General features: G+C 41.8%; 6 protein-coding genes and 1 long non-coding RNA gene across 10 annotated transcripts; 2 read left to right on the top strand and 5 right to left on the bottom strand.

Annotated features, from left to right (window-relative positions):
• The first annotated feature begins 5,362 nt into the window (after positions 1 to 5,362).
• Positions 5,363 to 16,889, top strand: LOC115761454 (mucin-5AC). The gene is made up of 5 exons (XM_030703220.1): positions 5,363 to 5,402; positions 8,253 to 8,473; positions 14,297 to 14,546; positions 14,633 to 14,857; positions 14,946 to 16,889. The coding sequence occupies exons 1-5, from the start codon at positions 5,363 to 5,365 to the stop codon at positions 16,679 to 16,681; spliced, it is 2,472 nt and encodes an 823-aa protein (XP_030559080.1). The 3' UTR covers positions 16,682 to 16,889.
• Positions 9,618 to 10,038, bottom strand: LOC115761568. Of its 3 annotated transcripts, none has more exons than XR_004017747.1 (2): positions 9,960 to 10,038; positions 9,618 to 9,916 (listed from the first exon to the last, which is right to left on the bottom strand). It is a non-coding gene; the product is annotated as an uncharacterized LOC115761568 (long non-coding RNA). The 3 variants fall into 3 exon arrangements; XR_004017749.1 differs by having other exon boundaries at positions 9,618 to 9,911; XR_004017748.1 differs by having other exon boundaries at positions 9,618 to 9,908.
• On the bottom strand, positions 11,086 to 13,090 carry LOC115761566 (kinesin heavy chain). Its single transcript, XM_030703354.1, has 2 exons — positions 12,974 to 13,090; positions 11,086 to 12,906 (listed from the first exon to the last, which is right to left on the bottom strand). The coding sequence occupies exons 1-2, from the start codon at positions 12,974 to 12,976 to the stop codon at positions 11,425 to 11,427; spliced, it is 1,485 nt and encodes a 494-aa protein (XP_030559214.1). The 5' UTR covers positions 12,977 to 13,090; the 3' UTR covers positions 11,086 to 11,424.
• Positions 16,890 to 17,499: 610 nt separating the features above from the next.
• LOC115761746 (ATP-binding cassette sub-family G member 5) lies at positions 17,500 to 20,474 on the bottom strand. 2 transcript variants are annotated; one of them, XM_030703644.1, is made up of 12 exons: positions 20,415 to 20,474; positions 20,002 to 20,169; positions 19,808 to 19,916; positions 19,562 to 19,752; positions 19,361 to 19,505; positions 18,831 to 19,296; positions 18,640 to 18,757; positions 18,486 to 18,579; positions 18,293 to 18,431; positions 18,002 to 18,193; positions 17,758 to 17,944; positions 17,500 to 17,689 (listed from the first exon to the last, which is right to left on the bottom strand). In XM_030703644.1, exons 2-12 carry the CDS (start codon positions 20,059 to 20,061, stop codon positions 17,576 to 17,578), a joined length of 1,815 nt encoding a protein of 604 aa, XP_030559504.1. In that variant the 5' UTR covers positions 20,062 to 20,169; positions 20,415 to 20,474; the 3' UTR covers positions 17,500 to 17,575. The 2 variants fall into 2 exon arrangements, with proteins under 2 accessions (XP_030559504.1, XP_030559503.1); XM_030703643.1 differs by having other exon boundaries at positions 20,002 to 20,192; positions 20,415 to 20,461.
• Positions 20,475 to 20,670: 196 nt separating this feature from the next.
• LOC115761745 (ATP-binding cassette sub-family G member 8) lies at positions 20,671 to 38,034 on the top strand. Its single transcript, XM_030703642.1, has 8 exons — positions 20,671 to 21,218; positions 33,568 to 33,701; positions 33,963 to 34,094; positions 34,922 to 36,267; positions 36,329 to 36,798; positions 36,872 to 36,992; positions 37,070 to 37,350; positions 37,691 to 38,034. Exons 2-8 carry the CDS (start codon positions 33,571 to 33,573, stop codon positions 37,925 to 37,927), a joined length of 2,718 nt encoding a protein of 905 aa, XP_030559502.1. The 5' UTR covers positions 20,671 to 21,218; positions 33,568 to 33,570; the 3' UTR covers positions 37,928 to 38,034.
• LOC115761747 (bifunctional purine biosynthesis protein PURH) lies at positions 38,026 to 42,970 on the bottom strand. The gene is made up of 6 exons (XM_030703646.1): positions 42,919 to 42,970; positions 40,155 to 40,225; positions 39,009 to 40,081; positions 38,520 to 38,953; positions 38,317 to 38,443; positions 38,026 to 38,255 (listed from the first exon to the last, which is right to left on the bottom strand). The coding sequence occupies exons 2-6, from the start codon at positions 40,207 to 40,209 to the stop codon at positions 38,136 to 38,138; spliced, it is 1,809 nt and encodes a 602-aa protein (XP_030559506.1). The 5' UTR covers positions 40,210 to 40,225; positions 42,919 to 42,970; the 3' UTR covers positions 38,026 to 38,135.
• On the bottom strand, positions 41,171 to 42,854 carry LOC115761748 (tRNA dimethylallyltransferase). Its single transcript, XM_030703647.1, has one exon. It carries the CDS (start codon positions 42,642 to 42,644, stop codon positions 41,247 to 41,249), a length of 1,398 nt encoding a protein of 465 aa, XP_030559507.1. The 5' UTR covers positions 42,645 to 42,854; the 3' UTR covers positions 41,171 to 41,246.
• Positions 42,971 to 56,383: the final 13,413 nt, after the last annotated feature.

Below are 56,383 nucleotides of genomic sequence, written 5' to 3'. Positions count from 1 at the left end.
TGGTGTGTGTTGTGCCTGGCCTGAGTCTGCCTCATTCGTGTGTATTGGAACTGGAAGTTCAAAGCACTATTGACAAGCGGCAACATTTACGGCAAGTTTTGTGAACGGCAAACTTTAGTTTTTAGTAGTTGCAAGCACATCGTACGGATTGTTTAGCATTTTCAGCTGTTCTGGGAATTATATTGAGCTGCGTGTTAGCGATTTTCTAGCTGCGGGCAAGCACATCGAGACTAGAATTGGGCTCGTGACACGACAAAACACGACGTGTTTGTTGAACGAGATCTGACTCAGCATAAACATGAACACGTCGTGTTATTTTACTTGTGTCATTTCACTTGTCATTTCGCTTGTCATTTCAGCTGACATTGTAATATTGCCCTTTTTGTTGCATTACACACATTACATTACATATTTTCTACTTAGTAGTCATTCTATTTCCAAACTATATAAAATTTTATTTGAAACGTGGTTCAGCAATATCGGAAATCCACTTTACAGAATTCACAACACGTCCCCATCTCTGTGCAGAAATAATTAGAATTAATTTAATATGCTTCAAATGGTATCGTATACGTAATATAATGAGGACTTTGAGATGGGATTTGTGTCAAAACACTTTAACAAATTCTGTACTCGTGCTGCAGATCAACGTAAGATAGATCCAAGTATTTTGCATTGCAAGAGATTATTGTTAAATGTTTGAATATGTCATATAATGCTTAAAGCCAGATTTGAAGGTTTACAGCATATGCATAAAAAAGTTTGCAAAGATCTTCGTTTGATGGCCCAACAAAGGATTTAAAAATGTTCAGCGACAATTGTCATGCTTGAGAAATTAAACTATTTGCTTAACGAATGCCATTCAAAGTGGCATAAAAAAGAGAAAAACATAAAAATGTGGTATGAGTGGCAGGCATGGGAATAAGAGCTGAGGGCTTGGATGCTGCTGGAAAAGTGTCGAAGTTGAGCAGCGGCTTATGATCGTGCTCAAGGACGCTTATAAAACAAATAATGCGAAATGTATTAAAAACTATAACTTGCCGCCATTTGACATAAATGCCAATTTAAATGCTGCAAAACGCATAAATCAACAAACGAGAGTTGTTGCCGAGGTTGTTGTTGCTGTGCTTGCTGCCTCTGCTGCTGTTGTCTGTTGTTGTCGTGTTTTAGCCAAACAAACGATCAGCAAGTGGCGCACCTCAAAAACGTTTTCTGGCAAAAATGTTTTGTGCCCGCGGCAAACGGCAAAGCAATTGAAGAAGACACCAACAGCAGAAGGCGCAGAGTTCAGCCGAGGCAAAGGCAGCAACTGCAACTGAGTGACAAAAGTTGCCAGCAACTGCTGCAAATGGCGTCTAATTGAATTAACATAAACTGAATAAGAGAATATAAAAAAAGTTGTCTTAATAAATGCGCATAATTTGTGTGCCACACAGCACATCCTGGTCAGCTGGAGAGCATAGCGCTCTGGCATTTAGCTGGCTCAGTAGGAAATGACAGTCAGTGCAGCAGCAGCAGCAGCAGCAGCAGCAGCGGCAGCAGATCCACGAACAATGGCCAGTATCAAAAGTCTTGGCCTGAAAGCTCATTAACATGATTACAATGAATAATTCCACACATATTCCAACATTGTTGCAAATAATTACGAAAAGTGCATTTGTATGGCCATGCAATTAGTCACAGATAGCACAACAACAACTGCTGCTGGGTGTCGCTGCAGCATCTGCAACTCGCCGCGCCGGATTCTTGGCGAAATCAGCCGCCACCGCCACCGCCAGCTTTGCCGTTGCCATTCCCATAATTTGCAAAAATATTTTTTATCTTTTTTTTTTTTATATTTTATTTATTTTGTTGTTCGCCTCAGCTTAGGCACCGCGCCGCTGTCTATATGGCCCAGCACTTGGCAACTGCAGTTGTCTATAACATTTTCTCACGTTTCGTCTTGAAAGATTTCGGCACAAGTTGCGCCTTCGCGCTGCTGCCGCCTAATGGCGGGGGTGAAGCCTAATGCGCATTTTATGCAAATGCAAATGCAAAAAAAAAAAAAATGACTCGAATGCAGCTTTATCTAAGCATATGTATGTGCTTATTGCTCGGTTGTTGTCTCAGTTTGGCCAGTCTATGAGCGCAAATTAAGATGACAGAAGCGAGTCTATTAAAACAAGTTCGTTGCCTAAGTCTTTCATTTTTTTGTTTAATGTGCAAATAAAACCCCGCATCTGTACATTTTTTCTTAGTTTTGCAATGGTCATGCGTTTGACCAACTGTCAAATTAGCCGACTGACTGACCAACTGACTGGCCGGCTGGCTGACCCAATCCTGCGCCTGTGCCCGTTACCAGCCGCCGCGCTTGCGTTCAGCCATTTCGCAAGCGGCTGTCGCATCATAAACTGTAAATTGCACAGCTGCGACTGAATTTGCCACGTGCAGGCGTACCAAATCTCAGCCCATGCGAAATGTTTTCTGGGTATGTGTCTCTGTGTGTGTGTGTGATTTCTTATTATGAGCTTTTCCACTTTATCAACGGAAAATCTGCTGGCAACCGCACACATGCCCATGCTCATTGCTGCACAATTACTCAATGGGCCCAGACAGCAATTGCAATTGAAATGCCCAGCTCCAGAGCTGAAGCTGCCAAGCACATAGCACCCAGCACCCAGCTCCCAGCTCCCAGCTCCCAACCCCATTCCCATTGCCATTCCATTCCATTCCATCCTCGACTTGTTAGTCGGCCTGCTGCTAACTTTTTGGCATTATTTTTGGCGCGCCAGCAAATGCCAGCCAGGCGCTTGCCTGCGCCGCGCATCTTCAGCTTAATTGAAATTTACTTTTGCTGCTGCTGCTGCTGTTGATGTTGTTGATGCTGCTGCTGGTGAATGTCTGCATGCATTTTGCATTGGCTGTGGCTCCCACACATTTTGCAAATGCTTTCGGCACTTTTACTGCACTCTAGCAGCCGCTTATATAATCACAAAAATACCAACAACAGCAAGAAGAAGGAGAAATATTAAATAATTTACGGGGCAAATGTATTGGAATTCTTAACGAGTTGTTGCTGATGCTGCTGCCGCAAGACCCTTTTACCACTTGCCAGCCATTGAGCTGCTTGTAGCTGCCAAGTTGTACAACAAAATCGTGGCGCATTTATCAATGTCAGTCCACGCGGAGGCCATACAAATTGATGTGTATTTAATTGAAAGCGAGCGCTAATTAGAATTATGCCTAAGCTGCTGTGTAATGCCACAGGAAAATCGAGTTCGTGTCTTAAGTCTTTTGTTAGTCACTTTAATATTTTTCAATTTTTTTTTTTTGGTTTTACAGTGTCCACTGCACACTTCCTAGTTATTAGACATTCCCACGCAGTTGGGCAACAGCATCGCGTGAGTCATAGCCTTTCTTTGCGCGCAGATGACACAAAACGTAGGCCAAGCAAAAATAAATTGAACATTTATTATGTTTTTCTAGGCAGCCCCACAAAAAAAAAAAAAAAAAAACCAAAACGACCAGGCAAACTCTTACACAATCATTGCAGCTGAACTCTGAACATGAGCCGAGAAATTAGAAAAAAAAAAAACATAAAATGATGCTAAGCGAGCTGCAGGCACAGCTACAACTAGTCAGCACATGGCCATATGCCAAGCTGCCAGGCTGAAAGTCAACAAGTCACAAAGGCTCGTCTTCACTTTGGAGCAGGCAGTTGACATTTTTTTGCTTTTCAGTGCTGCTGAGCATTTTCCGGCAGCCCCAGCTCAGCTTTGAAATGCCAAGCTGCCAGTTTAGGGCCACGTTTTGATGGACATTAGGCGCATTTTGAGCCGCCTTCATTTGCCGCCTTTGGACAAATCAAAACGGCAAACAAAAATCTAAATAGCAACGCCCAAGAAATAGGAAAAAAAAAAAAAACAAAACAAAAGAAGAAAAACAGAAAATCTGCAAGATCTCTGCGGGCGTGCAAATTCCCACACTGCAACAAATGCCGCGCATTCCCCACACTCTGTGCCACACTCTACTCACCCATATACGCGAACCGGATTGCCGAGGGCAGCGACAGCGGCAGCGGCAGCAGCGCGACTTTTGGCCCGACATAAGCAGCAGCAGTGGCAGCAGCGGCAGCAGCAAGAGTAAATGACAATGCCGCCGCGCCATGACTAACTATGACATAATACCAGCGGAAGATGCAACCGAGATGCGGCGCGCTGCAAGCCACATGCATGTAATTGCAGCCGAGCTGCGGTGGGAGTGCGGTCGTACTCGCTCATAATCATCGGCTGAGAAGGCCTACAGCCTACCGCCAGCTGACGTAAGTGAGTGACAAACGATGCCAAAACTGCAACTGGGCTGTCGCTCAAACAATGCGCAAGTGTCACACGTTGCGTATGCGTAATGTGCGTTAAGCATGCGACACATGCGCCCAGTTAGAGTCCAACTTTGTGCTGTAGTCGTGCGGCGCTTCTAGCAGCGACGCGATGCGACGATGCGACTCGTGTGTGCGCTGCCGATGCCAACGCCGACGCCGTCGTCGACTTTTGCTCTGCTGCTTTTGGCCGCTTCTGCTGATGAGGCCCAAGTGGTTTTTCCTTTCGCTTTCAGAAATCATTTCGCTTCGACAACGTTAACGATAAAGTCGCAAAACGCGCAACACAGCGCCTCTCGTTTGGCTCGTCTCGTGCGGTTCGTAGTTCAATCAGTAACAGCTTTAAGCACAAAACAGTGACTGTCACTGTCACTGTGACTGTGACGGTGACTGAGTGTTTTGTTGTCTGCCTGTTTGCCCAGTCAAGTGGCAAAGAGTTCGTCTTCGTCTTCGCATTTGGCTGTCTTCAACGTTTCGCTGCACATTCTAAATGGCTTTTCCGTAGTTTTCGCACCTTGCGAAACACACAAATCTTTACGCATTTACATACGAAACGAAGACGAAGAAGAAGGAGAAGACGAGCATAAAACAGCAGAATTTTCGTTTCGATTATTGTCGGTAGTTTTTTTATGCTCATTTTCTACATGAGCGCTGCTGGCATGACAAACAGTTTCACATAATGAAAATGAATCGCTCGCTGATTTTGTGTTAAATTTTAAAAACAAAAACGATATCTAAAAAATATACACAGGAAGAAGAAAAACATAAAAAGGGCCAACCGAAAAACCATTAAAAAAACAACAACAACTTGTGCGTCTTATAATATTCCGTATTTATATGATTTGCCTGCGTGCTGTTGTGTTGTCTGTTTACAGTGCATTCCATGTGAATATCTACTTTAACTAGCAGCTTAAGCACTTTGGATAACCTTTTGGAGTACTATAATAAATTACAATTTCGGCTGTGGATATACGCCTCGACTTGGATTAATTAGTTAGGAACAGCGCCATGTTGAACATTAGCTATCATATGTGCGCCTTTCTGTTGGGTGAGTATTTAAAAGCATATAAGGAAAAAAAAAAGATATTAAAAATGTTTTAGTTTCGTTTTGTTACTTGAGTAAAACGAAAATATTTAAATATTAAGAAATTTGAATTGTTTTACCTGCTTATTTCAAGATTTTCCATTCTAACACAATAGTTAATAAATAATATGAAAATATTAAATATGAAAGTATGATACAATGTAAAAGTGGCGGAAAAGTCAAGAAGTTTTTAAGTAACATATACATAAAATTTTTGATGATATTTTAAAAGAAATATTTAGAGAGGCGGAAATCAATATCTTACAAAAAGTTTATCTTATTTTTTAGGAATCACAATGAATAAAACACATTTGATCGAAAATAATTGGGCCAAATTGAAAAAAGATAATAATAATAAAGGATTGAGATTCAATATATATATATATATATATTATTAAAATTGCATTAACAAATTTGATAAAAAATATCTAAATATAATAAATTAATAATATTTTAGTGCAATAAATGCATAAATTTCTGTTCTATGTAGAAATGGAACAAATGCGTTAGAGGAGTTCAAGTTCTTTTGAATTAAGTTAGTTTTATTTCAATTGAAAAAAAAGAAATACTTTAATGCAAACAAAACACGCATATTTTTTTTTTTTGAGTGAATTGGACTATTAATTATTATTGATTGTGTTAAATTGTGGTTATGGCGGGTTTTATTTGACACAAAATAATGTTCAATAGAACTAGCTGATATAATGCTTGAAAATAAGTTTGCTCATACATTGCATCAAAAACAATTGAATTCGTTTCCTTATGGCATTCATCATTAGGGACTCTGGCCCATTGGTCACGTATCATATTAACCTTCCTTTTTGGCTTAATTACGCATTCCGAAAATCACATCGGGCAGAGCTCATCTCCTCTCGATAACTAATTCGCATGATCATTAGCTGGCGCTGCCTCTTTAATCTTTCATAATAGGAAATTATGCATTGACTCAAGGTCCGCACATTAACGTAACCAAGCATCTGTTTATGGGAGTTTCTATCAAAGCTTGTCTATGCCCGAGTCCAATTAGTTGTGAATTTCGCCAAGAGATGCTTCCAGGTAACCGTCTGGCCGAAATGAGAAAGATAAATGGATCTGAACAATTATACTTAACGGATATTGGGTCAGGCCCAAGATAATTATATGCGCATGTAAAATTTATTATAAGTCTCTTTAACGGACGCCTCCACGGAAGCTGCGTGCGACTCACTTGTCTGGTCTTGAAACGAGGAATTCAAATTGGTTTTGAATAGGCTAAGGAAAACAAAAGCGAACACACTCCAGACAAAAGCTCAAGCCTCAAACCGCAATCGGGCATCATCTGCCCAGTCATAGTTCACAGCGTTGCCCAAAACAAAGCCAGGGAAAAGTTTTGGGGGAATTGAAAATGAAATTCATTTGAATTAAATGCGAATCTTTAAAAGGCACGACAAGACGGAATCTTTCTCTCTTTCTCCAGTGCCTTGTATATATTCGCCAGATGATGAATGAGGCTCTGCGATTCGATTGCATAATCCCAGCCAGCCAGCCAGCCATCCAGCTAGTCAGTCACTCCGACAGCGAATTTGACTGCAATTTGTGCCTGGCCAGACGAAGCCGACGATGCCACAGCCAAGGCGATTAGCATTGGTTCTGCAATTGCCAGTGCAATTGCCTTAATTGCAGCAAGCGCATCTTCCGCTTGCATTTTGTAAGAACAGTGGCCGCAAAAAAACTGTAAGCCAGCAACAGTGCCAGCCATAAGTCATATACATATGGACGTCATGGTAATTAGGCGTTCGGTGGCTTTAAAGTCACGGAGTAGAAGTGGTTTTTTATGTACCCACATTTACTCAGGTTTCTTTTTGTTTTATTTTTTCGGTGCAGTACAAAAAATGTTTGGCTAGATTTGGGAAGTTACTGTGAAATGAAAATTTTCTAATTTCAGCAAAAATAGTTTTTTAATTTTATAATTCAGGCTTTTTATGCTATTTTTTTTTAAACAAGTTTTTATTTTAAAAATAAATAATGCTTTAATTGAAAAAAATATACATGCATACATATCAGAAAATTTTGTTTAAAAACAAGAAATTAATTATAGAATCTTTTTTTCAATATTTTTTTTTAATAATTAAAAAAATTTTTTTTTAGTAGACATTTAAGTTAAGTAAAGTGTTTTCATTGGAAAAAAATGTTAATTATTCTGGATAACAGAAAAATTAATTTAAAAACAAAAACATTTTGTTAAACTGCGGAAAAAAATATTCATTTTTGTGCAATTATCTAAAGGTTAGTAAGAAGACGGCTAACCATTTTTTTGTCGAGTGTAGTACTCCGCTTTGGTAATCCATAACATTTGATTGACATGGCATTTTAATTGTTTGACCCTCATATTGGGTATACATATGTGTTTTTTGTGGCCAATTTGGCAGCCGAATTGACACAAGTGTACAAATATCGCGGTGGGAATATTTGCGGTCTTAACGATGTCTTTTTGTATCAAAAAGCCATCAATTGTCAAATATATAAAAACAACAAAAAGAGATTAAAAAACAACACACACACGCGCACACGCACACAGAACTTAGATAGCGTCAGCCTTGAGCATCATTAAGTACCCAGGTACATACATACACGCACACACACAAACGGACACACGCATAAATCATGTGCCTCTGCTCGTGCCTCGCAAGCGAAAGTGTTGCGAGTGCGAGCCACATCAAGCTGAAGGTCAGACGAGCTGCTACTGCCCCACTGATCGTTGCACCACTTGAGTTTCCAACTATTTTTTTTGTTTATTTGAAGATTTAATTCACGATTTCTTCTACGTCTTTACAGCCATAACAACGGCCATGCTGTGGGCCAATGTGCTGGGGCAACAGGCGCAGCTGTTGGATGAGGATGAGGATGTCTTTGGCAGGCCCTGGCCCACGTACAGTCTGCAGAATATGCCCAAGACGCAGTTCACATGCCGTGACAAGATACTTGGCGGCTACTATGCCGATCCCGAGACGCAGTGTCAGATGTTTCATGTCTGTGTCAAGCTGCCCGGAGTGGGGGTAAGTGTTGTGGCGGGTGTGGCGACAGGTAAAGACAGCAACAACAACAACAAAAACAAAAACAGCGGCTGCGGCAAAAATGCGGCAAATATAAAAGAAGGCTTAAGTTAGGGAATAAGCCATAGGACAAAAGTATAGAGTATATGGTATAGAGAATGGAGTGTTGGTTATAGGGCATAGAGGCTATAAGAGGCTCTATTCGGGAGTTTTCGACAAGCGGATACAAAATATATAATTCCCTCCATATGAGTCAAGCTCGTAACATACTACACTACTTGTCACCGTCTGTAGTCAACAACCCTACAGCAACTGTTTGTAGGCAATGAAAAAAAAAAGAATTAAACAAGTACTCTCTTTTACCAAAACCGCAGCTTGCGTACCGATCTCATTCGCTTTAGCAGTAATTAAAATATATTTACTACAAAAAAGCAGTTTCCTCACTTGGAATCGAACTCGCAACATACCGCGCTATTTGCCACCATCTCTACTCAGCAACCATAGCAACAGTTGACTGCCAGCGAGAAAAACATGAATTCAAATAGCAGCACATACAACAATCGCAATGGCAACGCTGATGATAGAATTTAGAAAGCTACATGTTAAATTTAGTGGCTCTAAATCTCTAAAAAAAAACTGAATTCCGAAATCGATTCTTATTGATTGCTTGGAAAAAGTGCATTCTATAGATTATCGGAAACAAACTAGGACTGCGCGAGAGATCCCGCGTTCGACTCTGCTGTTGATGCTGATCAAGAATATATATACTTTATGGGTTCGGAGATGCTTCCTTCTCCCTGTTACATACATTTGCACAACTACATTATATCCCTTTTACCCATTTCTAATGGGTTCAGGGTACAAAAGTTCCAAGTGTAGCTCCTAAGGTTGCCAAGCTCTTACATACAGATAGATGGACATGGCTAGCCCCAGCTTTGGATCGTCAGCTAGTCTCCTCCTTCTCCCTGTTACATACATTTGGACATAACCAGTATACCCGTATTAATACGTTTCTAAAGGAGGTCACGGTATAAAAGTTGTAACAAACCGAATTAGTGTTTAATTACATCAGTTTTGGACTGGGGTGTATAAATATAAGAGTGCCTATCAGAGGGACTCAGTTATTCGAAATGCCTTTCAAAGTTACATTGTTTTTGCTTATCTGCGCTGCTTTGCCGGGTTATCATGTCCGTTGGACCAGCCAGGCGATCTTAAAAGATTAAGGAAATGTTTTATTTTACCAGAAAATATAAATATTTTTATTAAATTAATTTAAATATAATATATACAGTTATTTGTCTTAGCTGTAGTTGCCTTATGTGATGGGGTTTTGAGAAAGCCCGCTTGGCAAATGGTAGCCTTTTTTTGTTTGCCATCCGATCGGTCTCAAATTTCACTCCTTTGCGTAAATCTTGCCACGGGCAAAGCCGGGGAATACCTGCTAGACTATATTTATTTATTGAGTGTAACAAGCATATTATCAAGTTACCCCAAGGTGTGTGTGCCTTGCAAAGGTGCGCATTTAGTGAATCAACCATACATCTAAAATCAAATTTAGGAAATGTACAGAATACGCTGTAAAGCTTTTATTAACGATAGAGTTCTATTATATATAATATCAATATATTTAGTATATAAAATGATACTAATTGATTTGTTACGTTGACGAGCAGGCAAAAAGAAAGAAATTTTCCGGCAAACGTTTTAATCAGTTTTTAAAGCTTCCGCATTTGAAACTAATTTGTATGAGATTAACACATAGAAGAAGACATCTCCAACCCCATAAAGTATAAATATTCCTGTTCAGCATCAACCTGTTTGATACTGTCATGTCCTGTCTGTTTCTATGCAGTCTAGTCTCTCAGTTTTTAAGATATCATCTTGAAACTTTGCACAGTTCCGTAATTCTATTGCAGGCAGTAAATATATCGGAGCCGGCCGAATGAATGTTTACATAGGTCAATTTTTCTGTGGCAGGCAGTACAAATGTCAAAACGGGTCGGATTGGACCACTATATCATATAACTGTCATAGATCGGTCGAAAATGAAGTTCTTGTCTTAACAACTTTTATTTTGTTTGGCTCAAAAAAAGGATTTCGATATATATTTTTATCGATTACTTGGAAATGGATCAGTTTTCAATTATCGAAAACAAACTCGTACTGCGCGGGCACTAGGAGGAACTTCATTCCAAATTTTAAGTCCCTAGCTCCTAGAGGTTCTCAGATCCTTGCGTTCCTACATACGGACGGACAGACGGACATGGCTAAATCGAATCGGCTATTGATGCTGATTAAGAATCCATATAATTAAGGAGTCGGAGATGCTTGCGGTGCAGGATACAGCTTTTCGATATTAAGTTAAGGTTTTACTGCAAACAATCTGAGTTTATCCATAGTCTTCAGTCCAGATAGTTGGGAATTCGAACCGGCGACCACCAAAAAGATGTTTAGCATAAGTTAAAATTGATTCAATTTTAATAGATATAGATGCACGTGTCTGAGTACAGTCTAGCTGCATATTCATGTCTTTGTAAAAGGCATAGAATTTAATGTTCCCGCCGTTGGGGCCTCTTCCGAAAAGTAAAAAAAAAAAACAAAAAGAGGGAAACCGAGAAAACGTCTGATTCCGTTTACTTGCGGACGCCTTTTTGTAAAATCTTTCGTTTGGTTGCCGCTGTCGGCTAAATGGCAAATCTTCTGCAGCTCCAGCGCCGAACAGTCGTAGTCGGTGGACGGTGGCTGGTGGATGCGGGGTGCGGGTTGCAATGGGACTGATGAGACTTCGTGACTGCCAGGTTGTCAGCCGGTTGCAGTTGTAGCTAAGGCCAAAGTTAAAGAAAAAGCAGCATTTGCTCTCTGTATAAAGTGACCTTTAAGTGTAAAGAGCGTTCGGTACGTTTTCAGTTTCAATTGTCTGTCACATAGAGAGCGAGAGAGAGGGGTGGAGAGATCTAACGTCCGGACTTGGCGCAATGTCGCTGCAGCTCGCTGCTCTCCAACTGATTCATCTGATGCGTGCTATGCAGCTCATGGAAGATGGTATCAAACATCTTGGATAGCTGTGCCTCACGCTCCTGTTCCTGCAGCTGCAGCGCCAACCGCTGCTCTGACCACAGGCTCTTAAACATTTCTGAATACATGGCCAGTTTGCGCTGAAAGACGAGCCGTTGCTTTTGCACCTTCTTGTTGGCCTCGGCCAGGAGCAAATTCAGGCGGGTTAACATTTGATTTTTCTGCTCCAGCTGTTGGTTATTCTGCTCGAAATTTAGTGTCAGCTGTGCGAGTATATGCTGTATTTCCAGCATCTCCCCAAAGCTGGCTGCCGCATCCGCTTTGATGTGCTTCAGTTGGGCGCACAGCTGGCGTTGCTCCTCGCATAGCACGTTGTCACAGCTAATGAGTAGCTGTTCCTGTTCCTGCAGAAATTTATCATAGAATTGAATGGAGGTTGGATCTGATTTGGTAAAGGCGCTGCGCTGATTGCTGCCTGTGAACCCTAATTCCAGCTGGGAGCTGCTGCAGCTGATCTTAAGCAACTCCAGCAGCTCAAACAGCTGAAATTTGCGACCGCTGCCGCTCCAACATTTCAGGCTAAACATCTTTTCACTCAGGCAATGGCATTTGTTCCGCTCCCTCATATAGAGGGCCTTCCAGATTTTGGCGCAACCAATTGCCGATACCGTATCCAATTGTATATCCGGCACAGTTGTATAGTTAATAATAATTGTGGTCTCATCCTCGCCCAGCAAATCCTTTAGGATTCGTGTCAGCCGTATATTGTAATACCTGAGATGGGTTTTCGGATTGCCTGCTAGCGCACTGATGATCCTCAGCAGTGAGGCCATCGGTGTGGCCAGTTGTAGCAGCATCTCCGGCTGTTGGACACACATCAGATGGACTAGCTGCAGGCTGCCATGCAGGTGCATCGATTGCTCCAGATTGGTTTGCCTCACGCATATCGTGAACAGAGCATAGGGATAGTCATTGGCTGTCATCTTGTGATCCGACTGCTGCTGCTGCTGCTGCAGTTGTCCAATGACCTTCTCTATATACATGTAAACATCATGGGATGAGGCAACAAAATGTTCCCGTGCCTCCGTCAAGCAGTCATTGTCATCCGATCCGATATTATGGACCAACCGGTCTTGCACTACATAGTGCTGCATATGCTTGATGGATATGTTAATTTCCATGGTCACCTCCATGGTATAGACGTGGCTAAATAAATTATTTAGAATGCGATCGATCATATCCAATTTGATAGCACGATCATCCTCTATGGCTGTGCCATAATCGGGCCAGTTGCCATAGTTGAATATTGTGCTGGTTTTACCCTTGAGCACATCATCCAGAACACTCGCGATGGCCTCCTCACAGACGTCCGATTGATGTTGACTGAGCTCAGACAATTTGCGAAAAAGATACATTTTAGCCTATGGAAGGAATTGTGCGGCATTGAGTTGCGGCATGCAGCAAGCGGCAACCAGTTGCCTCTCTTACCATGTTTAACGAAATGAATTAGGTCCAGGCCACAATGGTACGAGTTTTGTGTGGTATCGAATTGAACTATACTATACATATGGATTTTGAGTTGTCAATTAGCCTACTGCTTCTGTAACTATGTCTACACAGAGACAAGAATCGAGAACGTTCACTTCAATTAACAGAAAATGTGTGCACAGCATCACCTGGCCTACCACGTCTACCACGGCTGCCGCCGCTGCCAATGGTTGCCACGGCTGCTGCTGATGCCGGATGCCACTAAAATGCCAAGTGCCACAGCAACACACACAAATGCCAAAGTTCGGCAACGGCCTTTGGCTTGTTAAAGTCAAAACCTTGCCGTCGATGTATTGTATACATTGTCACGATATGCGCAACGACATCTTTCGAGATCGTAAAGTATGCCTGCACACTGATATCATATCTTTGAGCGAATGTATTTCTTATACATCAATAGAATTATTACTAGTTTTCAATATAGCTGGAAACTAATAAACACAATTTATCAAAGCTCCTAAGGCCTTCGTTTGACTTCGAACCAGTCCGAGACTCGAACCTGCATCCCTGTACCCATTAAAAAAAACCCTCTTAACCTTTGTATCCACACATGCAAATTTATGCTTTGGCTATGAAGTCGAAGTATATATATTTTTCACCAGCTTAACATCCGTTCGTCTGTCCGTCTGTGTGAGCTCGTCGATCATACATATTAAATATATAAGTACATATATAAATTTAATATATATAATAAACTATTAATAAAACGAAAATTTAAATTGTAAAATTTAAATTTTATATAGAGTTTGTTAAGTTGGGACTAAAATTGGTTAAAAAAATCCGTTGAAGTGTTTAGAGAAAACAAATGAAAACTTGTTTTGGACAGGCTTAAAAAAGTATAATTGAACAAATATTCAGAACACTTTAAATTTGTTAAAAAAAAAAAAACTTTTTAAAATCTAGAAGAAAATTCCCAAAATATGTCTATTTATATACAATTTATAGTTGTTGGGATTTGCTGACCTATTCTTCATTTTATATAAGATGTCTCTATACTGCATTTTATGTGACTAAAATAATGCATCACTTTATTTAAATCATATTGGAAAACAATTTATAGATTCTCAAGTAATTTGTGATTGATTTTGCTGTTGTTGTTGTTGTTGTTGTGGTTGTTGCTGGTTTTCTCAATAACCTAAAGACAAAAGAAACAAAAAATAGCTTGAAACTAATTTTGCCCACTTATTAAATTGAATTTTGCATGTTGATCTGGTTATGTGCTTACGCTGTTAATGCTGTTAATGCCGTTTACTGTTTGCGCAGCTCTCACATCGAAGAGTTAATTCGTTTGTCCAACAGGTGCAGGACTATCGCTTCCTCTGCCCAAATAGCACTGCCTTCGATCAGGAGCTACAGATCTGCGCCAACTGGGCGGACGTCGACTGTGACAAGGCACCGGCATATTATGATGGCAACAATCTAAACGATTTATATCGCGGCGGCGAGGAGAGCAAGAGCCCCAACCAGGGCGAGGAAGAGGAGGGCACCTTCCATTTGCAGCGCGCCGAAAGTGGTCAGCAATATGCTCAGACATAATTATCCAATTATAATGTATTATTTATTTTTCGCATCCATTATAAACATTTGACCTGATTGCAGGTGATGTGCGTCGCTCCAAGGAGAATCGCGGCGATCAAAAGTCGCGCCCCAGACATAATTATGGGCAAACAGCGTCCAGTGGCAGTGCGGACAGCACGCAAACAACCAGGCGACCCATCACCAGCTATTATACACCCACGACAACAACAACGACAACAACAACCAGCACCGAGCGCAGCTACTACAACAACCACAACTACAACAACAACAACGATGATTCGAAGCGTAAGCCATCCAAACAATGGAATCTTCAAATTTATTACACAAATTAATCACGCGCTTGTCTCTGCATCTGCTTTTTTTCCCGCCACAGAAGACATCGATGATATCTTCAAGGGTTCCCACAGTTCGCACTTCTTTGCCAATCGCCATGGCGGTCGTGAATTCGACGAGGAGCCGGCTGTAGTTGCCCGTTCCAGACCCAACGATTTCAACGATTATAGTCGCAAGACCACGGAGACGGCCAGCAAAACGCGTGCCACGCCCACGCGGGCACAGCGTACCAGCAGTCAGATACCCGCGTTCACAGCAACAACAACAACCACTAGCAGCACAAGTGCTCCTACCAGCAAATCCCTGAAGAAGATAACGCTGCATGCCGCCTACAATACAGGCTTCCCGGACTACACGCAACATCATAAATCCAGTACGCCCAGCAGCGTGCCGCCCACGGCGGGCACCACGCCACGTCTGGGCAGCGGCATCACCAGCCGGTTTAGTTTTGGAGTGAACGACTATCAAACCCAGGAGCGCATACAGCCGACCACGTATAATCCGAACAATGGATATCGCTTCAAGAGCACGGAGCTACCCGCCAGCTCGACCAAGCTAACGGGCAAGAATGCTCAGGACTTTGACAAGGAGACGACCAGGCGTCATAATAAGCCCACGGTGGCAGCGCGCAAGCAAAAACTTGGCCCACAGGAGTCCAACTACATAAATCACAACGAGTTTGCCGAGCTGCCCAAAGCGAAGCTGCAGCAGCCCCAGCCTTTCCAGGCCACATCAGGTGCCACACGCAAGCCCGCCCAGCTGGAGCCGCAGTATCAGCGACCGCGTGCTAACGGTCAACAGTTGACGCGCGTGGGCAGTCAGGAGCCGGCGCCGTTTAAGACCTCGTCTGCTGCCAAGCCGCGTACCTTCACCAGCCGCGGCAGCATCACCTACAAGGCCACCACGCAGCGCTATGCCGACGATGAGTTCTATTACCCGACAACCACTAGCACGACGGCAAATCCCAGCAAGAAGTTGTCTACGCAAGCCTACACGCCCACCACCTTTAAGCCCACCACGTACAAGAAGTCCTACGAGACGAACTATTATCAGGCACCGCAAACGCTGCGTCCCAGCCAGAGTGCGAGTCCCAAGAAGACATCCGCTGTGACGCCGCAGTCGGTGCCGACCACTACGGCCAATCCGTACTACAATGTGGATGAAGATGACGGCCAATACCATCCGGAGCTATATGAGAATGATTTTCCGCGCAATCGTTTCAAGTTTCTGCGCAACAGATCCACCAGCTCTGGTACCACGACAAGCACGACTAGCGCTCCGGTAGTCAGCCGGCAGCCACATGGCTTCCATCAGGCGCACAGCCATCTGAAGAGCCAACAGCAGTCGGCGTATCAGAAGGAGCGCGAACAGGAGCAATCGGATCTGAGCGACGAGGATGAGCTCTTCAAGACGGCGCAGTCGCTAAACTTTGGCGCTGCCAGCATTAACAAGCTACGCGCTGACATCTACAAGGCGGAGAAGACATCACAGCAGTATAACTCGCAATACAGTCCACAGCTGGCGCCATCTAGTCCGAAGACGACCGCACAGACGAGCAGCAGCCCAACAACCACAACCACAACGAGCACAACAAGACGCCCCACAACAACCACAACCACAACGACAACAATAACTACAAAGCCAACCACAAGCTCCGCCTTGGAGCCCAAGAAATCAGCGAAGAGCAAAAAGGAGGATAAGAAAAGCAAATCCAAACGGCCGCCACATGCCGATGAGGATACCAGCTACGACTATGCCTACTATGACACGGACTGAGCTTCAGTTCCGGCCCAGCCCCTACATTTAACTGCAAGCTCCATATTTTGTATTCCTTCATCATAAACTATGAATGTTCATAGCATAAAAGCATGCATCAACTAAACATCCCAATCCTCTCCAGCAGCAATAATATAGGTGCCACAGTATTTTATACAAACAACAAAAAATGAAGAAGAAGAAGAAAGAAAACTACCCATTTTGCGATTGCTCGAATTTTTCATTGCCTTCGGCTGCTCGCACAGCCCTCGAATACCCATTAACACTCGCGTACATTCATTCAATCAAATGCGTTCTAATGAATTTCCATGCGTGTATCTAGTTATTTAAATAAAACAAACATATTTTTAGTCGTTAGACAATTGTTAAACTGAAAGGAAGCGAAACACAGAAAATATTCAAGAAAAACAAGTACATTTCGACCTGGAGCCAGCTAAATTCAAACAAAATATTTCTATTCAACAATTTGTATTTGTAATGATTTTCGATTGTATTGTATTGCGAAATTATTATTAATTTTAAGTTTTCTTGTAAATAAAATGATAAATAATATTTTTTCGCTTAATATTAATAATAGTTTTCGCTTAGTGCTTGCTGTCGTTACGAAATAAATAACGAATAATTTTTAAATGGTCAATGAAAGCGCGCCAAGATGTAGCAGCTGTCGTTATCGATTCTTTGATTGACTATGCAGCCCTGGCATATCGATGCTTGATCTGAAATATTGGTATCGAAGCCGTAGCTGGCAAATCAAATACACGAATGCAGCCCTTTTAGCGCGTAAATTTAAATAAGCCTGTTTTTGTGTATTTAATTAAATTTTAATTTAGTTAATCTTAAATCATATAAATTAGCTTAGTTAAAATGTGTGCAGTGCAGTTAAAATTGCGGCGCTTAGTCTTTAAATTTCTGACGCACGCAGCGCGGCATTGGGAATAAATAGAGCAGCATATTGAAGGCAGCCAAGCCCACGGCAAAAGCGCAGGACGCAGCCACATCAATAGTTTCCTGTAGTCAAGAAGGAAAGTATGACAATAAACTTATAGATGAATATGTATGTCATATAGTTAACTCACATCTGGATCGGGCAGGCCCAAGCGTTCGTGCATAAAGTCCGCTGGCTTGGGGCAAATCACGGAGGCAGTGGGCGTGCAGTTCAGCTTGCGCGTCTGAAAGGCGATGCTGTGCAGCAGCGAGGAGGCGTAACGTGTGTGTGTGCCCTTTGTGTTGTCCTGCAGCCAGGGCTGCAAGCCCTTAAAGGAGCTGTAGAATCAAGTAATATTAAATGTATATTCAACAGACGCTGAACTTGCAACTTGCCGCACGGTGCCACTGGCCAAGGCAATGCTTATGACCAGCACATAGGTCACTGCAATGGCTGCATTAAAGGGCACCTTAACCACCAGCAGAAAGGATATGCTCATCTGTTCGGCCAGGACAAAGCTGGACCATAATGCCACAAAGAGATAGGCAAAAACGGTGCCATTATTGAACTTGGTATCCAGTAGCAAGCTGCAAATTTATAAAGAATGAAAAGAATTTTAAAGATGTCTAGACCTTCATCTAAATAGGTTTAGATGTAGATACAGATGGGACCAAATCTGAACTTACGGGTAGATAACACAGCTCGCCAAGACTGCAGAGACCGCTGAGAAGGGTATGGAAACGGAATTGTAGGCAACGAGCAGCGTGGTGCCCGAGTAGAGACCCTCCGGTGTATCCTGCGAGAACTTTTTGCGCCAAATGGGAACTGCAAGACGTAGAATTTGAACTGGGAAACTTAAGATAAGCTTATATAGCTCACATAAAGATATGGTGGTCAAAATGCCGCAGCCATAGGACAGACCAAGTATATTCAGTATCAAGCCATTTCGGGTAAAGAAGCCACTCGCATCATCCTATAAGATTCAGAACAGGTATTAGGCAAAGATAAACCCGAGGTATATAGGAACACCCACGCCAAGATTTGTGTAGAAGGCCCACAAAATGGCCATGGCTATGGGCAGGAGCAGCAAACGGAGGAAGAGTGTCTTCATACCGACCACTCCACATGAAAAGGTGGAGGCCAGCAGTTTTCTAAAAATCAAAATAAATAAGAACTAAGTTTCCCAGAAGAATATTTTAAAGATGCGCTAGTTCGATTGCTTACAAATAGAGCATGATCCAAACTTTGAGTTCACCGGGCTTTCCATAGGCCAGTGGAACCTTGCCCGAGCCCATGTTGTTCAGCGGCGCGTCGGAGATGGGTGTTTCTCTAGAGAAGCGCTCGACGAGCGCCTCAATCTGCTGGCTGGACTCTAGAAAACGATCGCGACTGCGACGATCCACAGTGGAGAGGCACAAATAATACATGAGCGGATTCTCCAACTGGGGACATGGAAACCCAATGGCATGAAAGTACTCCAACATGGCTCGAGTGCCGCCCGAGTAGACAACTCCGCCCAGGCACAAAAACAGCGCTCGATCCAAAAAGGGAAAGACATCGGAGCGTGGCTTCTCCAGCGACAACAAAATGCCGCAGCCCGTCTTCTTGGCCGTATTCGAGAGTATGGAGATGAGCAGATAGGCGCTCAACGGATCCAGACCCTGCGTAGGCTCATCCAGCAGCAGCATGACTGAAAGTAGCTCAAGCTGAGTAGAACCGGATGTGATTGACTAGTCTAGGATTAGATGACTCACCCGGATCTCGGACCAGCTGTATGCCAATGGCCAAGCGTCTGGCCTCGCTGATGTTCAAGTACTCCACGCGCTTGTGGGCCACCTGCGACAGCGCCAGATCTGCCAGCACCTGACGCACCTTGGAGCTCTTCAAATATCCACCCAGCTGCAAGAAGCAACAGCTTTAACTCATGAAAATTCGAGGATAAGGCCTGCACTTACAATGGTGGGCGTGTAGTGTAGTGTCTGGGCCACTGTCAGGCCGGGCACAAAGGTGCAGGATTGGGTTACATAGCCGCAGCGTTGCTGGAACAGCGCCTTGCTCAGCGGCGATCCATTGAGCAGCACCTGACCACGGGTAGCGCCATCCGCGCGCCTGGCTATGACGTCTAGCAAAGCGCGTTTGCCGCTGCCTGAAAAAATACAGCATGCCTTAGAGCCGGAACGCTATGTAGTTGAGCTGCCTACCCTTGGAGCCCAGAATAGCCATCACCTCACCACTGTGCACGGTCAGGTTGACACCTTTGAGCACCAGCGCCGAGTTGCCGGCACCATTGAAGCAGCCACCACCGTCAACCTGGAAAGAGAGCGCACAGGAGAGCGGACCCAAAACAAAAGACTTCAATTGGAAATTTAGCTCCAAGCACTTCCAGTACACTTGCCTCGGTGGTGTGGAATATGTTGTGCGCTTCCAGTACGTAATCGCTGCCAATCATTTTCATAGCCAAAAACGAAAATAACTCTTCGGAAACAGCTTTGTTTGTTGTTCTTCTGCTCTATGCCTCACACGCTGTACGCCGTTGAAGAGCGGCTCAAAGAACTCGCAGTGCCTGGAAGTAAACAGTGCACAACACTGGCATGAGCGTTGAGTTGCGAGCCAAGAGAGAGAAAGCGAGGAAGAGAGGAAGAGTGAGAGATTGGGAGAGCGCAAGCTGTATTAGAATTTGTAGTATAATTCTTTCGAATTTATTCACTCGAGTATTCAAAACTATGCACTTATAAATATGTATGATTGATTAATATTTATTTATTTTGTTTTATTAGTAATATTATGTTTTTAAAAAATACAACACACCACAAAAAAAATGTAATAATAACCGTGCACACGTCTAAACCAATTGAGCGCACAATTCCAACTGTCGCTGATCCGCACACAAGCCACAAGACAATTCCAATTGGAAGCATAAGCGCTGGCAAGTGGAATGCGTTGCGCTCTCTGCGCTTCCAGGCGCGCTCGCGCATAAACACATACACACATTCCAATGCAGCGCGCAACTGGCTAAGATGGCGTCCGAGGCCAAGTTCAGCTCAGTACGGTTTGAGCAGAGCACCGAGAGAGTTGTCCACTGCGCCGCTGGCTGAGCTGTGCACGTCTGTTGGCTCTGCGCAAAATAAAGTGAACAAAAAATAACACAAAAATAACATAAAATTGGCAATACGAATTATTATTAATAAGAAAAAAACAAACAAAGACTGCGCGCTTGAAAATCGAATTGAAATGTTGACGGCGTCACAAGCGAAATAAATGCGGTAGTAATATTAATTTCTATATATATTCAAATACAAATATATATATATGTATTTGTTTATTTATTAATGGCAATGTGCAAGTGCATGCAAATGTGGTTTCTGAGCCGCGGCCTGTGTGTGTGACAAATCAGTTTGCAAATAGCTTGCAAATAGCCTGCAAATAGCCTGCAAGCGGCATTTGTTTTCGGCCACACCACACAAAATTGTCCAATAAGAAACGCAAAACTGTGCGTGTGCGTGTGTGCGTGCGTGTTGCCTGTGTATTTATGGAATATGCACGGTGTGCTACAACAACTACAACAACAACTTTAGCTAAATACAACAAGCAGCAATAAGCAAATACGGCCTGGTAAGTACTTTGAGATACAAATGTATCTTTTGGTCGCTCGCAATTTGCATTTCGTGGCGCTTTTTGTTGTCCATTAAAGTTTGTACAACTGGTATTAACTGTTAATTTTTATTAAATACAGCCCAAGCCAAGCAAGCAACACTTGCCAGCTCTAAAATAGATACACCCATGTGTGTGTGCGTGTGTGTGTATGTGTATGTGTATTTGTGTATCTATATGGCTCAGCCGAGGCGTTGACGGGCGCTTTGCTCCTGCTCCACGTTGTTGATTTCTTGGCCGCTCTGCGGTCGTCGCCATTGCAGGTCAAAGATCCCACAAGCAAGTTTTGTCTAGCAAACGTTGTTGCCTCGTTCTTTAGCCAGCGTCTATCGTAGTTTCCACCATTTCCACTGCTTCCACTTCTCTTTTTTTTTTTTGTAATACTCTTGTCGAGGGTATTATTGTGTTCTCATGAAATGTGTAACGCATGAAAGGAGTTTTTTTCCAACCCCATAAAGTATATATATATTCTTGATCAGCAACAACAGACGAGTCTTTACGGCCTTGTCAGTCTGTTCATCCCGTTTAAAGCCAACTTGCAGGCAGTATAGAAGTCGGCATTAATCGGATCCACTTTACCGCCGTAGAATCAATCGAAAATAATGTGATTGAATAAACAAATAATATAATATATTTTTTTTTAATATATCTTGATTAAACTGGGTATTTTTGAGTTCCACCATGCTTCTCACATGAAAGCCAAAATGTAACAAATCGGATTACTATATCATATAGCTCTATGGGACGTTTGAGAAATGGGAAAATGGAAAACTTATTTGATTTTCTAAATATGTTGACCAAACTCAGCAATTACTACTCAGCTTCAGCATTCTTCGCACATGTCTGCAAAGTCGTTAGCCACATGTCTAAAAGAGTATTCAAACTTCGGCATGCCGTAGTTAGCTGTTCTTTCTTGTTTTTATTTTGTGTTTCCATTCGGCTCAAAAGTTCTTTTGCGCGCTTAGGGCGCTCTGTGGCCATAGTCAGCGCCAAAGTTATGCGTTTGACTGTGTGTGTGTGTGTGTGTGTGTGTGCGCATCTGTAGCTGTGTGAGCTGTGTATCTTACAGATACAAGTTTCTGTTTGTTTGTTTCGCTCGCTGACTCGCTGAGTTCTTGGCTGCGTGCGCCGCTCATTGTTTGTCTTGCGTCTTGGCATTTCCTCTCTGCTGCCGCTGCTGCTGCAGTTGTTGTTGTTGCTGTTGCATATTTGTGGTATCTGCTGTATATTGACGTCTCGGCACATGCAAATCTATATTGAGCAGCTTGCTGTATGTGTGGCCAGCTCTGAACCTTTTCTAAGTGCACAAAAAAGCAGCTATCATTTATCTTTATCTTTGGACATATATCTGTTGCGCTTTATGCCGTGCTCGTTGCCAAGAAGAATTTCAAAAAATTGGCGAACGGCACAGCAACTTTCACATTCAATTTTCTTTTTACCAAACAATCACTTTCAAAATTGTGATGCTTAACTTGTTGGCACGGACAAATCATTTGATAAGGCGCACTTCTTCTGTCAAGACGTTGGCACAATTCTCAGCCATATAAATTGTGGACACAAATTTTTGGCGACCTCTAGTAGTTCGCACCTAATTACAGGTGCCAAGTTCTACCGTTAGTTGGCCGTTTCATTGAATACCTTTTTGCTATCAGAGCCCAAAGATTTCTGGTTCTTATGCTTGCCTCGCCTGGTGACTCGTTAGTTTGTGTGGCTCTCTTCCTCTTATTGTTGTTTTTTTTTTGTTTTTCTCTGTTGCGGCGTAAATTAGTTAACAGTATTTCTCATAGCTATTAACGGTGCTGCCTGATGATTTGTTGCCTAAAATAAGAAAAAAACAATCTTAAAAAGCAGGCCGATGCCGCAATCAGATCTGAGTGCGTTTCAATTCGAAACAATTTCGATTTGAAAACGAAAGACTTAAGACACAAACTTGTGGCCAAGACAAAGTCAAAGGCGCAGCAGCAAAGCGACTTAAGTCGAATTGATTGTCAGTTTATTGCTTTGTGGTGGCTTTTAGCCAACGCGGCGGGTGGTGCTGGCGGTGGTGCTGGCGGTAATGCTGCTGCCAGCTTTGTCTAGCCAACATTCGTTGCCTTTTAAAAACGGGTGTGGCTGCAACTCTGGCCGAGAACTTGTTCTTGTTGTGTTCTTTCTGTTCTTTTTGGCACTTGGTTTATGTGTTATTATTTTTAAACTCTGGCCCAATGCATTGACTGGCCATTAGCTGCGCTTCAAGAGTCATGATTCATTGCATTTAATGGGCGACTCTCCGCTGAAGACAGCGACGACTTTAAGCCCCAGTCCCTGGCCCGCTCCACCAAGTGAAAACTTAACGAACCGCAGCAAATGAAAAAGAAATTTCCAACATAGGCATTGATACAAAGTACAGAGCAGGTTAATTTGGGTTTTATTGTAATTAAATTAACACATAAAACGCGGCATAGAACAGCTGCATAATTAGACGAAGAAAGTGCTATACTAAGTATATACATGTGAGCATCCGACTGGATGCTACACAGCTTGTGATTTTTATGGCCGCTAAAGCCAGAAATTCATTTCACTACAACATCAACTTGAACTGCGTGTCTGGCAGGCGAGGCCGTGTCGTCGGCGACAGCGTCGGCGTCTGACATAGAATCAGAATTGCAGGCAGGCCTAGAAAAGTATCTCTCATGTGTGTGTGTGTGTGTGTTAGCTATGTAACTAGGCAGATGCACACGCGCGCACACCCCAACGTGCTGTGCATAAATCGTGCCATGGATTTATGTCACTCAGCTTTGCAAGACGTCGTGAGTTTTGGCTTGATCTACAATAGGTCCGAATAACAATCAGGCACAGTGTTTCTGGGCTTATTTATAACCGAAAATAGAAAACTGTTGAATTAAAACGTATTAATATTATACTCCATTTTATAGTGTGAATTTAAACCAGCGACTTTCCGCTTGCTAGTCCGATGAATCGTTTAGGTATTCCTTAACTAGGATATCTTATTTACCAATATAATTTTCCTTAGTTCCCACAATTTGTATTCAAATTTCCGACTTAGTCTCCGAGTTATCGTGAAAAGAATAATACAACAAAATTCTATCTGATATCTCTTTCAACTAAATTCAATTTTTCGAACAGCTTAAAGATATTTGGAGTGATATCCTTGGGCTTATTCTTCGTTTTTACACCTTCTTTTAAGAAAAAATAATAATTTGTCCAAATCTACTTGAAAAAAAAAAATAAAATAAAATTTCCTAATAGATTATTTGAACTGAATGTTTCTTTTTATGCTTGACTAAGCATTGCCCAAAAGAACTGCATTCGAACTATTTTTTCTTGTAACTCCTTAAAAGAACTTCGCTTGAAGAAAATAAGTTCTGACAATGTTTTATTTTTCGCAATTATAGTCTATAATAATGACACATTATAGATTTGCTGGGGCTCGCACCACTGTGTCCAGACGGCGCCATGGGCCCAGCTCTGTCTGTCTGGGCGGGTGCGTTTGCTGTCTGGGATATGTCCAACCTAGCTGGTCTCTCGCATTTTTATGCACGCAAAAAAAGAAAAAAAAAAAGTGGTATTTTGTTTGTCATGGAATTTGTGTCAATTAGAGTGGCGCACGTGAGCGGTGGGGCGGTGGGTTGTTGGGCTGGGCTGGTTTTTGATGGTCCACAATCGAGACGAACGAACATTGGCATGCAAATTTTTGTCGTTTTGTGTGTGTGTGTGTGTGTTTTTTTTTTGGTTTGTTAAGCGACTTTCACAAGTCGGTTGCAACATACATAGGAAAGTGTTTTGTGAGCGGGGAACCGCGTTAATTGCCTGTAAAGATGGCCAAAAACTGTAGCATGGAAAACGGCTTGGCTCGAGGCAATTAATAAAACTCTGACCTTGCTGTGTGGGTTTCCAGAGCGAAATGTAAAAACCTTAACTGAAAACTGAAACACTTGAAATTGAATATGGCAAACACCCGCAGCACACACTCACACACACACATACACACACGCACGCACACACTCGCAGAGGGCTATGCAGCCATGACGAGTATTTGTTGACGGCATGACATTAACTTGGCTTTTATTTTTTGGGGTCACAGTTGGAGCGCGCTTTGCCGATGTCAGCACAAAACGAAGTTTGGCTTTGGCGCATTCTTCGGCTCGTTATGGTTTTGTAGTTTTTCACGAGATTGCCTAATTTAATAACAATTGGCTGAACTTATTCGGTTGTGGCCCAGTTATAAATGCATTTATTAAGCCAGCGAAATATCTGCTACCGCGCAATTCTGTCTCCTAATTCATTGAGCTCGGCAAAGAGTACTAGTATATTTTTCCGGAAATTGGCAATGCTTGAGTGATTTTTTTGCAACCGCAAAGCATATATATTTTGATCTTAGCTTGTCGTCTAAAGCAGTAAGGCTAGATAGCTGACGAAGATCGTCAGTTTCTATTCAAACTTGTCTCTCTTTAATATTACTTAACAATTATAGCAATAATATTTAAAATAAAAATAATAATAAAAATAGAAAACGTAAAAATATTAAAAATATTATTAGTATCTCAAGGAACCGATGTTCTGTTTTGGTTTTTTAGGCAACAAATTTTCAAAAATAAAAACAAATTGTTTATAGTAATCTTAGCTCGAGAAGTAATTTCTTATATTATTATCATGTTGTCTTTTAATATGTTTTCAAAATACTTTCAGTTTATTAAGCTCAGTTTTGCTTGCGCCAAATCTTGTTAAGCTCTACCATATAATTTACCCGGTACCATTTATAGAAACTTACAACACATATTAAGTTGAGTTATTTTGTCAGCTAATAATATTTGCAAGTTTTGCTCCAAAATACACCAATATTAGACTACCTTCTCAAATAGCTTCCGAGGCAAACAGGAAAACAGTTTAGTTTTTTATTGACAAGATTTCTGTGATACGTCAGCTTTAATATTCATAGCGTTGTCCCGTAAATTTATTTGTTAAATAAAAAGAGCTACATTAAAAAAGCTAACTTATTGAAATTGACTTAGCTTGTGTTCTAAATCGTTCTTAGTCATTTCTCAAGATATTGGCTTAGATAAGTTAGCCGAATGCTAAGTTAACTGCCGCATGAGCAATTTAATTGATATGGTATTAAATCTTTGGCACACCTTGGCTATAGCTGCTTATTGTGTTTTTTTTTTTTTTAATTTTACCCGTTTTAATGCACATTTATTAAATCACAAATCTTGGCAGCACTCATATAGACAGCTCCAGACATTCGCAACGTTCATTTAATGTACATTCACAATCTGTTCATAATCAATTTTCAGGTACGCAGCGTCAACTTTCACAAAAATGTGAATCTGTTTTTTAAGCTTCTTTTTTGTGTTTTTTTTTTTTTTTTGGCCCAAGCTGCGTAGAGTTGCGTGCTCAGTTGACTGACTGTCGCTTATCTCAGCTGCTGCTGCTGTTGCTGCTGACTGATGCTGTGTATCTATGAGATACAACAAAATTTGCATACTTGTCTGTCCGCTACAAATTCCAACACAAAATGTGCTAAGACTCAAGCCCAAAACTCTGGAATCGAGTGCTCAATTAACACACATATTTTTAGCTGTGTGTATATACACTAGATACACTGTGCAAAATTTTGGCTTAAATTGAACTTCTTATGGTTTTGAACTTAAGTTAAATCAAGTTCAAAGTCAAATTAAATTTAAGGTGTAAACTAAATTCAACTAAACAATTAAATTCAACATTTGAAAACTTTTGACTTGAATTGAATACTAAAATTGGAATTAAAAGTTCTTCACTCATTCATGTCAGCATAAAACAAAGAAAAACTCACGATTTTTTGATAAAGTTTAAAATGAACTTCGGAATTGCAATTAAGGTTATTCCATTTACAATTTGTATGCTTGTTGCCCTTCACCTGCACTTTTTTCGTTTTTCTTTTAGCAGCACATGTAAATTAAATAACAAATGTTTTATTTTATTGTTATAAATATAGTAACAAAATATGTTATTAGTTAATACTTAAACTTCTATTTTAATATTCAAATAGATAAGATGTCTGAGTGGCACAGCCAGTAAACGGGTTCGAATCCCAAGTTTGGATGTTGTATTGTCTCAACTAAGCGCCTTAGATGTTAAAAAAGCTAGGCTGACAGTTTGTAACTATATCTACAATCCATGCGAATTTTGAGGATTAAACACCCGCGTAGCTATGAAATTTATTTGTTATATAAAGGGAACATCAAAAATCGTATATCTTAATAATATTTATATCAATTTTCTTGATTTATTTGTGTTCTGACCAAAAAAAAACGCAATTGTTTACTGGAAAAGTCTCAGTTGGTTTAGATTTAAGGCTAATTATTAAATTATTTTAAACAAGCAAAATGCTTAAAAATATTAACAACAACAATTTTGTTCAGTGTACAATATTGGTGGCCAATTCGCTTGCCTTTGCGCTCAAATTTATCAACAATTTCATTTAGCCGGACAAGTTCAACAAACGGCTTTTCGCTGCCGCCGGAATGTTGCTCCGAAACTGGTAATCAAAAGTCTTGATGTTTATTATTATCAATTTGCAGGGGCATTACGATTAGTATTAGTCAGCCCCGGCAACAGCAAAGTTCCCAGCCACGCCCAAAAAGGCCTCAAGCGTGGTGTGTTGTTCTTTTTTTTTTATTTTTAGTTGTTGCTGTTGATTATTAATTGCAAATTGCAACTGCGACCCACTTTGGTTCAGTGCAATTGGCATTTATCATACGATGTCTGGCAGCCAGAAATTATGCCACAACAGCAACATTTTCACTTTCTCGTTGGGGGGCAGAGGCCGGGCCAGAGCAAGTGCTTGTTGCCGCGGCAAGGCCTGGACACACTGCCATCAGTCAGTTGGCAATCAGCGAAGAGAGCTTTTGATTTTGGGTGGCTGCCCAGTTAACCTGTTGCCGGCTGCCCAGTTAACCAGTTACCCATTTTCGGGTTTCAGCCAGCTTTTGAAAACGTGGCCGATGCCGGCGGCGAGCACTGCGCAAGGGAAACTTCCGAATGATGTTCATTATACACTGCACAAAAGGGTATTATAATTTTGTCATGAATTGTGTAACGCATGAAAAGAGATAGCTTTGAAGCCATCGTCAGGAAGCTTAGCAGTGGTGCGTCTCCAGGCAGTACATATCTCGAAATAGACTGGATCGGAAAACTATATCTTATGGCTGCCAAACGAACGATCGCTTAAAAATGAAGTTCTTTGTTTTTCAAGAGGGAACTTGGCATTTATGAGCTGTGCCTGGTTAGATAACTCAATCGGAAGAGGCACTCGAAAACTTTTCCGTATTTCCAGATATCTTGACCAAATGCAACCACCACGAGCTGCACAATTCACCTGGCATATGCTACAAGCTTTGTTGTTGTCCAAAAGGGTATTTAATCTGCGGTCGTTTTTGCTGGTTTTTCTTTTTGGTTAACCCAATTGAATTGGCTTGCGCGTGGGAATGCCGCTCAGACCTAGACCGCAAGAGTTCACTTAGCCAGCTCGCGGCAGCCTGTTTGTAATCCAATCAGGCAGCAAACACACACACATTTCAATGGCTCACAAAAATCACATCTCGAGTGGCTGCCCACAAAAATACAAGAATGAAAAAGAACAACAAAAAAAGTAGACAAATTATTATGGTCAAACCACTTGGGCACTTGGGCGCGCACCATTAAGTCATATAATGTGAGCACAGGCCAAGCAGGGACTGCTGCTGCAGTTGCTCCTCCTTCTGCTGGTCATTCTCCAGTTGCGTCTAACTGCATTTTTGCATCAATGGTCATGTGCTCCGGCCAGACATGCAACGGTTAGCCACTTGTCAACTGCCGGCTGAGTGCCACAAAATGCGGCACAAGCAACGGGAACGACAACAACAACAGCAACAACAACAACAACAACGGGTCTTAGTTAGTGCGTCTCGCTCGCTTACTCTGCTGCTTTCTCACACCCAATCCAGAGTCTGGAGCCGGCAGTTGGCCAATTCTTGACACATTTGTTGCACTCCTGCCCAATGGCATAATCTAATTGCAAGCGCATTTAAGCATTGCCAATAACCGTTGGCCAATTAATTGCTGGCATCGGGGCACCGTTGACAAACGTGCCACATCCGCTGTGCCGGCCGCTCATCGTGTGGTAGTTGCATGTATAACTCAAACAACTCGTTGCCACATTGCTTCTGGCCACACAGTTAATCTATGATATAATTCTGGCCAGGCAAATTTAACTGTGTCAGACTCCAGTAATGCAGCCTGTTTCCGACTGCGGAACTCCAACTTTGGCCCACAAATTCTGGTTTTTCGATTTCGTTTTGGTTTTTTTTGTCGGTATTTGCCGCAGCTGCAGCTGCATGTGGCACATGCATAATCTTTTTTTTTTTTTTTTGGCTAGCTGGCATTTTTGGCTGAGTTACACATACTCAGATAAATATGTGTAACTTTGTATCATGGGTTGGGTAATAGATACTTACATGCTTATACTTACAGCTATATAAAAATCTTTTGAAAGTGGTTGAGATTGTTGAAATATTGAGAGGTAGCAACTATTTAAAGTTATGTTAACATGCAAGAGTTACGTGAACTTTCAGAGGAAAATATCCTGTGCTCAACTACAAAGCTTATCACTAGCATACAGAGATTTGTGATGTAAATCTATACCCTTGCATAATCGATCTTTGGTTAAAGACATTTGAAAAAACCACAAAACTATCCCTATAAAAAAACTTAATATAAGAAGCACAATATGTAAGAAGGGGTAACTTTTTTTGGGATTCTTAAATTGTCTTTGTAGTACTTTCCTTTCAAAAAGTAAGGCATGTTTTCGAAACACATGAAAAGTGCGAGCTGGTAAAAATACTAGATTCGAGACCTCTAGCCTATAAATCTTCGAGCTAATACAACTCAGCAGCTGCTGAAGTTAATATACATTTTATGAGATCATTAAGGTCTCCAAATACCCACATGTAGACTTAGGTATATGGTATATGCATTTCCACAGCCTTGTTAAGCCTTCTTATTACCATTTTCCAAATGGATGCAGAGTGATTTGAAAGACATTTTGGTTTATTCCCATGCATCTGATATGCAGCACCAGAAAAATCACTTTCATTTTGCCAACCGTGCAGTTTCAGTTGTTCAACTCAACGGTTATGCTCTATAAAGAGCTGTTTTCATATATAATTTTTTTGTTGAACGCACTTGCAGCAAAGAGCCAAATGATATATGTGGGGAGCACATATAGATATCAACGACAAGACGAACACATAAATCAATGCGATGCCCTCAATATACGCAACATTGATTCATGCATTCATTCACTCACTCATTCATTCATTCCTTCATTCACTCATTCAGTGCAACAAAGCGACTGCCGCCAGGTTTTTAGTCTGTAGGTTGGAGTAGCTTTAGGTAGGTAGTTCCTCTTGAGTTAAATTTACATTATCTTTGAGCGAGGGTATTAAAGGCAAAAAAAAACAACCTTTTGCTTCCACTTTCACTGCAATGGCCAAGTACATACTAAAATGCCAAGAGACAACAATAACAAGCAGAGCAAAAACAACAAACATGAAAATCGAAAAAAACAAAAACAAACAAACAAAAATCAACTAAACTGAACCTTTAGCCATAAGTCGCTATATAACAAAAATGATTTTAATTAAGGCGCATTTAACACGCAATTAAAAGTGTTTACAATGGTTTTTTCTTTTTTTTTAGACTCAACAAAAACGTATATTTAATAATACATAATGCACATGACTCTTAACTAAAGCATTTCAAATATGCGGTAATCAAAGCGTTTGATGCGTTTTCTCATTCACACATTTTACAACAGCTCCTACTCCAACTCCAACTCCAGCTACAGCTTCACTTTCAGCTTTGGCTCTAATTATGAGCTAAGCTGCAAATTATATAGTATAGAAACTAGGAGAGAACGGCACGCCGAAGCATAAATACTCTTCTAGACATATGGCTTTTGGGTATGCAGTTATGCAAGAACTTAGTTTTCGACTTATTGTTCAACAATATGCAACAATTGACATATTGCTCCGATCCACCCATTTCCGCTAAACGATAATATTCTGATAAGGATATATGAATAGCATGGATGAACTCATAAATGTCTAGAAAGTTGAAGATATGTATTCCATATAAAAACAGCAAATTCAACCGATGTTTCCAACAGAAACTGTATGATATATTATTACGATCCAGCGATTTCCGATTTGATAAAATTCTCGTGGGAATGCCTGAAAAACATGGCAGAACTCGTTAATGTCTTAGAGTAGTTTATATAAGAACTAAGTAGTCGACTAATTCCTATATGATAAAGTATTGCGATCTAGGCGCTTCCGACATACGTACTGCCTGCAACTGCAAGAGGAACCTATGCAGAGAGTTCTGAAGTTAGCTTTCAAACTGAGAGAAAGACGAACAAGTCTATAACGACTCGCAGCGAACCGAGAGCTATACAACGAAGATGTCTTCTTAGCTTGTGTTCTATGAGTTACATATTTCATGACAAAACTAGTATACCCTCGACAGGGGCATAAAAACACAAACTCAAATCTGTGGCAGGCGGCAGCTGGCAGTCACTTTCGCCAGTTGCCACAGTTGCGCCCAAATAATGAAATAAAAGTAAATAATAATAAACACTGAGAACACTTGGCTACATAATCTCGCACCCACTTACAGCTGTTTAAGCCAACTTTTAACTGCTCGCGTTTGCTTGCAGACAGAGACACTCACACTCACTCACATTCAGACTGGCACTCATGATGCACTCATGGTGCACTCACTCTGCAAACGGAAACGCATACGGCTGGCTGCCTTCGCGCAGGCAAAAATCAAAGAAACACCTCAACTGGCAACAGGTGCATTTTGTGGCAGCCACCGTTTTGTTGCAGTTACACTCGGATTGCATAAGTGCCACATTTGAGCGCAACTTTGCGGCTCATTTGCATCTGCGTTTCTCGCATTAGCAATTAAAAACGCAGCTGCCGTGTCGAAATCTTCACAACAACTGCAGCTTTATTCTCCGCTTAATGCGAGATTTTTAGATTTGTTCAAGTCAAGAAAATTAAATGTGAAAAACTGAACAAAAAAACTTATTTGAATTGGTTTCTTTGTTTCAAGTTTTTATACCCTCTAAATGTGAAAAGGCCTAAAGGTATTTTATTGCCACGCTACAGCCAGACATTTATTTGGATACAGAGAAACTAGAGTTTCTTCTACATTTTCTACAAGTTGCGAAGAGGCTTACACGTATTTTGTTGGAGCTCTGCAAATAGACATTTACTTCTATCTAAACCTTTTACTTAGCCTTAGTCATACATTCTTTTACCAGTTGATAAAGAGGTTTAAAGGATTTTTATTGCAGTTCTGCAAATATACATCTAATTGAATCTAGTCATCTATTTGGATCTAGAGAAACAAAAGTTTCTTCTATTCTATTCCACAAGTTGCTTCAATTAACTCCGAAAATATATGGTAAAAGTAAAAAAAAAACGATTTTGATTATTAAAATTTGAAGTAAATTTTATGCTTAATGCTTAATTTAATGAATTCATAAATTTCATAGTTTATCAGTAAAATAAATATTATAGTTATTGCTATTACTTGTAAATTATGTTTAGTTTAAATTAAAGTGAAAACACACAAAAAGGGGACTCAGTTGTGCACGTTTTACTTCGTATGCTGTTTGACGCTTGCAATTCTCAACAAGTTAAAGCTAGAGTTGAAAATAAAATAAGATTGATTGATTGATCAGAGAGGTTCTTGAAATATCTATGCAGACAAGTTTCTCATTCATGGTACATTTATACGTTATTGTGCGTTGATTAATACCCTTCAAATTAGAAATTTTGTACCAGCCAGCCAGCTGAATATTAGTAGAAACAATCTAACATACATTTAGATGTCTAAGCTTAGCTTAGCCTAAGTTCGAAATTGAGCTCGAAAGCTTAATCTTTGATTTGGGTTGTCTCTTAAAAATGTATTTAAATGTGCTTATTTTACTTTAATCTTTAGAAACAGGGTATTATATAGTCAAAGCTAACGCCTTGTCTGACTTTAACAATAGCCGACTGTGAGGTGTATGTTGTGTGTATGTGTGTGTGTGTTGTGTGCATGTGTGTATTGTGTGTGGCTTTCATTAAGCTAATTCCCGCAAATTATGAGTAATAACCGACACGCTGGCATTCTTGACCCAGTTTAACTGGAAATTAGCTACATTTTTGGCACCAAGACACTAATTCATTCCATCTATCTCCGTCCCTCTCTCTCTCTCTCTCTTACACACTCTTTGCAGAGCATGGAGCTGAGCAACTTTTCCAACAATAAGAAAATGTCACGCGAGGAGCGTCGCTACTCGGTGCCGCATGGTCCCAACACACCGCTACCGCCGGCGGCATCTGAAGATCTGCATGCCTGGTCCATTTATAGGTGAGTGCGGAAACGTTGTGGGCGTGCCCTTGATGCATCCGCTGCCACTGCCACTGCCACTGCCACTGGCACTGCTGCGGCAGCTGCACCTGTTTGACAATTTTGACGCTTGATTTAACCGCAGCCAAGCGGAAGTTCAAATGCCATAACTCTAATTAGACGCATTGACCACGCCCTCGTGTTTGACAATGACATAGCTAAGCGCAGCTCTAACTCTTTCTTCTCTCCCCCCGCCCCAACCCACCCCCCACCAACCTGCAGGCAAAATCTGAACTCTGACTTCACCGATTCGGCGCTGGGCTCGTCAGATAAATCACCGCTGCCATATGGAAATTTCCAGCTACGCGACACCACAGTGCAATCAATCTTAAATCATCCGCGCTACGGACCCAAGTGAGTAACAACAATAACAACAACAAGAACAACAAAAATGAAAAACATTATTAAATATCTATCTACATACTATGCTGTTACACACATATTAACATTCGCATCTTCAATTAACAACATTCCTTGAGGCTGACAAGTTTCTCGACTGTGATGATAAATACAGCATTTTTATCGAATAATAATTTAAAAAAAAATAAAATAGTTTTGCAAATAAATCAAAAAATATTTCTTTTATACGAATTGAAATCTTGAGTTAGTATAAAAAAAAGTATGTACCATTTAACAGGTGTACAGTTAATGTTTAATGTTTTTGTTAACCCAACTCTACATTTAAATTATAATGATAATGAAATTTATGAAATTATTTTTGAAAATTCCTGGATTTTTATATGATTCCCAATCCAAAAAGAATGCTACGGCGCGGAACTCTCATTCTAACGTATAGTATCTGAAAGAGCTTGTGTTTTTTTGAATAAGTAAAGCTAGGAAGCTAGCTAGCTAGAATAATTAAGCTAAGGATATCCTAGAACGTTCAATCTAATCCTTAATTTTATTATTTTCATTATTATTATTACATTCATTATTATTATCCTGGAGCTTGAACTCGCAACCGGAAAATATTGATTTACAATTTAAAATTGTTCTCTTTGGTTTTCATTCCAAATTTCAAAATATAAAACTACGATAACTATAACCTCCCAGTTATACCTTGTATGTATGTATGTTTCTTGGTACCAATTAAAGTAAAAAGATCAAATATTTGATTTTTTTAGAGTTGATTTCAGATCCAGACCGACTTCTTATTGATTGCACTCTTCTCGCTCTTTCAGATCGCCTCTAGGTTCGAACATGTACACATATCTCAAGTTTGGGCTGCCGCGCGTCTTTCCGCCTAACGCCGGCTCACAGCGCTCCCATCGACCTGGTCCGGGACCGGGCTCCAGTGCACTGGGCGGCGTGCGCGGCCGTGTGAATCGCGGCTTTCGTGACAGTTCGGGTGCCCCGGCGGGCGCCGGCTCCAGCGGCTATGACAGCAGCGACAATGAGACCACTCGCAGTCGTGTGCCGCCCAATTTGCGTAAATATCGCAGCGAGTCCGATTTCCGTGCCATCAGCGGCATGGGCATGGCCATGGCGCACTCACGCCCAGAGTCACGGGCCCAGGGCGGCGTGCCGTCGTCGGCGCTGCGTCAGGCGAACAGTCGCGCCAGCATTGCCGTGGGCCAACATCATCATCTCCACCAGCAGCAGCACCAACAGCAGCAGCAGCAGTACATGACCAATGGCAAACACTACGGACATCGTTCGCACAGCGAGGCTGATCTGCTCGGCGCCGGATTGGGCGGGGATGGAGGCGGCGGCGGACTGGGCTATGATTATGGCGAATCGCGCATCTACGGCAGCTCGCGGCACGGAGCGCAGTACGGCCGCAAACAGTCGAGTCTGGGCCTGATATATCCGAATATACAGGTGCACTGCCTGGACGTGAGCCCCTGCCTGCACGGCGTCTCGCTGCAGGCAAAGGCCGGCGATCTGTTTGCCATTATGGCAACGTCACAGCGCGAGGGCAGCGCATTGGCCGAGTGCCTGGCGGGTCTGCGCGAGCGTCTGGGCGGCGAGATTCTGATTAATGGCCAGCAAGTGAATCGACATGGGCTGCGCGAACTGTGCAGCTATGTGCCCGCCCTGGAGGTCTCCTCGCTGGATCCGCGCATGAGTGTGCAGTGTACGCTGAATTTCCATGCGGCGTTGCGCGGCCCGCTGGATCGCAGCGATCTGAAGGAGCGCATGGATGTGCTCATTGAGGATCTGGGGCTGAATACGGTGCGTGCCTCAAATGTCTCGACGCTCACCCATTCAGAGAAGCAGCGTCTGAGCGTCGCCTGCCAGTTGCTGGCGCAATCATCGCTGCTGATACTCGACCAGGTCACCAGCAATATGGACATATTTGACACGTTCTTTCTGGTGGAGTATCTGCGGCAATGGTGCAGCGGTGGTCGCATTGTCATCATGACTCTGCAGCCGCCCACCTTTGAGATATTGTCCATGTGCTCCGGCGTGCTGTTGCTGTCCGGCGGACGCACCGTCTTCTCCGGCAGTCGCGCCGATTTGCCACGCCACATGGGCGAACTGGGCTATCCGTGTCCGCCCTTCAAGAATCCAGCGGATTATTATTGTAAGTCCGGCCGCTAACTATATGCTTATGTGTATGTATATCAAATTCCTCTGTCTCCCAGTGGATCTGGTCACCTTGGATGATTTGTCGGCCGCTGCCATGCTGGAGTCATCGGCGCGCATCGAATCGCTGGCCAATGCCTGGGATCAAATCAATTCGGAGCCGCCGCTGGCCGCTCCGCCCGCCTCGCTGCCCAATTTTACGCTGAAAGCGGGCTTCTTTGGCCAGGCCAAGGCGCTGGTAAAACGCTTTGCCGGCTACAAGCAGCCCGGCTCGCTGCTCACTTGGATCAGCAAGCTGATAGCCGCTGCGGTGCTCTCGCTCTGCATTGGTTGCATCTTCTGGGATGTGCCCGCCTCGGATCCGCAGTTGTCCTACAACGATCGCCTTGGCTATCATCATTGCGTTATGGTGCTGGCCTACTGGCCGCTGGTCATGCTAACTATACGGGACACCCAGGAGGATCGACGACATGCGGAGCGTGATATACGACTGGGCCTCTATTCGCGCAGTCTCTACATCATTGTGCAGGTGGGCCAAATCTATAGCAAACATCCTCTTGCACACATAAACGAATGTCATGTACTTTATTTATGCCTTGCAGAGCCTGCTCGGCCTGTTTCCCAGCTTGTGCATCTGGCTGGCCTATTTGCTGCCGGCTCACAGCATGGCTGGACTATATACCTATTCGAATAGCAGCGACACCGGCATCTATTTGTACATGGGTAAGTGGGACAGCAGAAAGAAGGAAAAAAAAAACAGAATCTAGAAACCCAATGCGATTGTGTAATTCTTTCTACAGGGTATATGCTGCTCTATCTAACGCTTATACAAACGCTGGCCTTGTTCTGCGCCCATCTGCTGCCCTGCAAGGTCTCTGCCAGTCTGGTGAATGCCCTCATCAGTCTGGCACTGTCTGCCGTCGGCGGTTATCTGGTGCATCCGCGTAATCTGTCCAAGCTGTGGTCTTGGCTGCAGTTGGCCTCACCGCAACGTTGGCTGCTGCCCGTCCTGGTACAGGATGAGTACAGTGCCGAGACGCTGGCCAATTCCGCGGGTCTGCAGCTGTGCCGCAATAAGCAGGTAAGCTAGCCGGAAACTGTAAATTATGGAATTTTTATACTCGTTCACAATGTGAAAGGTATTGGTTGTGCTATCATGCTGGCCCTTCGTCCATTTTAATGCAATTCGTTTGCGTTATTTAAGTTAGAGATTTTAACCATATTTGATGTGATGACTACTGATAAGATTGCTCGTAACGGTAGCTCGACGCTGAGTACAGGGTATCTTCTAGACGGATACTACCGAGTCGAGCACTGTTACTTTCTATCGTTTTAATTGGACTGTGACCGAGTATAACGCAGTCGGATAAACCCGACTGAGATATTCCTACTTGTTACTTATATGTCTATTCGAATTGTAGGTGCAGCATCAGGAGATCATTGTCCAGCAGCCCTGCCCGCCGCCCAATGGCACACAGGTGCTGCACGATTATCAGCTGCTGCCGCAGCAACATGTGCTGGATGCGACACTTAGCTATGATCAGACCACATCTGTGGCCCTGGTGCTGGGCTCTGTGTTGCTCTTCTGTTTGACATTCATAATATTTGTGTGCAATTGCCGCGGCGCGTGCCGCAAGCGACGCAGCCGGCGCTACTAGGCACTTACTTGTAGCCGGATTTGTCCAACTGTACATTAGTTAGCAACTAAATTTCTTTTTAAACAATAACAAAAAAAATGTAGTCGAGACAGCGAACGTTTAACTAACTAAGGCAAGTGTTTTTTATTGTGTGATTGAAGGAATGTTGCGTTGAATATGATAAAGGGTCGCAGTATGTATATATTCGATTGAGCCAAACTGTATGGAGTTAATGATGGAACAGGCGCAAATTGGTGTGTGCCATGATTATGCCATGCTCATCACAGGCGGCAATGACGCCCGCATCATTGGTGGAGCCCGACGGACTGGCTATGTAGGAGACGCCGCTCTGCAAGAATAAAAGTGAAAGTTAACCAAGAGCTAAAGAACAACAGTAGAGAAGTACGCACAAGTCTGGCGCGATCAATGTTATCGCGGAAGGGAAAGAAAGCATCAGAGCCGAGTGCCACACCGTTTAGCTGCTTCAGCCAGTCAAGCTTCTGTGCTGCCGTCAGCTGCTCCGGCGCCTTATCGAACCTATTGGGCAATACAAAGAAGGAAACACACGTCAAGCAGAGCCGGGGACACAATTATTAACAAACTGTGCACATACATGCCCTTGAACTGCGCCAATGGCATATCCTTGCCCACGGTTCCATTCACATAGTTATCGATGGCATTCGAAATTTCAGCACGCTTGACGCCCGCCTTGAATTTCATGGCGGCCACATTGGGATGCTGCCGCAGCCACCAGTTGTCGGCCTTTTCACCAGCCAGACGAGTACAGTGAATACGCGACTGCTGGCCAGCGCCAATACCAATCACCTGCCCATCGCGGGCATAGCACACGGAATTGCTCTGGGTGTACTTGAGCGCAATGGTGGCCACAGTGAGATCGCGCACGGCGGACTCGGGCAAGGGTCGGCGTTTGCTGACCACATTGGTAAAGAGCTTGGCATCAATGGCGGCATCGTTGCGCTTCTGCTCTAGAGTCAGGCCAAAAATGGTTTTGCGCTCCACAGCGCTCGGCTCGTAGTCGGGATCCATCTGAAAGGGTTCACTGGATTAGTGCGGGCCTCAGTTGTTTATGAGGGAACTGTACCTGCAGAATGCAGTAGCTGCCATTCTTCTTCTTCTTGAGTATCTCCAGTGCCTCCGGCTCGTAGCCAGCTGCAATAATGCCATCAGAGACCTCACGCGATATAATCTTGGCCGTGAGCACATCACAGACATCGGACAGCGCCACAAAGTCACCAAAGGAGCTCATACGATCGGCACCGCGTGCCCTGGCGTAGGCTGTGGCCATGGGCGTTAGCTGCTCGTATAGATCATCCACCATGCAGAGCTTGGCCTGCGTCGGACTGAGTGGCACGCCCACAGCGGCGCCAGCAGGCGAGACATGCTTAAAGCTAGTTGCCGCCGGCAGCTGCAGTGCCTGCTTCAGTTCCCTGACCAGCTGCCACCCATTGAGCGCATCGCAGAGATTGATAAAACCGGGCGAGGCATTCAGTACACGCAGCGGCAGCTGTGCCAGCTGTGTGTACAGCTGCGCCGGCTTCTGGTGCGGATTCATGCCATAGCGTAGCGTCAGCTGTGAGGAGCCAGCGCCATACTGTTTCCGAAAATAGTCCGAGATGGCCTCATCATAAATGGCCGTATGGGTAAAGGCCTTCAGCGCCAAGGCCTGACGCGTCTCCAGTGTGGTATCGCCCTTGGCGCTAATCTCGGCCAGCACCTTGGCATAGTCGACGGCCTCACAGATGACTGTGACACGCTGATGATTCTTGGCTGCGGCACGCAACAGCGTTACGCCACCAATATCGATATTCTCGACGGCATCGGCCAGACTGACATCTGGCTTGGCTATGGTGCTGGCAAAAGGATACAGATTACAGACGACCAGCTGAATGAGCTCGTAATGCTGTTGCTTCATATCAGCCAGATCGCTGGTGGTGGTGCGCGATAGTATGCCCGCATGCACGGCGGGATGCAGCGTCTTGACACGCCCACCCAGCATTTCGGGTGCGCCCGTTATGTCCGAGACATCCTTGACATTCAGACCAGCGCCACGCAGCGCAGTAGCTGTGCCTCCGCTGGCAACCAGTTGAAAGTCCAGCGCGGACAATTTCTTCGCCAGCTCCTCCAGACCCGTCTTGTCTGAGACGCTGAGAAGTGCTGCAGGAAGAGAAGCGCGTAAATTGATTTAAAAATTTATATGTTTATTGTATATAGTCTTTGATCTGCCCACCTATTTTCTTGGTTGTCATTGTTCCTAGTCCTTGGGCTGCTCCTGCTAGCTGCATGCGTGTCAGTTGGCAACTGAAATGCAATTGAAAGATGAAACGATTTCAGTGGCCAGACGTGGACTTGGATTGCACAAACATGTTTTCGCTTTTCGCCTAGGCAACGACCTCTGTGGGCTGCGGTTTAACTGATAGCAATTGAAACCCGCCCCATTACATTTCAGAGGAAGGGTAATCTGATGCGCTTGCATCAGCAAAAAATCAAATAAAATATATAAATAGATCAGTTTTGCTTGAGTTGCCGACGATCGTATGCCCTTTGGCAGATTGTTCCTATAAAAGCTATACGAGTTCGATATTCTATAAGATGTTGCTTAAACTAAAGAAGCATATTCTCATTTCCTTATTTCTAGTCCTAGGCATATTTTTCGATACTCATATTTTTAGTCTCAGCTAGTCCCCTCAATTTTTTCCAGATTTTTCCTATAGATGCTATAGCATCAAATTGTTTGGTATTCGATAGATGCTTTCTGATGTAGTCCTTGGATAGTCGAAAAGATTTGCTTTAATTCGAGAAGCATTGTAGTTTTGAGCTCAAAGTTCCGTTTTCGACCGATCGGTATATTATATAGTAACCCGATGCTAATAAACTTTTGCTTTTTGTAAGCCCCTTGATGTTCATATTTGTCAACTTTGGCTAAAAAATTTGTAAAAGCAAAATCGATATCAGCATTATAATAAAGTAGTCTTTTGTTCAACAGCTTGGACTAATTGGAAAGATTCAGCAAGATCATACAAAAATTCAATCTTTGTAGTTCTTCTGGTATCTATATAATGTAGTTGCCCGACTTATAGGATTTCGATACAGGTTTACGTACTGCCTGCTGCTCAGCTGAAGTACTGAGAGACTTGTTTGGATAGAAACAGATATGGTTTAAGAATATATATACCTATATATATATATACGCACATGTCTCCTCCAATGCCTAACACGTATCGTGACATAGCTAAAATATCCTCGGCAAGTGTATTGCAAGCTAATACTCAGGTTTTTATACGTAAATACATTTATTACTACATCTGTCTGGCCGTCTCGGTTACAGCGTCTTATCGGGAAGCTCGGCAACCGGCTTCGATTGGGGTCTAGCTGCCTGTTCCGCCTGTTCTGCCGCCTCTCGCTGCTTGCGCCGCTGCGACTCGCGGCGTCGCTTGTGCTTGTTTGACTTCAGATGCAGGCCCCACTGATATTCACCGACGAAATGACGCTCGCAAATGGCACAAAAATGGCTCGTCTCCTCGTTTAGATCGGCGCCAGGATGCACACGTCTGGCAATGGGCAGAATCTCGCAGTTTTGCGCCTGGCAATAGCTGTCTATGATGCACTCGGCACGCTTAAAGACCGCTTCGGGCCAGGCGCTCACAATGCTGGTGTCCAGCTCGTATAGATCGGGCACTTGTCGATCTTTGCTGGCCAGAAAACGATTGTATATCCACTTCAGCTGCTTCTTGGAGTAGCGACGCGTGACCAGCTTCAATTCGGCACAGCAGCTGCTCAGCAGCTTGAGACTGGCAGCGAGATGCTCCGCCTCGCTCTCCATGGCCAGAAGCTGCTCCGACGTGGGCAGCTGGTATTGGTGCGCACTTAGGTACGCCTCTAGCCTGTCATCCTGCTGCGCATCGTATTTCTGCAAATATGGCACAAACTCCTTGTAGCCAATGGTCTGCAGCACGCCCTTAGTGTACGCCTGCAAGGTGACGTTCGCATAGCTGTTGTGGAACTGACGCAACTCCTTGAGCAGACCCTGCTGCAGCATGCCATCAACTCGTTTGTCTAGCCGCTCATTCAGCACATCCTGCTGGCAGCGCAGCCAGAGTAGTATGGTGTGTGGGTAACGCAGTGGACCACCCAGGCGATTGCCACCTGGCTGCTGGCGCTGCTCCATTAGCTTTTCGCTCAAGGTCTGGCCCGTGCTTTGGTACACCTCAATGGCGCGCTGGATCTTGCGCCGATTGTTGGGATGTATGCGATTCGCGCTGCTGGCATCAATCTGGGCCAAACGCTGATGCAATTCCGCCGTGGACATGCCGGCCATTAGCTCCGCGGACAACTGTTGTTCAACTGTTGCTGCCTGCTCCTCTTTGGTGCTAACCAATATGTCCCACAGCAAGGATTCGATATAGTAGTTGGTGCCGCCGACCACAATTGGCGGCTTCGATTTGGCCAGCAGCTGCTCAATGATGGGTAATGCCGCATTGCGAAAGTGCGTTACGGTAAATGGCTCAGCCGGCGTCGCAACGTCCAGCAGATGATGCCGCGCACGTGCCTGCTCCTCCTTGGTGGCCTTTGCTGTGGCAATGTCCAAGTTTGTGTATACTTGCATGGAATCCGCGCTGATTATCTCGCCGCCAAAGCGCTCGGCCAGCTCCAGCGATAATTTCGTCTTGCCCGTGCCCGTGGAGCCCAGTATGACTATGAGCGGCACCTTGCGCAGCATTTGGCACGTTTAATTTAATTGAATTCAATTTTAAATTGAGCCACAAGTGCTTTGTTTGTTGTTTATTTTCGCTAGCGAATCAAAGTGCGCATGTGCGAGAGAGACAGACAGTGTGGCAGCTCTCACGTTTCAGACACGTGTTAGTAGGAAACTACCTGTTGCTTTAGCTTCAACCAAAATGCTTATGTTTAAAGTAGACTGAATAACATATAATGTGAGCTTTTCTTAACATTTTAAGCATAATTAACTTTCATTTAAATTATTAATAACTTACAAGAGATATGCGGGCTAATGCTCACGGTGCCGGTACCTTTATCGATACTAGTTTTTTTTATCGATAGTAGAGATGTGCTGCTGCGTTCAGACTAGGCTCGAATGAACTGATTATCAAAACGAACTAATGAACTTAGTGAACAGAAACGGTTGTTTATTCATTTGATATGAATATTTCTGTATTTCTTTAGACGTGTGCATTCAGCTACCAACAAACTAATTATAATCGTGATGCCTTTTATATCGATGTTATTTTTTCAATATATCGGAGTTACATCGGTGACCCATTTTTTAGCAATATTGAATCCTGTGCTTATTAGAAGGGGTGTGAATATTTACATATTTATATATAAATATAATCAGCATTCTGATTATTATAGATTAACTAATTATGAGAATTAATTTACAGTCTCTTCAATTCTTTATATAGAAATTATTCGAAATGCGCTCCTTGATGTATAAAATTGTTTGAATTTAGGCAGTGGCTCAGTTCCCAAGGGAACTAGCAATTCGATAGAACTTTAAAATAAACAACATGAATTTGGCTTACAATTATTTAATTTTCTGCTCGATCGATCTCTTTAGAAGTTATGGTCAAATCTTCTGTTTAGCGCGCATGTCTGAGATAAGATATTAGGCGTCAAGTACAAGGACTTTTTGTTAGGGCTACCAACACAGTTGTAAAATTTTTCCAACTTGACACACCTGACAGGAACTATCAAAAAGTTGTTCATTTCCGAACTAGCTGAACTGAATCATTTAGTTGAGCAAAGTCTAGTTGCATAGCAGCAAGCTTTTTGTTGCACAGTATTGTTGGCGCACTCCGTTCAATTTTGAATTGCATGCGAGCTTTAACGTCCTTTCAAAGTCCTTTGGCGAGCTTTTCGTGATGCCTAACATAAATATGTTTGGCAGATGCCGTTTGCCGTTTCAGTTACTGCGGAACTTTCAAACCCATTGGACGCGCGCGGCAAAAGAACCAGCGGACGCTAGTGCTGATGGATATTTTTGAAAACGAATTATTTGATTTAAATCGTTCAAGTGAACTGTGAATTTTAATAGGCCAAAAATTAAGAAATTCTATATGATTTAATTATGTAAATTACAAGAGGTGTGTCTACTGTGCATATGTGAGGCAGAGTGTCGGGTGTGTGTGAGTGTAGGGTGTGTGTCTGTGCGTGTGGGTATGTGGGCATGTGAACATACGTGTCTTTGTGTGCGTGTTGTAAATGAAGAAGTGCTCAACGTTGGGCAAGGACATTACGGACAAAGACTAACACCAGCAGCCAACATGGCCGGGGTGGTGGCGAACGGAAACGGAAGTGCCCAAATTGAAATGGCATTTAAGATGAGCGAAGCATTTAAAAAGATTTCATTGACAGGCCTGTTCAGGTCGAGTTCCTGCCAGCCATCGAATTTGTTTGGCTTTTAGAGCTGCTCACGGATTTCGCAGATCGTTCTCATACGCCTGTCGCCAGCGCGCCTCGGCTACCGTGCCTGACGTTGACATTATTCATGAGCCTGAGTCATAAATTGTGGCTCGACGTCTGCCTTTGGCTAATGGATGGGCGGCTGGTGGCAGCTGCCAAGTCAAGTGCCAATAAAATCATTAACTGTTGCAACACATTAAATTCATGGGCCCAGACTTGGTCGTTATTCAGGCAGCAAAACATTGTCATAAAACTAGTCGACCAGCCACCCATCCATCCATTCATCGAAACGCACGACAGCTCCCGGTCCCCTAGGTCGTGACAGGGGAAGGGAGGGGGGTGGGGGGTCAGACGACTGGGATCCCGTGCGTGCTGCAGCTAATTACCGGAGTATGGGGACGTGCGAAAAATAACTATTAAAAGAATGCTCGTGTGAAGTAATTAATAGCGACAATGGCTTTATCGGGCATTAATTAATTTATCGGTCATTATATTGAAACACCAAATACAATACACAGCGGACCTGGTACAACCACAAATATATATTCGAACATTTCACACGGGCAGTGCGACAGCTGAAACCTTTTGGTAATTGATTTTAATTCGCAGCGCATTGCATTTCGGGTGGGCGATGCCAAAGTTTTAGCCAGGCCAAAACTAAGTTAAATAAGAAAAAGCAGCTGTCTTCGGGCTGTCGAATATTTAATACCCTGGCGGGCTTGCTTCACATAAATACTGCAATTCAATTTTGATCGATTATTAATATGAATGACATACAATATAGTTGTCCGATATCTATATGATTGTGCTCATAAGTTAAGCTCGTAAAAGCTTAGTTTGCTTGAGATATCTAAAAAGACCAAATATGTTTCGCTCATGAAATTTCAACTCTCTTTTTTTGATTATTGCTGTGGGAGCTATATGATATGGCGGTTGAGTATTGAAAATACGATGAACTCAACTTTTGGTTAAAATATAATAAAACATTTCTTGAAATTTATAAAAAGTTTTATCATACAAATATATTTTCCACTGGTATTTATGATCATATATTAAAGAATTTTATTTTGATTTTCCTATCTTAAGCTAGCGATAAGATTCCTTACATATTACACATCGCATGACAAAAACAAAGTACTCTTCCTGCAAGTGTATAAAATAACAAACATAACTTGAAAGTTTACCCTGGGTCAAGTTTGGCTCTTAGTTCTATTGTATTAACTGGGCTTTGAGCTGTTCTCATGCTCTGTTCTCTGTTGTCAGTTGCAAAGTCCACATGACAGACGCACTTCACTTTCAGAGACTCCTGTGGAAAGTTTCATGTTAGCTTTTTGGTCGATGGATTTGCCAATGGATTAGACTGCCGCACGCAGAGCAAGTTTTATTGTCAACTTTAACTCTATAGTTTGCAATTTATGAGCGAATACTTAACTATGACAGAATTCCTTAGTTTTATCTTTAGCTTTAGCTCTAGCTTGAGAAACTGACACTCTTTCCGCTTCCCCCAATCGATAAATCATCTATAATATTTATGCTACCCCCTCTAAAGGTTAAACACTGTAATTAAAAAGGCGTCCATTATGAGTTCTACTTAGAAAAGAAATTCCGTTGCTCGTTTGTTAAATGAAGCCTGAAGAGCCAAGTCATTAAGTGCAGTCAAAAAAGAAACAGAAACAAATTGATTTTTAATTAATACTCAATTATCATAGCTGCACGGAATTAATTAAAATATTCTCTTTACGTTTGGTGTATTTACAATATCCGATATTTTCACAAAAATAATACTCTCCCGTAGGGTAATTCAGTTTTCTTGCACGATATGTGTCATCCATAGTTATGAAGTGGAGGCTGCTTGCAACTCATATAGACTAATATATATTCCGGCTTGGTTTAATGATAGGTTTTTGCATGAAAATCTCTGTTTTTTATATATATAAGCCAATCTCAGCGAATACAATAACAATGAAGCTTCCAATGAACTGACAAAATCACATCATCTGTTATATCGTACAGCTGCCATAGTCAGGTGCACATCCGCATGGATAAATAAGCTTGAAAATGCCAAATAAAACTCTTCTTTCCTGGTATTTTATGGTTTTTACTTCTCATGTTTTGTGGCAGCAAAATTAAATTACCTTTGAGTTGAAATTACATTTACTGCGCCACAGAATTTAAATAATTTGTAAATGCGCGCATATGTTTAAGATATTTTTAACAGTGAAAAGCCTGCAGTTTTTATTTGAAAATTAAAAGTTTTTGATTTCAGCTTTATTTTGACTAGTTATAATAACAAATATTTTTGTGTTTAGATTTAATTGATTTTATTGTATCTGCTGTTCCTTATTTCGAAGCTTTACTGTATTATGCATATCATATTATAATTATTAATATTATTTTTTATTGGAACTGTTATTTTATTATTATACTTTTATATTATTTTTATAATTATTGTTATTGTTATTATTTTTGAAATGAATCTATTCATCCAAATCTTAAATATTCATATATTTTCTGCGAGTGCGTTATGTAGGCGTTTTGCTGTTTGAATGTGACAGGCACTTTATCTCGCTTCATCGAATTCCATTGAACTTTAGCAAAAAGCACAATAAATAAACCTTAGAAAAGGCAAATAAAATTGTATGTCAATTCGCCATAAAAAAAAGAGAACGAAACAAACCACAATTCGCCTCGGGAATATTTAATATAAATCGTGAATTTGTATTGTCACTGTATGGATTGGCATCCCCGGCGCCTAATTAAAAAACAATATAGCCCGTGGCAAATCCATTGATTAAGTGCATTTTTTGTTGTATATGAAACGATTAAATCACCTGCCCAATACGTTCGTTTCGAAAGAGGGAGGTGGGTACTACATTGAACAACTCCCTTGCCGCAGGTCTGGGCAGCTGTCAAGCAAAGGAAGTCCTTTGCTTTTGCTGCCCAGCAAAAAGTGTCGTAAAATGCCGACCGTTCCTTCATTTCTGTTCACCTTTTTGTGCTTCTTGTTTTCTGCTTGTGTTTCCTGATTTGTTGTTTTGTTTTTTTTTTGGCTAGAAAACAAAAAAAAAAATTGCGAAAAGTTTTTGCATTTCGGCTGGGCGTAAGAAAACCCGACACAATTTAAACTTTTCTCTAAACAAAATAAACATAAAATGTAAAAAAATTAGCTATTTGCTTAAGCTATTTACTCTTACTCTCACCAGCTCCCGTTCATACTTTCTCCAGTTAAAACTCTCTCTTTGCGAGTTTTCGTTCGGCTCAGTGTAAAAAGGTTGTTTGGGGCTGGAAATTTGTCAATGGCAGGAAAAGCGAAACTCTTTTTCCCTTTGGCGCTGGTGCATTTCAATTTTGCGCAAATTGAAGCATTTGAAACAATTTCACACACACAAACACACACACACACACACACACTCGTTTACACCCGGTTGCATTTTGTAACAAGATTTATGCACAATTTTCATAAAACTGACAACATGACGTATGATTAATTTCTTAGCTGCCACTGTGCTGCGAATGTTGTTGCTGCTCGATGTTGTTCGTTGTTGTTGCACGGCGTCTGCTGCTGCTTCTTGTTGCTACATTTAATTAAATTGGTAACTGTGAAAAACTGAGCTGAGGTCCTGGCTATATACGATTTCAGCGTTTATTTTTGGGGCCACAAGCGGAGGCAACCTTAACGAGCTCTGCTGGCATGTATTTTTAGCAACGCTTGCTGTCAGTTTGCCAGTAAGTAACAATAATAATAACAACAACCAACAACAACAATCAGAAGAACAACAACAGCGACAGCATGCTTTAAAGTGCAACTAAAAATATTCTGTGGCAGACGCCGCCCTTAGAATTATGTCAAACACGCTCAAAATGCCGCAGACGCACTATTCCAACAAAAGCAACAACAAACCAAAAACAATATAAATATCACAGCGGTTGGGAGGAGGGTCGGTTTGCTGTCTCGCGATGAGTACAGTAAAAGGTCTATTAACGAACAGCAGCTACCTCGTGCGTAGCTCCGCTTTAGCCCGGTCAACAGTTTTTTTTATTGCTAATCCTTTTTTTACGCTCCACTGGATTTCATTTGTTGTACACAAAAAATAAATCTTAAAGCGGACAACTTTTCTAACGTTTAAAATGGTGCTACGAAACTTGGACTTAACATTAAATGGCAACAAGAAAGCTAGAAACAAGCGACGATTTGCCAGTATTTGTGAAAGGGAAAAGTTTTTCAGCAATTGTATATAGTTTTATTTGGCAAATAAAAACTTATGGACACATGTGTGTATATGTCCTTTTGTTTATAAATATTAGGAATAGGTCTCACACTATGCGTTCTTTGATTTTTCTAAGATATTCTGGACATAAATATGGCATCCAATAAGTAAAAGATGGTCTTGTCTTACCTTATTGCTGGTGTTAGCTACAACATGAAAGATACTTGATTTGGTATACTTTTCCAGCAGCTACTTATCAAATGTGGTGACTCTAGCTCTAAAAAGTTAAGTGGATTCCGATATCGATTTTTATCGACTGCTTGGGAACGAAAGAAGTTATCGATTATCGGAACAAACTCGTACTGCGCGGGTACTGGGAGGACCTACGTTTAAGGTTTCAATTCTCTAGCTCTTATAGGTTCTGAGATCGACGCGTTTATACATACGAACAGACAATGCTGATCAAGAATATATATGTATACCTAATGGGGTCGAAGATACTTCTTTCTGCTTGCTACATACATTTGCACAAAAACATTGTTATTATTATAAAGAGGTCTTTTAATTTGGGAATGAATTACGATACTAAATTTGTCTACTCTATATTATCAGCGCTAGGATATGTTCAGAACCGGGATGTCTATATCGATTTATATCGATTTTGTGCTCATTTATCGTTTCTTTGACATAAATTCAAACATTTCGGGCACCTACATCCAAAGTTTAAAGCCTCTAGCTCGTTTAGTAACTGAAATGGACGCAGGCAAGTCAGTATTGATGCTGACTTTTTCAGCCCCTTACATACATTTGCACAAAACGATTGAAGTCCATTTTTATGGAATTTTAATGGATTCCGGGTGCAGCAAACACTAGACTCCATTATATATAGAGAGTTTTCACTGTAGCATAAAGATGCTAAGGCCAGGCTGCTTTGTTGCTTTGTTGCCAGGCGATTTGCTGCGGATGCTTAGAGTCGTATAGCAATATTACGTATACGACATGCACTCAATAAATTTGTGCATTTCATGACAATGGGAGCGACAACGACAACGACAATGTTGACGACACCAACGCAAAATTCATTTAGTAAACCTTGTTTGCGAGTGTGCGTATGTGTGTACGCGTGCTTGCGTATCCGTGTGTTGTCACTGTGCGTGTGTATGGCTCGAATGCTTGCATATCCTTGCATTTTTTTGTCACATGTCACACCCCAACTGCCATTGCATTGTCCTTTGCCACCTAACAAAAAGCATTGGCAAATGAAGTTAGACATATTACAAATATGTTTTTACAGTTCTAGTGATATATACATATTATTAATAATGTTTTGTAGTTTCTGTCATACAAAATTATAAATAGCGCTAAATCGTCATGAGGCCAATCAAGCGCTATTTGGCATATTAAGCTCAAGCTCTAGCGTACTGTAAAAAACTAATAAATTCTTTCATTTATTCATTTATTCAACTATCAAAATTCAGAACATGAGATATATTATTTGAGCGCCATTTAATCTCAAGCTTGTGCCTGATAATAAGAAAACCTTAAGCTGTTTTCAAGAAATACAAAAATTCATAAGGATGGGTAGATTTACCGGAAAGCCTGGGACATGACTAAAACAAATTTTTAAAGAGACCATCAAAAATACGTTTAAAGCCAATTGAGTAAAAATAACGAGAAATTTGGGCTAAATCTCGGAAATGCTAAGCTCAATGAAAATATTTTGTAAAAGAGAATATTCTGTCAAACATAAACTCATTTTTCGAGCGATTCTTCTTATAGTTCTATATAATTTGACCTAAATGTAATCATCATAGTTTGATGAATAAAAGCCGAGTTTGGTTATGATATCCTAATAAACATAAAAGGTCTCTATACAAGCCTCCTTTTTCGACTGATTGTTCCTGTGCCCGCTTTATGGTAAAACTATAGTAAAACTGAGAGACTAGTGTGCATACAACACACAGAAACAGACTAACCGACGGACATGACTATATCAACTCGGTTGTTGATGCTGATCTAGAATATATATACTATAGGGGGTCGTGATGTCTCCATGTGAAATGTGAAAAGTATAATACCCTCTACAAGGGAATAAGAAATGTTCCGCTTGTTTTGCGCGTGCGTAAGACCTAGTGCACAAGTAGTATTATAATTTGCGGAATCATGCTAAGTATAAATCAGGGAGCTAGCTAGCTATGAAAAACCTTTCCACATGATAATACATACAATCGTTTAAATATATGAAAAATTATCCTTTAATATCAATATTTATTAACAATATTTTGTCAGCTTTTCAATTGTTTATGCGCAGAGTATCGTGAAGCACGTAACTCTGCTGCGCTTGCTGAAGGTTTCTTGCAAAAGCAGTTTTAATTGTGCACTTTTATGTGGCAGTTGCCAGTTGCAAATTGGCAGCTGTATTTGTTTTACTCGGTTTACGCCTCAATTTGTAGTTGTGGCATATTCTGACAAACAAGCGCCAACGGAAATCCAATTAACTGACAATTTATTGCGCGGATTAATAGGTATTTTGATTTATTTTGTTTACATATTTGCACATGATGATACTGATACAATTTTATTACAGAGGCGAAAGAAAAAAATTACTATTAATTAAATACATTGTATTTACAAAATTACAAACAAATTTTAATTTGAACCAAAACATTAGTGAACAAATCTTTGGAGGTCAAGGCTGAAAGCTCGCTGCAGCATAAAACATGGGGCTTACCGGGTATGGACCACCGCTTAAAAATGTAAATAAGCCGTAAAAGTGCACCAGTCGACGGTTCGAGCCAACTTTCGGGCCGTGGGTGTGCTTCGTGAAACTAGTTTTCAACATATTTGAACTAAGCTGCTGGTTCAAACCTTGGCTTGATATATGTATTTTTTTATATATATTTAATATATATTTTTTTAATCATTTTTATAAAACAATTGTATAAGACTTAGCTGCTTGGGCGACAAAGGCCAAGGTTTGAACAACCAGCTATTTATTGTGAACCAAATCGTTTCGCAAGCAAAATATGGCCAGGTAAAAACTAATTAGAACTCCGTGTTCGAAGCGAATCGGTTCCAGAGCTCCAGAGTTCCGAGCTTAAAGTTTGCTTTATCTAACTAGATTATCAGCTTAGCTGTTTTGAATGTGGGTCAGCGGGCTCATTGAAGTGCGCGCCAGTCAATTAGTATAATATGCTCTGGGCTTATCGGAGTGCTGTTGTTGGCATTGTCTGTTCAATTCAGTTCAGTGCTGTTCTGTTCGGTTGTGTGCTTAATGTAACTTCTTCATTTACGCTTGATTGATGCATTTTCCACTCGCAGCAGCCGCCCTTCCTTGAGCAGCACCCAAAAAACCCACCTTGATTTGTTTTGCCTGGCTGCACTGGGAATTGGGTTAGCTCGGAGTATGGCGCGCGGTTCGTAAATCATGAATATAAAAGTCGTAATACCCCCTCCCCCACCACACACACACACTCACGCAAACTTGCGCACAAATCGAACAAAGTAGCCGACAGCATTTTATGGCATAATATTTTTTGTTCCGATGGAAAAGTTTTACCACCTGCCCGGCGAATTCGCATGGCGCCCACCATTTTTTTTCTAGCCCCTCACCCTCAACTTTGTCGGGGCAACTTTCATTTGGTTGCCTGTCGTGAGCAAATCATAAAAGTTGGATTTGTGTACAATGCTTAGGCACTACTTTGTATACCCTTTGCGTAGGGTACCATAATTTTGACTGGAAGTTGATATAAATTCTACATATAAATTACTAGTCTCTCAACCAGAAAGATATCTTAAGAAACATTCTGTAGCTCTGACGTATTTTTGCAGGCAGTACATATGTCGAAGTTAGACCCGGATTGCAGCGCTATTCCATACGAAACCATATGAATTATCTTTTATGTGTAAAACTTATTGCTTATGCAAGCTTTACTACTTAGCAAGCCTGAAAGCACAAAAAGAAGAGTCCAAACCCATTTCCAACTCTTCGTGAAGTGGGTTTTCCACATACTTGAAGAGTGTTTATTCAAAAGTTCGTTTTTCATACATTTACAAAACTTGATTGCAACAATTTAATCTTTTATAAACCATTGCCCTACTCTACTGAAAATATTGCCAGTACTATATATTTTCATATACAAGATGTGGGCTAAATTTAATCTTTATCCAAAATTGGTATCTATCAAATATGGTTAAATAAATGCAATCATTGGAGTAAAAGTTATATTTATTTTAGTGTTGGGTCTAAGTCAAAAGTGTTTTTTATATGGAATTCTGAGCTTAAGCCGAATCGGATTAACTTGAGTTCGCTTACTTCTTACATTTGTGCCAAATCCTGTCCCTGTGTCATATTGTATGGAAATTTGAAAAATCTGAAAAGCAGCGAGCTACTATATTATTTGGCTGTCATAAGAACGTGCGACTGGAAGTAAAGTTTCTTTCTTGTGTCTAAGCATAGTGCATCGCATGTCTGCTTTAACTTTGTGAGTGTATTTAAGACATCGAAAATAGCTGTTCTTTTCTGGTATATACTATTTTTTATCGCGCTTACGTGCCAGAATTATTTATACATAACGGAAATCTTCATTCAAACCAAACTAATGAAGTGTCAAAAACGAGGCCCCAAAAAGTGTGCTACGATTTCTTTTGCCATTGCGTGCGTGAGCTTTAGTGTGTTTACTCTGTATGTGTGTTCGCGCGCGTTGACCTTGAGAAACTATAAGCCAAGTGTGCATGTGTTTGTGGGTGTGTGTGTGTGTGTGTGTATGTGGCAGTTTTAAAATAGCTAAATAAGCGAGGGCAAACGCTGTTTGCATTCGCCAGGCAAAACAAACAAAAAGCGTCTGCTGGGAATGTCTGTGTGTTAGTGTGTATCTGTATGTGTGTGTGTTCTGCTGATGACTATATGAATGATACTCGAATAGCATCCAGCCAAATAGTCGAGTGTCTCTCTCTCTCTGCAGCGTCCAAGTGGCAGGCGCCTGACCGCCAACAGGACTGCTCCGGACCCACATGCTTGCCCCCTCCCCTACTTGCAGCCCCCCTTCAGTCAGTACTCGTTTGTTGTAAAAGTATCTTTTCCATCATTGGCGCGTAATTTAATGCCAAATGCTATATCGATCTGTTCGCAGACTGCATCTAAATTACAATTAGACCCAATTTGGTGGTCTGTGTAGGTGTTTAGGTGTGTGTGTGTGTGTCTGAGTGTCGTATACATGTGTGTGTGTGTATCTGTGTGACTGTGTATGAGTGTGTGCGTGTCTGTGGGATTTTCCTAGTATTTGCAGTTTTGGCGTTAGCTGCAGAAACAAAGGAAATTCTACGTAATTGTTTGTGGTTCCCATTCTGTCTTTTAGCTAAGCCCCCCTCTCAATACATCTCTCTCTCTCTCTCTTCTCACTCTTTCTCTCTCTGTCTCTCTCTCTCTCTCTCTCTCTCTCTCTCTCTCTCTCTCTCTCTCTCTCTGCCACTCTCGGGTTCTCTCTCTCTCTCTCTTGCACCCCCTGCCTATTTGTCTGCCTTCACATATTCGCTTGTTTCTATTATTTGTGTGTATGCCCATTGCTGGACTTTGATTTGTTGTTGTTTTCGTTCACTCTTCTTCGTTTACTTTTCTATTTTCTATTTTCTATTTTTATACCCTTATTAAGGGTATTACAACTTGGTCACTAACTGTGTGCCGCATAGCAGGAGACATTTCCATTACGTATATATATTCTCGATCGATATAGCCATGTCACTCAGTCTGTTTCTATGCCAACTAGGTTGTCAGCTTTGAAGCTTTCATTATAATTCTGAATCGTTTGGATTAGACAACTATATTATATAGGTGCCATAGGAACTTTGTTTTTCAAGATACCCAAATCAAACCTACTACTCTTGTGTTTTACTAAGCGTCTTGTGTTAAGGAAGGATCTTATCAACATCGAATTACTATAGCATATAGCTCTACTGGAAGAATCGATGTTATTTAAGACAAAACTCTTCAAGTATAAGCTTTACTTACTATTAAATATCGGTTCGTTATCAATGCACTTTTCAGCAAAATGTGCTTTAGTGTATTTAATCTTCGGCATGCCGAAAGTAGCCATTTTTGCTTGTCTATTTTATATTATTTTTCGCTAACAATTTTATTTGCGGTTCTGATTTGTGTCTCTGTTTTGGCTTTGCCTTGAGCCAGCAGCAAGTTAAAGCAATTTTCGGCTCTGCAGAGAGCTGTCATACACACACACACAGTAATATTGTATCATACATATATATACATATTTTTATATATCTGTCTGACTTTTTAGCTTGGGGCCTTACCTGGGAAGTCAGTGATTAAGTCGGTTGCCATGTACGCAGAACATTCGAGCCTGTTTTGCATTATTTGCTTTGGGTTTGTCCTATTTGCCTTCAAATGGCTTAATGTCAGGTCGTTTTTTTTCCACTAAACATGGCCAGCACAAAAAAAAAAAGAAGAACGTTGACTGGCTCTGCGCCGGGATTTGTTTATTGAAGCGTATTTGGTTTTTGTACCAATGTATGTTTACAGAGCGGCCTCCTCCTCTATCTTTGCCTATAGCTTTCTCTCTCATTTTCACATAAAGTATGGTGGGCGATTTCCTTATTCATGTTTATATCCTATACAGCTAGAAATGGGCATGCTGGTTGTAAGTATAATCGGTATGAAACGGGCAATATGTCATATCATCGTTTCTCGCTCTATATACATAAATAACAATGTTTATGCTGGCTGATTGATTGACTGACTGAATGAATGACTGAATGAGTGACTTACTGGTTGATTGAACGATTTATTAACGGTCTGATTGATTGACTGACTGATTGATTTGTGATCAACACACAGTCGAAGCCGTAGGAGCAAGAAAGCTAAAGTTTGTACTTTATTATACCTAATTGATGTAAGTATTTCCCGACATTATAGAGTAGCCGAATACATAGATCAACTAACCTTAACTTTCAGTTCAGTTATACAAACAAATCGAACCCAAAAACGAAAAAGATTTTGTCGTTATAATAGAAGATTTGTATTCTTTCTTCTAATCTCAAGCTGCATCTGTTTATCTATTTATCTAACTGCATTGTCGGTCGAAAGCTTGTTTTTTTGCATGAATCTTGAGTACAAAACAATTCACATTTACTACTACCTGCTGGGTATTAAGTAATCGTCATGCGAAAGATAAATTTTCATTTTCATTTTGACCCAAGTACTCCAAACATAACAAAAGAAACGAATAGGAAGCACTATACCCCAGCTATATTCACTATTGCCAGCTGATTACAGGGTATCAGCTCGTTTTTGTCACTCTCTAATTTATTTAGTGCTTGCTGGATCTGTTGTATACCGTGTCAATTGGTGTATTGCGTGCACTTAGGCGCGCTTCAGAAACCATTCGAACCGCTTGTGTGCCACGGAGTAATGCCAATCAACACGCATACGCCGGGTGGTGCCCGTGATATATTTACGGGCATGCGACGTTCCGGTGCTCGTAAAGCACGCACACGTGAAGCGTTTTGCTGTCATTTACTACATTTACGTATGTTGCAGTATATCTATCTATATGAAGGCTAAAGGGTCGCCCGAGCACTAACTGATATTTAACATGACAATTTATGAGCACGCCGGGGCCACTGATAAATGTCAGAGTTCCTTTTTGGAATAAGTAAAGATTTTCATGTTTAACATTAATTTCAATTCATTTAATTCTGGGCAAGTTCAGATATTTTTATGAATTTGTGTAACACAGTCTTTGGACCGGAAATGGAGAATTCCTTTCTTTTTCCATGAATTAAAATTTATAAGCAGACTTTGTTTTGAGCAAAG

The sequence above is a fragment of the Drosophila novamexicana genome, unplaced genomic scaffold (genome assembly GCF_003285875.2).
Source record: "Drosophila novamexicana strain 15010-1031.04,08,12 unplaced genomic scaffold, DnovRS2.1 tig00000485-arrow-pilon, whole genome shotgun sequence".
Taxonomy (NCBI): Eukaryota; Metazoa; Arthropoda; class Insecta; order Diptera; family Drosophilidae; genus Drosophila; species Drosophila novamexicana.
The sequence above is the reverse complement of the archived record's forward strand: the minus strand, read 5'-3'. Positions and strand labels throughout refer to the sequence as shown.

Bases quoted from the DNA above. Each gene is read 5' to 3' on its own strand.
- LOC115761454 (XM_030703220.1), top strand. From the start codon at position 5,363: ATGTTGAACATTAGCTATCATATGTGCGCCTTTCTGTTGG. The intron at 14,547-14,632 runs GTCAGCAATATG...ACCTGATTGCAG, and splicing joins TTTGCAGCGCGCCGAAAGTG to GTGATGTGCGTCGCTCCAAG. The intron at 14,858-14,945 runs GTAAGCCATCCA...TTCCCGCCACAG, and splicing joins CAACAACGATGATTCGAAGC to AAGACATCGATGATATCTTC.
- LOC115761746 (XM_030703644.1), bottom strand. From the start codon at position 20,061: ATGAAAATGATTGGCAGCGATTACGTACTGGAAGCGCACAACATATTC. The intron at 19,917-20,001 runs GCAAGTGTACTG...CTCTCTTTCCAG, and splicing joins ACATATTCCACACCACCGAG to GTTGACGGTGGTGGCTGCTT. The intron at 18,758-18,830 runs GTAAGCAATCGA...TTTGATTTTTAG, and splicing joins GTTTGGATCATGCTCTATTT to AAAACTGCTGGCCTCCACCT.
- LOC115761745 (XM_030703642.1), top strand. From the start codon at position 33,571: ATGGAGCTGAGCAACTTTTCCAACAATAAGAAAATGTCACGCGAGGAG. The intron at 36,268-36,328 runs GTAAGTCCGGCC...TCTGTCTCCCAG, and splicing joins GAATCCAGCGGATTATTATT to TGGATCTGGTCACCTTGGAT. The intron at 36,993-37,069 runs GTAAGTGGGACA...TTCTTTCTACAG, and splicing joins CGGCATCTATTTGTACATGG to GGTATATGCTGCTCTATCTA.
- LOC115761747 (XM_030703646.1), bottom strand. From the start codon at position 40,209: ATGCAGCTAGCAGGAGCAGCCCAAGGACTAGGAACAATGACAACCAAG. The intron at 38,954-39,008 runs GTACAGTTCCCT...GAACCCTTTCAG, and splicing joins GCAGCTACTGCATTCTGCAG to ATGGATCCCGACTACGAGCC. The intron at 38,256-38,316 runs GTGCGTACTTCT...TTATTCTTGCAG, and splicing joins ACATTGATCGCGCCAGACTT to AGCGGCGTCTCCTACATAGC.
- LOC115761748 (XM_030703647.1), bottom strand. From the start codon at position 42,644: ATGCTGCGCAAGGTGCCGCTCATAGTCATACTGGGCTCCACGGGCACG.